Genomic DNA, 60,948 nt, shown 5'->3' with positions numbered 1-60,948 from the left:
AACAAAAGGCACCGAGGATATTCGCAATATCAGATGCAACAGTCAAACGTTGATTTATTCAGTTATTTCAATCATTCGCTTCTAGTCATTGCCAAAACTATTAATGGATCAATCAAACGAAAGAGAAATTTTGCTACCTGTGTAAAATGACTTATTGTTTCAAATAACAATAACGTTACTTAAATCGTTTATTGAAATGTAAACGTATTAAATTATTTTGTTTGTTTCTTGTGTTTGCCAGAAGCAAATGAACTAATTCAATTAATAAACATACTGTACCTTCTGCCTGTGACGTTTTAAAATGCAGTGTAGCAAAGTGTTTTCAGTTATTTGAATCTACGGGTCTTATGCCTCAAGTAATCACTTTCGATGAAGAGGTTTATTTATTTTATTGTCTTTGGGAACGGAAGTTTTCATTTAATTTCTTAAAGTCAGTTGTTTGTTTCATTAATTATTTAAACATGATTATTTTGATTGGCCTGAGAAAAGGAAATGCTTTGAATATTTTTGGAAAGAAATGATGTGAAATGTAATGTATTACATTATTTCAATAGTTTAATAGCTAACTAATTAGTGCAAGTAAATTGATTAAACCAAGGAGATTTTAATCTATAGGCAGTGAAATTTGACATGATTTGAAAATACTAGAAAAATGCAATTGAAAAATAATCAGCATTACCTAATAGAAATAATACATATGAATTTCTAGAACATTCAATATTAATTATTAAAGTAGTTAATAAACAGAACTAACAAGCATCTGAATTTTCTTTAGGAAGCAGTTTCATTTTGCAACTTTTATTACTAAGTAGGCATTTTTAAAATTGAATTTATTAAAATACTTACATAGATTTTTTTCTAGTGATTTTCATAATAAATAAAAATTCATTTTAAAAAGTGAGAATTTTCACTGATTCCAGAAAGTGTCTTTTAAAATTTAATTTATGAAATGATTTCAATAATTTGTTGCTAATACTCTCAAAAGAAATCATTCAATTAACAAAGAAATAATAATTGGCCCATATAGTAATCGGTTGCCCAGTGTATTAATTAAATTTCTACTGTATTAATTAACTTATGCTAATTAACTTGCTACTATATTAACTTCCATTCTAATAAACTCACTAGTGTATTCCATATTATATGAATTAATCATATACTATTCTGATTAAGATAATCAATTGATTAATAATACATATTGGCTAGTGTATTAATTAGCTAACATATTAAACAAGACTGGTTAACTTCTGTCTGTTAATTGGCTGGTGTATTTATTAAACAATTAATTAAACAAAATATTAATCAATGACTCTATTAATCACCTACTGGATTAATTAACCAGCTGGCACATTAAAATAAAATAAATAATAAAATAAACATATTAAAATATAACTACTTTATTAATTGCTAATATATTCATCACCGTGATAGCTAGCTATTTATTAGCTAACCTACTGACTATATTTGTTTCCCAGCTAATATTTCAATTAAGCCAGTAATACATTAGCAACCTCTCCATGAATTGACCAGTATATAACACAGTTAATTTAAATAGTAATTACTAACTGATCTATTAATTGACTAGACTAGTAATTAACCTGCAGCTGAGTTAACAGATTCCTAGAACTAAATGGAAGTTTTTCTGGCTTTCAGGAGCGCTGGTTCCCCTGCGATTGCTTAGCTCAGCCCGACTGCGCTTTGCGGGGATCTCCCAGGGACCAGGCCGTGGCGGGTAGAAAAGCCCAAATGCGGCTTTCCGCCGGCGCCAATGAGGCGGGACGGCTGGTGGGCGGTTTGCCGTTCCATTGCTTTGGCTTTAGTGCCCCCAGGGGCAGTTTTCGGTGGGATCTCAGCGGCACCCCCGTTGGCAGGGCAGGCGGGAGAGAGAGCGGCTTGTACGCCGGCCCTCGCCTCTGGCGATTTTTCCCCACAGGGCAACAGGCAAATGGTTTGGAGGGTCCCAGGCATCCCATCCCCCCCAGCACTGGCTGTCTAACCCCCCCATAGCTGCTGGGCATCTCCCACTACCCCAGAAGGGGCTGTTAGCTCCTGTTTATACCAGCACAGAGTTGCAAAGGGCTTTCAGCACCGAACGCCCCCTGAGTTCAATCTACACAGCCAGGCCGGAGGGACCTGAACCAGGGTCTTTCAGCCACTAGGCTACCCCTGAGCCTCTGCGCCACCCTCTAGGCGCCACCATAAAATTAGGGGATCGGGGCCCTGTCGTGCCAGGCGCTGCCCGGACGCAGCCAGAGCCAGGCCCTGCCCCAGCTGGGATCGGGGCCCCGTCGTGCCAGGCGCTGCCCGGACACACAGAGCCAGGCCCTGCCCCAGCTGGGATCGGGGCCCCGTCGTGCCAGGCGCTGCCCGGACACACAGAGCCAGGCCCTGCCCCAGCTGGGATCGGGGCCCCGTCGTGCCAGGTGCTGCCCAGACACACAGAGCCAGGCCCTGCCCCAGCTGGGATCGGGGCCCCGTCGTGCCAGGCGCTGCCCGGACACACAGAGCCAGGCCCTGCCCCAGCTGGGATCGGGGCCCCGTCGTGCCAGGCGCTGCCCGGACACACAGAGCCAGGCCCTGCCCCAGCTGGGATCGGGGCCCCGTGGTGCCAGGCGCTGCCCGGACACACAGAGCCAGGCCCTGCCCCAGCTGGGATCGGGGCCCCGTCGTGCCAGGCGCTGCCCGGACACACAGAGCCAGGCCCTGCCCCAGCTGGGATCGGGGCCCCGTCGTGCCAGGCGCTGCCCGGACACACAGAGCCAGGCCCTGCCCCAGCTGGGATCGGGGCCCCGTCGTGCCAGGCGCTGCCCAGACACACAGAGCCAGGCCCTGCCTCAGCTGGGATCGGGGCCCCGTCGTGCCAGGCCCTGCCGGACGCACACAGAGCCAGGCCCTGCCCCAGCTGGGATCGGGGCCCCGTCGTGCCAGGCGCTGCCCGGACGCAGTGAAGCGCCGTTCCGCTGCTCTGGCACCACGGGGCCACGGCTGGCCCAAGAGGGCTGTTTGCTCAGAGCACTATCGCACAGTCTGTTTGCTGTCCCTCCACGAGGTCAGATCCTTGCCGCTGGCTGCCCGGACATGGCCCAGCCCTCGCCAAGCTCGGCTCCGCTCCGGCGCCGCGCAGCAGACCCGAAGGCGCCAGCCGACACACCTTCCCTTCCACGCGCCCTGCCCAGGGCCAGCGGCCTTGGCAGCCCCACGGCGCAAGGAAGGGGGGAGCGACAACAGAGCAACGGCACAATGCACAACAGATGGGTGCAGGAAATGAGACATGGGGCCTGTCCCCTCTGGGGGGCTCTGATCCGGCCCCAGGGCAGGGGACAGGCCGGCTCAGGGGGGGCAGGACAGGGACACGGGGCCTGTCCCCTCGGGGGGGCTCTGCTCCAGCCCCAGGGCAGGGGACAGGCCGGCTCGGGGGGGGGCGGGACACGGGGCCTGTCCCCTCGGGGGGGCTCTGCTCCGGCCCCAGGGCAGGGGACAGGCCGGCTCGGGGGGGCGGGACACGGGGCCTGTCCCCTCGGGGGGGCTCTGCTCCGGCTCCAGGGCAGGGGACAGGCCGGCTCAGGGGGGTAGGACACGGGGCCTGTCCCCTGGGGGGGGCTCTGCTCGGCCCCAGGGCAGGGACAGGCCGGCTCCGGGGGCAGGACAGGGACACAGGGCCTGTCCTCTGGGGCTCTGCTCCGGCCCCAGGGCAGGGACAGGCCGGCTCAGGGGACCACGGGGCCTGTCCCCTCTGAGGGGCTCTGCTCTGGGCCCAAGGCAGGGGACAGGCTGGCTCGGGGCGGGACATGGGGCCTGTCCTCGGGGGCTCTGCTCCGGCCCCAGGGCAGGGACAGGCCGGCTCGGGGCGGGACACGGGCCTGTCCCCTCGGGGGCTCTGCTCCGGCCCCAGGGCAGGGGACAGGCTGGCTCGGGGGCAGGACACGGGGCCTGTCCCCTGTGGGGGCTCTGCTCGGCCCCAGGGCAGGGACAGGCCGGCTCGGGGGCCAGGACAGGGACACAGGGCCTGGCCCCTCTGGGGGGCTCTGCTCCGGCCCCAGGGCAGGGGACAGGCCGGCTAGGGGGGGGCGGGCCACAGGGCCTGTCCCCGCGGGGCTCTGCTCGGCCCCAGGGCAGGGACAGGCCGGCTAGGGGCAGGACACGGGGCCTGTCCCCTCTGGGGGCTCTGCTCCGGCCCAGGGCAGGGGACAGGCCGGCTCAGGGGCAGGACAGGGACACGGGGCCTGTCCTCGGGGGCTCTGCTCCAGCCCCAGGGCAGGGGACAGGCCGGCTCGGGGCGGGACACGGGGCCTGTCCCCTCGGGGCTCTGCTCCGGCCCCAGGGCAGGGACAGGCCGGCTCGGGGGCGGGACACAGGGCCTGTCCTCTGGGGCTCTGCTCCGGCCCCAGGGCAGGGACAGGCCGGCTCAGGGGTGGGACACGGGGCCTGTCCCCTCGGGGGGGGCTCTGCTCCGGCCCCAGGGCAGGGGACAGGCCGGCTCGGGGGGGTGGGACACGGGGCCTGTCCCCTCGGGGGGGGCTCTGCTCCGGCCCCAGGGCAGGGGACAGGCCGGCTCAGGGGGGCAGGACACGGGGCCTGTCCCCTGGGGGGGGCTCTGCTCCGGCCCCAGGGCAGGGGACCGGCCGGCTCGGGGCGGGACACGGGACCTGTCCCCTCTGGGGGCTCTGCTCCGGCCCCAGGGCAGGGACAGGCCGGCTATGGGGCGGGACACGGGGCCTGTCCTCGGGGCTCTGCTCCGGCCCGGGGCAGGGACAGGCCGGCTCAGAGGGGCGGGACACGGGGCCTGTCCCCTCTGGCGGGGCTCTGCTCCGGCCCAGGGCAGGGACAGGCCGGCTCAGGGGCAGGACGGGACACAGGGCCGGTCCCCTCTGGGGGGCTCTGCTCCGGCCCCAGGGCAGGGGACAGGCCGGCTCGGGGGGACGGGACACGGGGCCTGTCCTCGGGGGCTCTGCTCGGCCCCGGGGCAGGGGACAGGCCGGCTCGGGGGGGCAGGACAGGGACACGGGGTCTGTCCCCTCGGGGGGGCTCTGCTCCGGCCCCAGGGCAGGGGACAGGCCGGCTCGGGGGGGCAGGACAGGGACACGGGGCCTGTCCCCTCGGGGGGGCTCTGCTCCAGCCCCGGGGCAGGGGACAGGCCGGCTCGGGGGGGCAGGACAGGGACACGGGGCCTGTCCCCTCGGGGGGGCTCTGCTCCGGCCCCAGGGCAGGGGACAGGCCGGCTCGGGTCGTGTGGGGTTTAGCTGTCCCCGAAGGCCAGGCGCAAACAGCGGCTGGGGCTTGCGACACCAGCTCCGGGGACAGCCCAGGGCCCATCCCGAGTGGCGCCGGCTCCGGGCGACAGCCAGGCTGGCCAAGCCGCCTGCCAGAGCTGCTGCCCCCCCCCCGCAGTTCCCTCCCCCGGGGGGTCTCTGCTCCGGTGCTGTCAAAACACCTCAAGGACACGTCACTACCCGACAGCAAGGGAGAAGTTGAGGGCGGGAGGGGGGCGGGGGTGTTTATGTGTCCAAGTAGCGATTAGGGCTGGGGGTGGAATGGAGCTGTGATGCACCCGACTCTGGCTGGGACTCCTGGGTTCTCTCCCTAGGTCTGCAAGGGGAGTGGGGTCTAGTGGTGAGAATGGGGGTGGGAGCTATGACTCCTGGGTTCTCTCCCTGGCTCTGGGAGGGGAGTGGGGTCTGGTGGTGAGAGCAGGGGGGGCTGGGAGCCAGGACTCCTGGGTTCTCTCCCTGGCTCTGGGAGGGGAGTGGGGTCTAGTGGTGAGAACGGGGCGGGGCGGCGGGGTGGAAGCCAGGAATCCTGGGTTCTCTCCCTGGCTCTGGGAGGGGAGTGGGGTCTGGTGGTGAGAGCGGGGGGGCTGGGAGCCAGGACTCCTGGGTTCTCACCCTGGCTCTGGGAGGGGAGTGGGGTCGAGTGGTTAGAGCAGGAGCCTGGGCATGGGGATTCCTGGGTGATGGGAGTGGCTCTGTGCCTAACTGCAAGGCCAACTCGTTGGCTCTGTGCCATTATTACCATAATCTGTAGCCGTACAGCTCACTGTTGCAACCACTGTTCTATGTTTGCAGCAAATATTGTACCACGGTGGTTGTGTGAGGCGTCTGTGGGAAGGTTCGGGTTTGCTGGTTATGATGCTGCTGCCTGCACATGTGTGTCGTTTTTGTAGTCGAAGGTATGAACATGGCTGTATACAAGTGCTCCCCAACCTGTCTGGGCGGCGGGCGCGGGACGACTAGCCGCCGAGGAGCGTGGCCGCCGGACAAGCCGCCACCGAAATGCCGCCGAGAAGTGGCATCATCAAGAGGCGTCCTCGCCAAAAATCAGCAGCATTTCGGCCGCGACGCGTCTTGATGTTGCTGCTTCTCGGCGGCATTTCGGCGGCTGCTTGTCCGGTGGCCAGTAGGCGGGTGCCCATCGATGCCCCGGCGGGCGCCATGGCGCTGCATCGGGGAATCCCCTGCTCTAGACTGGCTGTATTTCAACCTTGTGCCATGCTTCTGGGTGACACCCCAGACAGTTTGGCGTCAGCACGGCCTGGCTGCTGGATGGCCCATTCAGGCCCATCAGCTACACAACTGACCCACGGCGAGACGGCAGAGACAGCTGGTGACCCAGCAAGGCCGGCAAGGGCCTGCGTAGGGACAGAGCTCTGCAGGGTTTTCATGCCATGTGCTGGACACCTTGTCTTTGGGACACAGAGAGAGAGGCCACCTGACAAAAGACCATAAAAAGCTGCTGCAGCTCCTCTGTCTTGTTTTCAATCCTGCTCTGACCTCTGCAGGGACTTTGCCACAAACTGAAGCTCTGAACAAAGGACTGAATGACCCAGCCCAGCCGTGGATGTACCCCAGAGACTTGATTTGAACCTGCAGTTTATTCCATCACTGCTACAAGCCTGAACCAAGAACTTTGCCATCACTGTGTGTAACTGATCCCATTTAACCAATTCTAGCTCTCATCTTGATCTTTCTCCTTTTATGAATAAACCTTTAGGTTTTAGATTCTAGAGGGTTGGCGACAGCGTGATTTGTGGGTAAGATCTGATGTGTAAATTGACCTGGGTCTGGGGCTTGGTCCTTTGGGATCGGGAGAACCTTTTTCTTTTACTGGGGTGTTGGTTTTCATAACCATTCATCCCCATGACGAGTGGCGCTGGTGGTGATACTGGGAAACTGGAGTGTCTAAGGGAATTGCTTGGGTGACTTATGGTTACCCAGTGGGGTGAGACCAATGTCCTCTCTGGCTGGCTGGTTTGGTGCCTTGGTGTGCACAGAACCCCCTGCCCTGGGCTGTAACTGCTCTGAGCAATTTGTCCCGAATTGACGCTCTCAGCTGGGTCCCACCGAAGCCAGAGATGTTACAGGCTCACTTCTCCCAGCACGCTCAGAAGCCAGAGGGTGAGAACCTGTCAAACGCCCTGAAGGCACCACGGGCTCGGGGACCTTTGGGAGAGCAGGAGCGAGGTGGATGGATGGTAGGTAAGAGCAAGGGGGGCAATAGAGAGGGGGAAGATTGTTCATAAATACTTATCTGAAGGCAGCTCCCCAGCTGAGATCAGGGCCCCGTCGTGCCAGGCACTGCCTAGACACAGCGAGAGCCAGGCCCTGCCCCAGCTGAGATCAGGGCCCCGTCGTGCCAGGCACTGCCTAGACACAGCGAGAGCCAGGCCCTGCCCCAGCTGAGATCAGGGCCCCCTCGTGCCGGGCGCTGCCCAGACACAACCAGAGCCAGGCCCTGCCCCAGCTGAGATCAGGGCCCCGTCGTGCCAGGCGCTGCCCAGACACAGACAGAGCCCGGCCCTGCCCCAGCTGAGATCAGGGCCCCGTCGTGCCAGGCGCTGCCCAGACACAGCCAGAGCCAGGCCCTGCCCCAGCTGAGATCAGGGCCCCGTCGTGCCGGGCGCTGCCCAGACACAGCCAGAGCCAGGCCCTGCCCCAGCTGAGATCAGGGCCCCGTCGTGCCAGGCGCTGCCCAGACACAGCCAGAGCCAGGCCCTGCCCCAGCTGAGATCAGGGCCCCGTCGTGCCGGGCGCTGCCCAGACACCGATGGGACCAGTGCCCTGTTGTGCCAGAACTGCCAGCTGCCGGTGGCACCCATCCATCCCAGCCGTCTTGTCTCGACTAGGAGAAAACCTCTATTTCCGACCCCTGCTGGAAAGCTGATGCAGCCGTTAGCCTGTGCTTCCCCGGCTGAGTTAAAGCCGTGCTCCTGCCCTGGGGTTTGATTAGCAGGAGCAACGTGGGTTAAAAGCAGCTGGGCCTTTTCTGCACCAGGCTTTTCCAGTGTGGACGTTCGCACATAGCCAGGGATCAGAGTGGGAGGGACAAGGAAAGGGATCCTCCAAGCTCCCCCCACAAAAGAAGCTCCACCCCACAAGACTCCACCCACTGTAATTTGTGCATAAAATACTATTGTGTAGCTCCCGGTGCCGGGATGTGTGTGTGTGAATGGTGGTGCCCCCGAACGCCATCCATCCGTGGCTCCCAAAGGAGCAGTCGCTCACGTCACGTCCGAAGAGGTCAAACACTCAACGTCACCAATTCACTCATCACCCTGGGCGCCTGCTGGCCCCCGACTGAGATGAAAGGGGCAGTTCCCACCTCTCCCAACAACTGTCTCAGGCTCTCGGCAGACTCAGGCCGACAGCTCTGCCGGGGCCACGGCTGAGGGCTGCTCACCACTCTCCGAGCACCTGCTTCACCCCTCTGCAGACACATCTCTGCATTGCTCACCCTGCTGCTGAGCTCTTCGTCACCAACAAGCACTAAAGCAGGGGTCGGCAACCTACGGCACGCGTGCCAAAGGCCTGGCACGTGGCTGCCAGCCGGGGTCCCGGCCGCCGGCCCTGCTCAGCCTGCTGCCGGCTGAGTGAACGGAAGCCCAGTCCGGCAGCCGGGACCCCAGATGGGCGGCAGGCGCGCCCTCCGGCTTCCCCCTCACCGCGCTCGGGTTCTGCGGCTCCCAGGCGCGGAGCCCTGAGCCTGCTGTGGGAGGGGCGGCAGTGGCGCCTCACACTCCCGGGAACCGCAGAGCCCAAGCGCGGCGAGGGGGGAGCTGGGGGGCGCACGGGGACCACCGCTTACAGGCATCTGCTGCAGGAACCCCCCAGGGGGGGCCAGCGGGCCACAGCCCAGGCAGGAGTGCCCCCCCCGGCTCCCCCTTCACCGCACTCAGGTTCTGTGGCTCCCAGAAGGGTGAGCCGCCGCTGCCCCTCCCGCAGCTCCCCCCCTCCCGCTGCCTCAGCACTGACCGGCCTGGGCCTGGTAAGGGGAGCCCCGGGGGGCAGTCAGGGAGCAGGGGGAGGGTTGGATGGGTCGGGAGTTCTGGGGGTCCTGTCAGGGGGTGGGGACTGGTTGGATGGGGCGTGGGAGTCCCAGGGGTCTGTCTGGTGGTGTGGATAAGGGTTGGGGCAGTCAGGGGACAAGGCGCAGGGAGGCTTAGGTGGGGGGGGGGTTCTGGGGGGCAGTTAGGGGCAGGGGTCCCAGGAGGGGGCAGTCAGGGGACAAGGAGTGGGCGGGGGGGGGGGCTGACCACGGCAGTCGGGGTGGGAAGTGGGAGGGCGTGGATGGGGGCAGGGCTAGGCAGGGCTCTCCTCTGTTTTGATTGTTGAAATATGGTAACCACTGCGATGGGGTGGAGGCGGGAGGGCTTGCGGGGGGGGGCTGTGCACCCTCCAGGGGAGTTCAGGGGGCGGGGAGGGGGGAACCTGGTCTGGGGAGCAGCCCCTGGGCACGGCTGGCCCCTGGGGTCTATAAAGGCTGCTTGGGATTCGCCCCTTAATGAACCGATGTGCAAGGAGGGGGGCAAGGTGGAAGTTTCACCTAGGGCACAAAATATCCTTGCACCGGCCCTGCCACCGGGTGGGGGGGGGTGCGCCCCCCAGGTTAAGAACCACTGCACTAAACTGGTAAGAGCTGCAATTTAATTTAAATTGTAAATGAAGCTTCTTAAACATTTTAAAAAACTTGTTTACTTTACATACAACAATAGTTTATAGACTTAGAGAGAGAGACCTTCTAAAAACGTTACTGGCCCACGAAACCGTAACTCAGAGTGAATAAATGAAGACTCGGCCCAGCACGTCGGGAGGTTGCCGACCCCTGGACTCGGGCTTCCTCGCTATTATTTTAAGTGAGAGCAAATTCCAGAGACCTCAACTTTAGCGTCTGCAAAAGGGGGAGGGGGTTAGGGGAGCTTGATAAGAGCTGCAAACGCAGCCCAGCATCACCCCCTTTAAACCCTCAACCGTCGCGTCATGCGAGCGGCCTGGTGGTCGAATGTGAAATCCGTCGCTCAGCGGGCGCGCGGGGCTGACCCGATGCCCAGCGGATAACCAGCGGCTCACGGGGGTTTGCTCCCAAGCAGACTGCGCCCAGTGCTGGGGACCTGCGTTCTGGGAAGAGGGGTTCGTCGCAGAACAGGTGCAAAGAAGAGTTCCGAGGATGATCGGGGAAAGGTGAGCGGATCCTGCAAGAGGAGCTGGGTTTGATTTGCCTGGCAAAATGCAGGCTGAGACGGCACCTGTGCTGTAGAAATACAGCAGCGGGTGGACACCGGGGGAGAAGGGCTGTGGCAGCTTAAGGATGGTGTTGGCACAAGAACAATCTGGCCTGGACTCAGTTGAGCCTAGAAATGAGACGGGAGGGTTTGTGGACCAATTGCCCCTGCCAAGGTGTGGGGAAAACAACCTAACTAGCTTGCAGAGGAAGCTTGAGCTGTTTATGAACAGGCTGGCTCAAGGGCTGGGAATGGGCGACAGGGGATGGATCACTTGATGATCCCCTGCTCTGTTCATTCCCTCTGGGATCCGCAACCAGCATAGCAGAAGTGAATCTTGAGGAGATAGTCCAGAGAATCAGAGTCCACCACCTCAGCTCCCAGTGGGGAAAAAAAAATAATCAAGATGCTCGGCCGCGTGGTGGGAAAGACAACTTCATAAAGGTGAGTCGAGAGTAACCGATACCGTGACTGAGTTTGCAGAGAGCCTGAAACACACCTCAAAGAGGTGTGAACTAGGAGTCACAGGGAATTTGGAAGCATGAGGGAGGGGAACAAAGGCTACTTCACGGAGACGCAGCACGTTAGTACCGGTGCAGGATTTGGTGCCATGCTGCTGCAAAACATGGGGGCTCTGCCGATAAAGCTGTTGGACGAATGGAGGATCGAGAACCCGGAGAGCTGGATGAGTGACAGACTGACTGCTTGGGACAGACAGCGGCTGGATCGATACAAAGGAAGAATCTTTCAGATGTTTCCATTTTTGTTTTATTGCCATTTTAAATACTCTCCCCTCCGCCCCGCCTCTTAGAAAAAAGGCAAATGAACAAACCCATGAAATAAATAACCCCGTTGACAGAAATCACCGCACGTGGGAACAACAAAACGACCGTGTTTTTAAAACCAAAAAAAGGCTTTTTTTAAAACGCAAAGGCATCCTTCCAACGTGACGAGAAATCAGCTTTACTTCCCCCACTCTCCCTGGTCAAAACCGATGCTACCTAAGTGCATTATTTCAGTGAACGACTCCTGATTTACACCCAGGTTAGCAAAAGCGGAATTGGTCCCATCGGCTCCCCCGCGTCACTCCTGATCTACTCCCAGATCAGCACCAATGGGGGCACCCATCTAACTAGAGGGAGTTGCCACACACTGGATTTCACTTCTTTAAACTGTACGCACAAAACGTGTTTCCCAACCATTTTTCACTTTCCAGTCATTCTCTTAAAGAGAAAAATTCACTCCCGCGGAGCTGCGGCCGCTTGACAGCCGCTGGGGATCAGGCCCTTCCTTTCTGAAAGTTTTTTTTGTTTTTAAATGAGAAGTGATTGAAGGTTTTTGGCCCAAACACTCCGTCACCAAATGCTGACACAATGGAACGGAAACAGGCCCCGGGCCTGTGTCGATTTTGATGAAATTTCATTTTTTGGAGGTGGGGGGGAGGAATAGAAAGCGATCAGCCCTCGTGCGAGACGAACACTTTGCCATCTGGTTTCTAACGGTCGTTTCATTTTACGCTGCATTATAAGAGTTGGAAAATCAGTGAGTCAATTTCAGGGGAAACTGCGAAACCCGACGTGTGGTTCCTGCTTGGGATGCAAACACACGTACTAGTTAGGGAATTTCCGGGGAAACCAAACTCTGGCCTGTGCCCAGCTCCAGGCGCTACAGTGGGAAACTGGAAGCAAAGCAAAGTTTATCTGCTGCTGTCCTGGCTCTGCTGAGTGAGTTAACGCAGCAGCTGACCCACCGAGGGAGGCGTCGCTCAACGCTGGAGGGGCCGCCCCACCGCGAAACCACCGGAACTTCCCCACCACAATCAGGGGAATCACTCCTCAGTTACCACAGCTTAAACCTAGCCTGGCTGCTGTGTAAATCCAGACGCTCGCCCACTACCGAGAGCGCAGTTAGCCCTCGGACCCCAGTGTAAACTCAGGGATTCCCTCTGCACAGCCGCCGTAACGCCAGGTGAGTTCCACCCTCGCGTAAATCCAGAGTCACCCTCCTTCTACGCCAGCAGTGTCATCCCTGGTGTAAATCCTGAGTCGCCCCCACCTCCGTCACCCCGGGCAGAAAGGTGGAGTAACCCCGAGTTGCTCTGCAGTCACCCCGCAGCATAAATCCAAAGTCGTCTCCCCCCCACTCACCTACACTGCAGTGTAAATCCAGAGCAACTCCCCGGAGGTTACTCCGGCTTTACAGCCAGCCAGCGGGACCCGGGGCTTGTTCCCAGGCCTCCGAGCCAAGCAGGGCAGCCCGGCTTGTGTTGTGGATCAGAGGCAGCCTTGAAATCGCCCCCAGCTCTGCAAACAACCCCATCGCCTTAGAGACCCCACATGCTCCCCGCTGCAAACCAACACCCCAGGCAGGACACCCCCTCCACAATTCCTGGGGCCCGCCAGCGGGACAGAGCACCCTGAACGGGATGGAGAATGAAATCTCCAAGATCCACGCAGGGGCAGGAGTGGAAGAGGTGCCTAAGTAACTGAGTGGCTCCTCCAAGCTGCCGTGCCACCTCCTGGACCGGGGGGGGGTCAATTGTTGTGTGTCAAGGCCCAGGCTCCAGAGAAAACAATAAAAAAATGAATCACAATAAGTAAATAAAAAGATTTTGGGGTCTGTTCAAAAGTGCCTGGCGATCCCGGTTTGGCCTGAAAGCCGCCGATCGGCTCCCCCGGCACTGGGTGGACAAAACCCGCAGTAGATCTGGGGATATTTTTTTTTTTTTTTTTGAACAAAACGGTTTCTTGGGTCAGAAAATGCCAGTTAGTTGAAACCAAGAACGTTTGCGGGAAAGAATCAGTTTAGATGAATTTCTCAGTTAAAAAAAGAGAAGTTGCCAAGTTGTCAGCACGTCGACGTTTTCTAAAACCAAAGATGTTCCATTTCTCGGGTCAAAATGACACTTCTGTTTCATGATTTCGAAGTAACTGACAGTAAAAATAAATTTTCGGTCAAACTAGAAACCAAACGCGTCCAAACGACCGAAGCAGGACGTCCCCATCGACCCGCTCGGAAGCGTCTTCCCATTTCCGCTGGGTGAAAATGTCAGATTTTGACATTTTTGGTCCCAATTCCAGATGGGACAAGTGTTCAAAATCTAACCCGCGGTCTCGGGATGCAAAGCACATTTCCAGGCGGGCTCGCTGGGGCCTCTCTCTGCCTCACCCTCGGGGCGGGACCGGCTGGTGCTGATCTCTGAGCTAAGGGAGCCAGCCCAGAAGCTGCAGCTCTGAAAGGGAACCCGCGAATCCCGCAATCTCTGCCATCAGCTGGTCAGCCCCCTGGCAAACAGTCCTGAGCCAGAGCGCTGGGGAGGGAGAAATGGGTGCTGACTGGGCACCTCCCGGTGTGTGTTGGGTGAACTCCGGATCAGAAGGGGATGGGGGTGAGATCTGGGGGAACCCCCTTTGCCTAGGTAGCACGGGGGGGGGGGAATGCACCAGGGGGATCTTAGAGGTTGTCTCTGCTCCTCTGCTCGTCCCAACACGTCTCCTAGAGAACTCGACAAGGTGGGGGACGCGCAGCAGGGCAGGGACAATCCAGCAGGGGTCCTGCATGCACCCGAGACCTGGCGGGTGGGGAGAGGAGAGGAGGGACAGACCCAGCGCAAGTCTCACACCCTCCAGCAGGGGGCAGCAGTCTCTCTCCCCCCCCCGCCCCCGCCCCACACACATCCTGAGCCTTTCCTCGCCGCACAGCCAGCGGCAACACACAAACCCCGACAACCCTCAACAGAGGCAGGTGCGATTCCTCCCAGGAGGGGACAGTTGTGGGCACACAGATCTGAGAGCCATTTTCTCCACCCCAACCCCTCCATCCTTCCGCCTGCCCCCCTCCATACACCTCCACCCCTCCAGCCAGACCTCCCCCCCTCCTTCTGCACATCTGCCCCCCACCCCTCTCAGATCTGGGTCCACCCAACTCAACCCCCATCCCGTCGCCTCCCCACACCGTTAAACCACAAGGAAATCGCCTGATACAATATTACGTCTGTGCAGTTTTTCTCCTCTTTTATATATAAACAGAATTAATTTGCTACTTTCCAGCATTCAAACTCTGCAATTCAACACAAGCCACTTTTTCCTTTTCTTTTCCTTAAATCTGATTCGCCTTTTTTTTTTTTCCTTTCCTTGATTCGCTCATTCCTACGTTCCGCGGGGACCAGGACGAAAAGGATACCCAATATTTCCAACTCCATCTGAAAGTCTCGCTTCTCTTTTTTTTTTTTTTTTTGCCGGTATATAAAAAAACCCCAAAGCTAAAAGCTCGCTATTATCAATTTTTTTTGTTGGTTTTTGCGTATTTGTTTTTTTTAGAGCCATGCTTATTTAAAAAAAAAAAAAATAACCAAAAAGCCAAAAAAAAAGTATCGTGCTTGGAGAAGAGAAATAAAGCCAAATTGAAGATGTCGAGAAAAGGGAACTGACGAGATCTCCGGATTCTGACCCAAATATTGCGAGATCGACCACTGAATTGTTGTTGTTTTTAAAAATGATATATAGGTGTGTATATATATATGCAAAAAACCCTCCACAGAAAACAAGCATTTAGTCGACCTTGGTAAATATTAAACTTTCCGGGCTCAAGTTATGATACAGACGACGTACCTCTATACAAATGCATTTGGAACTAAAAAATAAAATACAGATTAATTACAAAAAAAAAAAATTAAAATAAACGAGGGAAGCTGGTCGGGTTTTCACTCCGACTTCCCTCTGCTCAAAACATAATTACAAGAGAACGAGGGATGAAGAACAGATCGGACGAGTGGACACACGGGACAGCCACGGTTTTAGGAAGAGAACTGGCTAGCGATGTTGCGCGTCTCTGCTTTTTCCGGCTGCCCGACAGGAGATGCCGTGAGAGGGTTTTCCGAAAGGCCCCCCCCCTGGAAATCAGACCTCTTGGAAAAGGTAGCTGCGATTTGACAGGCAGGGGAAAAAATAAGAGCTATCAACCCGCTAGCCACCTTTGGAAGGTCCGGTGGCCACATGGGTTTTAACTGAATTGCTCAGCTGGTGAGACGCGAGGGGATTCGATCGAATCCGAGCCGCGTCTGCTGGCTAGAAGTTACTGAACTGGGCTAGTGATTTGGGATGGCCCCATTCCTGCCCCCTGAGTTGCTACATTTTCAAAGGGGTGGGATTTTTCAGAGGTTCGCTACCAGCGGAGGAAAAATAAACCCCACTGAGTGTCCAAAACGGGGGGGCCGCCACAGAACCCCCCCCAAACGCCGACTTCAGCCATGTAGCTACCTGCCTGAGAGAGACACGGGCAGCGGCTTGAACGGTAGGATCGGACGGGGAAGTGCCACGGTGATGCTACCACTTTTAAGCCGGAAGGGGGAGGATTCGAACCCATGGCTGGGTTGGGGGAGGGCTCCTATCCTGTGTTAAAAACCTACTATAAAAAAACGCAGTTTGTTTGCTTTAATCTTAATATTTCCTACGTGGGGGAGAGGGGGCAGATGGGGAGGGAGCCAGTGGGGCTCAGAGGAGGGGGCAGGCAAAGCGGGGGCCGGCCGTGTGGCTGCCACCCCAGCGCCCCCCCCAAGTCGAGTTTGGCCGCGCGGCGTTAACACGGGGAGGTCTCTTTGCACCAGACAGAGGGCAGAAGGGATGGAAGGAGGCAGGGGAAGGGCGGAGATCCGGTGAGGAGGAGGAGGACGTGGTGGTGATGAAGAAGCAGTTACTGCCCCGGGGTGTCGCCCACGGTTTCGATGCCGTGCTGCTGCAGCTGTGCTCGGAGGAGGGCGTTTTCGTTCTTCAGCTCCTCAATCTGGGCAGGAGAGAGGGAAACGAATGAGTGAGACACTCTCCCTGGGCAGTCAGGGCTGCCCCAATGCAATGCTAGGGGGGCTGGGCTGCAGGGGGTGGGGTGAGGGCTCTCCCCTGGCAGGCAGGGCTGGCCTCAAGGCATTAAATATCCCAGGACGACTCCTCAGCATCAGAGATGTTAATACTGGTTTCGTGGTCAAACTCCCATCATGCTGACTCTAAAACTTTCTGCTCCAGCTTCAACTGGGCTCGACGTTCTCCATGAACGTGGCACAACTTGTTATGTGGCGTTATGTGCAGCTGCCTCACCCCAGAGGTGGCTGCATCTCAGCGCGAGGCGATCCAGCCTGGGCGGCGTTATGTGCGGCTGTTCCCCTCTGCCCCACCCCAGAAGCAGCTGCAGCGATCCCTGTGTTAACAGTGCGTTGGGACGCTTTGGCATGGACAGGTACATGGGAGGGGACGGACGGGGAGGGGGAGATATAAGGGGAAAGACAGACAGATGTGGTGGGGGTATTGCCCCGGCTACCTGTTGCCGTAGCAGCTCGTTGTCCATCTGCAGCCGCTCGGCCTCCTTGAAGGTCTCCTGCATGCGCTGGTTGGTCTGGCGCAGCTCCCGGATGTAGTCGCAGGCCTTCGACAGGATGCCCCCTTTGCTCTGCACGGACGGACAGACGGAATCCTTCAGCACAAAATGCACTGGAGCCCCCCGCCCCAAATCACCGAACCCGCAACCCACCACCCCAGTCGTGCCCGCCAATCCCTCTGATCACCCCCAAAACCCACCACCTGCAGCTGCCCCAGGTCCCCTGGAAATCCCCCCCCCCAGGACCCCGGAGCACCCTCCAACACGCACCCCCTTCACACGCCCAATCGCCCCCGGAATTCCCCCCGTCATGTCCTTCTGAAGTCCCCCCCACAACCCCGGAAAGCTTCCCCACTGAATTCCCCCCTCCCACTCGCCTCCCCCACCCCCGACCCCTTCCACCAAATCTCCCACCACCTCCTGGAACCCCCAGTTGTGCCCCCATGGATCTTCCCCTCACCTCCAGTACCCCCATATCTTTGGAACACCACCCCCCTGACCCCACCCCCTCAAGATCCCCAAGACCCCCCCACATTCATGTTCCTCCCCACCCAACAGCCCCCTCACCAATCTCCCCCCCATACACATCAGCCCCACGCCAAAGGGGACCCGCCCTCCCCTGGCCAAGAGCAGCAGCAAAGGCAGAGAGCTCTGGGGGTCTCCAGGAACAACCCACAGGGAGGTTTTTATCTGCTGCCTCCCGCCTTCCAAACACAGCAGCAGGGTCTGGCCAGGGGACTCTGCGAACCCTGGGTTTGTTATTGTAGGGTCCTCTCGGGCCCCAGTGTCTCACTATAAGGTCTTGTGGGAGCGCTGGGAAACCATGTTATTGTAGGGTCTCCTGCTTCCACGTGCCGGTTTGTTATTGTAGGGTCTCTTGGAAGCAGTGGGGCGCCAAACGCACCGGTTTGTTAAACATTGTAAGGTCTCTCACATGCACCAGGGCCCTTTGGCGGGGAGATGGATTTGCTGAGCGGATTGCTGATACCAGAGTGGATAAAAATCAACCTTTTTTTTTTTTAAATTAAATATATCAGATTTTTTTTATTTATATCGGATTTTTTTTTGGTAAAATGCTTTTTGAGGGAAAAAAGCTATTGAAAGATAGTTTGAATTAAGATACATTATAGCTCAAAGATCTCTCATCATGGAATAGGGATTATAAATTCTAATTCTACAGTGTGACACAATATATTCATGTAATGTGTAAGGAAAGTTTGAGTTCCAATAGTTAATGGATTAGGGACCCAATCTTATGTGGTTCCAGGGGCTTCTTTATAGATTTAGATTAATCTTTCGATCTACCCAGCGGAACTCAGTGCTCAGTCTAGAAGATACTATCAGGGATGCTTAGTTTTGCAGTTCTCCAACTGTGGATGTGTGTCTCCAGAGGTAACATGCTTGCAAACATGGTTTTTAAATAAATAGAGGTGAGAAATAGTTCAATAAAACAATGTAAATGTCTGTCTGGTGATGATCTCCTCCTAATACAACCTGGCAAGAAAATCCTCCAAATATGAATGATTAACCTGTTGAATTGGAGATCGTTCACCTCCCAGTGACTTCATGCATATCTGCTTCAATTATCTTTGGTAAATGAAATAACCAAACACTCATTCATTGTCTGATATAGCTGTAAAACTCATCCGAAAAGTTTTCAAAATAAATCACGGTTTAAAAATGCATAGGGTGTGCCTTCTACAAATGAAACCTACATCTACCTCTGAGTTGTGAAGAATCTGTACTAAGGTTATAACAACCAACAAGAATCCACTTTTATGTAGAAATCCATGATTAAATCGAGTCTTCCTGACTAGTGATTTGAATCAAATCCACCCTGGCTGATACCGCCCGCAATGAGTTTTCCCATGATCTCCACCCGGGCACCAGTACAGCCCGGTGCAGATGGGAAGGGGCAGGCTGTAATCCTTCATCCCGCCCTCCACACTCCTGGGAGACCCTACAAAAACAAAATCAGCACACGGCCTTGGCAACAGCGAGTGTCGCATCTTCCAAGAGACCCTACACAACAACAAACCCGGTGTCTGTGGAGACCCAGCGCTTCCAGGAGACCCTACAATAAGAAACCATGCACAGAGACCTGACCCCAAGAGACCCTACAATAACCCGAGCACCAGCCAACCTACCCCACACCACCACCACCACGCCAGGGCGTGGACACCCCCCAAGGGTCCTGAGCCCCCCTACAATAAACAAACCAGTAAGCAGACTCAAAACATCATCCCCTCACTTCCTCGTGGCCCGGTTGTAGCTGCCCCATGGAGTCTGTTCCTGGTTGGTTGGTTGGTTGGTTGGTTGGTTGGTTGGTGTGTGTGTCAACACAGGGAGCTCCCTACTCCAGTCCCAGCTGCCCCCCTCGCCCCCCCAATATCACCCCCCTGCAGTACCCTCCCGGCCCAGCCCCTGCCCCTCACCGCGCCTGTCTTGCTGTTGTCAGTGTTGCAGTCTGGAATGATTTTTGATAGCTGGACAATCCAGTTGTTAATTTTGTCCCGCCTCCTCCTCTCCACTACGGGGGGTGAAAGAGAAACACGCATGGTTAACGCACAGCGCCCCCAACTCGTGCCTCAGCCCACCCACGGGGCAGGTTGCAGCAGGATCGGAGCTGATCGGAAAACGGGAGAGGGGGCCAGAAAATGTTGATGAAAATTAAAAAAATTAAAAATAAAAATTGAGTTTTTGGCCAAAATTCTGAGATGCTGCTGCAGGGCCTTCTGGGAGTTGTAGACTGGGTGCATTCCTCCAAACCACCCCACAGATCCACCTCCCTGGCTGGACTACATCTCCCATAATGCACCACGGTCTACCCTCTTGGTCAGAAGATGTATAATGGTAGTTGCATGCCCATGGTGCATCATGGGAGATGTAGTCTCACCAGGGAGACCAACTCTGTGAGAAAAATGCATGCGGCACCACAGTGCACCATGGGAAATGTAGTCTGAGCAAAGAGCTCAACTTAGAGGCCGGCAGGCATGAGGCCATGTGGTGGAATTTTAGTACAACTGGTAGAAAAAAAGACAACTTAAGCCAGGACACTTTCTTTCTGAACAAACCTAAAATGTTTGGTGAAATTGTACTGATTTGGACAACATTTTGTTTAAAAAAAAACAAAAATGTAGGAAAAAAATCTTTCCAATGGAAGAGTTTAAATGGTTCCTTTTGAAATTTTTTATATTAAAAAAATGTTTAAAACAGAAAATGGTCCATATTGACCCCCAAACAGCAGTTTAGAAATTTGTATGGCGCAAAACCCATGCATGTTTTGGCTTTTTGGCCAGACCAGGGATGAAAATTTTTAACATCTCAACATTTTTTGCTGGATGGAAAGTCAGTTTTCAGAATCTAGATATTCAACATTTCAGTTTTCAGCCAAACCCCTGCGGTTTTCAGACTCTCAACAATTTTTGGTGTAAAAACCAGAATTTTCCACAGGAAGAAAATTTTCACTGTAAGTTCCGTTGCGCTGAAAACTCAATTTTCCATCAACCCTCCCGTTCTAATAGAAAACACTCTGCCGACCCCGGTCGTGGTTGTTCAGGTTTGGATCCCCTTGGTAGATACATGTGGAGAGCGCCCCCGAGAGCCTTTCAGAACCCCGATATCCCGGCCCTGAGATGATCTGCGCAGAGAGAATTTTCCCCTTGTTTTCTTCTCCGTCCGCACACACTGGTCAGTTTCATGTTCCCTCTCACCATTTGCACTTCCAGGATGGATGGAGATTCCCAGACCCAGTGCGCTGCCCGGGGCAAGCTTCGCGGGGGTATGAAGAGCAGTTGGGCAGAGACATCAGACCTCACGGCCCTGTGGAGGGCCTGAAGATTATATTAAAACAGAAGAGACCTTTCTCACACTTAGCTGAGGGGGTGTGTAGCGTCAGGGGGCAACGGGGGCCTGGCCAGACACATTCAGCCTATCGGGGATCTCAAGGGCACAAAGGGCCGTGTTTGGGAGGGGGAAGCCCCAGGATCAGTGGGGTGAAATGGGGCCACAGGGCTGGAGACGGGACACGAGACCAGCGGGATCTCAGCCTGCCACCCACCTTCGTTGTGCTGGGCTCGCCGCCTCTCATCGCGGGGCGTCCGCGTCCCATCCATCTTCCTAGGGTGGCACCCAGAGAGAGGAGGGTGTTACAAGAGGGGCGAAAAAAAAAAAATCTCTGTCCTGACACCGAACTCCCATGCTGAGTCCAGGCCGTCCTGAGCTACTGACCTTTCGCTCTCCCTCCTCATGCTCACTGAGGACGTGCAGATCCAGCAGGGGGCAGGACGCATGTGCACACACAGTCCAGTTCCATCCAGCAGGGGGCAACACACACGCACACACAGAGTCCAGTTCCATCCAGCAGGGGGCAGCGGTCTCCCTCTGAGTGTCTAGACTCCTTTCCAAGCCCCCCCGTTCCCGAGAGCCCGCCCCAAGTCACACACTCAGCCCTGGGACCGACCCCCCCTGGTCGCAGGCTGGCTCCTCTGCGGGGGTTTCTAATCCCCTGCGAGGCGGACGCCCCGTAGGGGGACGCCAGGCCCAGGTGGGTTTGCCTGTGGCCGGCCGGCTCCTGGCGAGGTGCTGCTCGGGGTAGGTGGTGGAGAGGGGGAAGATCTGCTGGGCACACTTAGGCGGCGGGTGCTGGCACCCAGCAAGGAGCCGAGAAACCCCGGAGGCTGGGGGGAGGTGGTCAGAGCAGCAGCTGGGGGAGAGGGAAGCCGGGCAGGATCTCAGGGGTGGACAGGACAGGGAGGGGAGCTGGGGACCCTTCCAGCGAACCACTACTCCTCCCCCAGCAACCAGAGCCCAGCCCCATAGGGGACCCCTGCCCGCAGCTGAAGCTGGGCAAGTTGCAGGCGGACGGGAGATTTTGGGAGCCCCCCCCCCCCCCAACTTCACTGGCTACGTACGGGGAGTACGGGTGGGTGCGGGGAGCGATGGTGCGTTGCGTCCCCGTCTGCAACACGTCTTGGGGCGTCATCATCACGTAGAACTGGCCTGTTGGGGAGACAGAAGGAGCTGAGAGGCAGACCCAGAACTGGACTCCTGCGAGGCAGGACTCCTGGGTTCTATCCCCAGCTCTGGAAGGGGAGTGGGGTCTGGTGGTTAGTGGAGGGGGGCTAGGAGCCAGGACTCCTGGGTTCTATCCCCAGCACTGGGAGGGGAGTGGGGTCTAGTGGGTTGGAGGGCTGGGAGCCAGGACTCCTAGGTTCTATGCTAAGCACTGGGAGGGGAGTGGGGTCTCATGGTTAGTGGAGGGGGGGCTGGGAGGCAGGACTCCTGGGTTCCATCCCAGCGCTCTCCTGGGTTCTATCCTAGCGTGGTTAGTGGAGGGGGGGCTGGGAGCCAGGACTCCTGGGTTCCATCCCCAGCACTGGGAGGGGAGTGGGGTCTAGTGGTTAGAGCAGGGGGGGCTGGGAGCCAGGACTCCTGGGTTCTATCCTAAGCACTGGGAGGGGAGTGGGGTCTAGTGGTTAGTGGAGGGGGGGCTGGGAGCCAGGACTCCTGGGTTCCATCCCCAGCGCTGGGAGGGGAGTGGGGTCTAGTGGTTAGAGCAGGGGGGGCTGGGAGCCAGGACTCCTGGGTTCCATTCTGAACGACTCAGCCTACGTTCGATCTGAACACATGAACGGCTCGGCTTGAGCTGCCCTCTAGGTCACAGAAGGGGAAGGTGGGCTCCGCAGGTGAGTTAGATGCCTTGGGGTCTCATTATTGGACCCCGAAACCAGCCGTGATGAGGGATTAACGAGGAGGGAATTAACAGCCTGACGATGACGCTATTCTGCCGGGATGCTGCTAATTTAAACAAAGGGCGGGGGATCAATCAAAAAGAGCCACTGGTGCCCAAATTTCAGCCCTTCGCTGCCCCTCTTCCCCGGAGACCCACTAGATCAGGGTCACCCCGACCATCTCTGTGTCAGGCCGAGGAGGATTTAAAGGGGAAGAGGAAATTGTCGGGGCTCGGGCCTGTTTCGGGGTGGTTCTTTGCAGACCTGGGAATACAGCCCGGAAGTGGTTCTGCCCGATCCCCCACTACAAATACCTGGCGCAATTCGTATTAAGGATTTAGGACGAGACGCTCTAGCCACGTGCTCAGGATTGGGCTCCTGGACTCACACGACTGAGGCAGAACCTCACTGTTCATGAAAAGGAGTTTCTGATCCTCGGGGTGGGGGGAGCTGAAAAGTGTGAGTGAGGGAAACTGACACCTGCCTGAGTCTGCCGAGAGCCTGAGCCCGTCGCTGGGAGAGGGGGGAGCTGCCGGGTGTGACTGACGCACCGATGCTGCCTGGGTCTCCAGAGAGCCCCACACCCATCCCCCTCCGTCTCCCAAAATACTTTCCCACTTCTGCTAACCCTTTCTAGACCTTCCCTTTATATAAAGCAGGGCTGAGATATTCCAGGTCAGCCAAGCCATCTTCCCAGCATGCTTTGCGGATGACGCAGCGCCAGCCCTGAACCTCCACCGGAAAGGTGGGACTTTACCTCCCCGGAAATAGGAACGATCCAGCCGCGCGCCCAGCTGCAGGGTAGACAAGGCCTGAGTCTTAGGAGCAATCAGACCCAGCCTCCCTTCCCGCCCCCACTCAAGGCTCGCTAGCCCGGGGGAAACCAGGGGCTGGGGGGGGCCCTCTCACCTCCAGCCTGTGCCAGCGACTGATCCGTGGTCTGAACTGACACGGCCGTGGCATCCCCCACCGTGGAGGCGGGGAAATACGCGAACCGGGCCTCCCCGCTGACTGCGTCTGCGGCCGGGCTCCCGCCATTGCTGAACGGGTTCTGGATCACAGCCTGAGGGAGAGAAGAGCGCACTGGTTAGAGCGGGGGAGGGGAGCGAGTCCGGACTCCTGGGTTCTATCCCCGGCTCTCTAGCCTGGCGTCCTGTCTCCAGCACTGGCCAAAACCAGCTGCTTCGGACAAAGGCTCCCCCTAGTGGTCAAGGATGGAACGACCTGCCCTGGGATCGATTTCCTCCTGACCCCACCACTCGCTGGAGATCGCTGCCCTGAAGCCCAGACCCTCTTCTGCCCCAGTGTGGTCAATAAGATCCAGCCTGCGAGACGTGGGGAAGCCAGAAGGGGCGCCGTGCTCCAGGGGGCGGGGTGGGGGCTCTCCCCTGGCAGGCAGGGCTGGTGCCGATGCCCCAGGGTGGCACTAGGGGGCGCTGTGCTGCAGGGTGGGGGCTCTCCCTGGCAGGCAAGGCTGGCCCAGCGGACTGAAGCCGAGGGTCTTTTAGAAAGAGATCTAGATTTCAAGACATCCAGGTGATAAAGATTCCACCAGGTCCCTTGGGACAGTCATGCGAAGGGTTAATTCTTTCCCGGTTTAAAAAAAATCTGCCTGAATTAATCCGGCTTCACCCACCAGCTCCTGCTCTGCCTGTCCCGGCTGGGCTAACCAGCCCTCTGCTCCCCGAAATCTCCTCCCCAGGGAGACGCTGACCGACCGGGATCCAGTCCCCCCTGAGCCGTCTCTGGAGAAACTCCACAGATCGAGCTCCTTCCGCAGGTTTTCCAGCCCTCGGATCGTCCCCGTCGCTCTTCTCTGACCCCCTCTGATGTCCTGTTTGACGTGCATCCCCCCAGAGCTGGGCGCAGTCTCCAGCCATGGCGTCCCCCACGCTGTATCCAGAGGGGACCCCACCTCCTGGCTCCCACTCGCTCTTCCCCCGCGTCTCCAGCCGAGGGGCGCGCTCGCCCTCTGAACCACACCGTCACCTTCCCAGAGCGGCTGCTCTCCAGGGCCCAGCCCCGCAGCCTGGGAGCGGGACCCACGTTCTTTGTTACGCTCGCTAGAGGGTCACACACGTCGTTGCTTACGTAGGCCAAGACCCAACTTTCTAAGGCTTTTCAGAAAAAAGGACGACAAGGGGCCGCTTTACGTTAGACAACGAATAACCAGCATCATCCTACCCCCGAGCTCTTCTCTAGCGCTCGAGCTCTCCGGGGGGAGGACGCTTCCCGCAGGCGGCCAGCGCCGTTAGCCCCATGTCACAGATGGGGAAACTGAGGCACAGAGCGCTGCGATTTGGCCACCGTTACCCCGCCACACCAAGCTGGGAACAATCCAGCGCTCTGCCCAACAGGCCACACTGCCTTTTACAGGCTTGCGATGGGGGACGCCCCCATCCCACCCACGCCGATTAGGGGCAGCGCCAGAGCCCAGGCGCCCTGCGGAAGGAGAAGCTGGCTGCAGAGCCGGGGGGCGTTCGCCCAAGAGGAGGGGCTGCCGGAGACACTACGGAGCGAGGCAGTGACCAGCCCTCCCTTCTCACCCACAGCAGAGGGGCTCCGGCCGCCTCCGCAGCTGGACCCGAGGAGCAGGCAGTAGCTGGGGGCAAAGGCCGGGATTATCATGAGCCCCACTGCTGGGCGAGAACCCCCGGTGCCAGGCGCTGTACAAAGAACAGACGGCCCCTGTCCCAAGCGGCTGACAATCCAGACGGCATGAGAAAGGCGCCTTGTTTTGCTGCCTGGTGCAGCCACAGCCGCACGAGACAGCCCGGCCCTGACCACATCCGAGCGAGGGCCCGGGCCCGTTCCATTCCCAGGTCTCCTGCATCTTTCAGATGGGGACTGAACTCCTCACAGCAGGGCCTGTCTCTCGCTCTGTGTCTGGGCAGCGCCCGGCGCCCCGATCCCAGCTGGGCCCATGGACGCGACCGTAACACACCGAACACGGTGCGCTCTTGCAGTGTGATCTGTAATTCACTCCGCACCAGCGATCTGCTGAGCCCTGGTGAAGAACTCGTCTGAGCCTCCCCACAAGAGGCAGCGCGGGGGAGGCCACTGGACTGAGTCTCAGGACTCCAGAGCTCCATTTCTGGCCCTGCCACCGGCCTGCTGGGTGACCCCCACGGCAAGTCACCGCACCGATCCGTGCCTCAGTTTCCCCAATCGCTCCACCGGGGCCGGTGATACTGGGCTCCTTTGCAAAGCCCCTGGAGACCCACGGAGGAGGAACGCACTGGAAGGGCCAGCTACTGTTCATTCCCCAGTCCCGGCCCCCACCTGAGCGACAGCCTGCTGGCCCCCGGCGAAGGCTGCTGTCGAGACCACGCTGACAGCTCCCGTCGCGTCCGTCTGTCCATCCAGCTGACTGTCCGTCACCTGGACCACTCTGTATGTCACCTGCGAGGAGAGGGAGAGAGGAAAGATCCTTTGGGAGAGAGAAATGTGAACAGGACCCACAGAGAGCACAGCGCCCCCTAGAGACACGCTGGGGCATTGGGGCCAGCCCTGACCGCCAGGGGAGCCCCAACCCTGCCCCACCCCTGCAGCACAGCGCCCCCTAGAGCCAGCTGGGGCATTGCAGCCAGCCCTGACTGCCAGGGGAGCTCCCACCCCGCCCCACCCCTGCAGCACAGCGCCCCCTAGGGCCATGCTGCGGCATTGGGGCCAGTCCTGACCACCAGGGGAGCCCTAACCCTGCTCTCTGCACCACAGCGCCCCCTAGAGCCATGCTGGGGCATTGGGCCAGCCCTGATGACCAGGGGAGCCCCAACCCCGCTCCCAGCAGCACAGCGCCCCCTAGTGACATGCTGGGGCATTGGGGCCAGCCCTGACTGCCTGGGGGAGCTCCCACCCCACCCCCTGCAGCACAGCGCCCCCTAGAACCACGCTGGGGTATTTGGGCCAGCCCTGACTGCCAGGGGAGCCCCAACCCCACTCCCGGAGCACAGCGCCCCCTAGTGACATGCTGGGGCATTGCGGCCAGCCCTGACTGCCAGGGGAGCCCCAACCCCACTCCCGGAGCACAGCGCCCCCTAGTGACATGCTGGGGCATTGCAGCCAGCCCTGACTGCCAGGGGAGCCCCAACCCTGCCCCACCCCTGCAGCACAGTGCCCCCTAGAGCCATGCTGGGGCATTGGGCCAGCCCTGACTGCCAGGGGAAACCCCCACCCTGCCCCCTGCAGCACAGCGCCCCCTAGCGCCTCTCACCTGTCCTCCATTGTTCTCTGTGCGGAACTGGTACTGGATATTGTGGTCTGTGAAGGCTGCTTGCTGGACACTAGCAATAGCCACTGCCGTCTGCTCATCCGCGTTCGTGACGTCCCCTGGCAGCCAGGAGAGATCAGTCACTCACCGGATCCCATCGAGGGAGGGGGGAGGGTGCACACCCTGGCTCTGGGGAGGGAGCTTGACGCATGGAGTCAGAGTGGGGCGGGGGAGGCTGGGAGCCAGGACTCCTGGGTTCTACCCCCAGCTCTGGGAGGGGAGCAGGGTCTAGTAGATAGAGCACGGGGGTGCCAGGGCTCCTGGGTTCTATCCCCAGCTCTGGTAGGGGAACGGGGTCTAGTGGTTAGAGCAGGGGAGAATGTCAGGGTTGCACGAGTCCCACCCGGCTGGTTTAAACGGACCAAGCAGGAGCTCCAAGCTCCCACCGACGCAGCACCTGGCCGGCTCCAGGGCTCCTGCCTCGCCTCACCTTCCTGCAGCTCGACTCCTTCTTCAACTTCTTGTCCTTTCTCGTGGCTGGAAGACAGAAGGAGACAACACCCAGCATGAGCCGCTTCGGCCGGTGCGCTAGTGTCCAGAGCTGGGGACAGAACCCAGGAGTCCTGGCTCCCAGCCCACCTCGCTTAACCCACCAACCCCCACTCCTCCCCAGAGCCAGGGATAGAACCCAGGAGTCCTGGCTCCCAGCCCACCCCGCTTAACCCACCAACCCCCACTCCCCCCCAGAGCCAGGGATAGAACCCAGGAGTCCTGGCTCCCAGCCCCCCTCATCCCCCCCGCTCTAACCCAGCAGACTCCACGAGAACCCCCACATAGCCACTCCTGCTAGAAGAGGCTGTAATTTGCTTTGTGACCGTTTGCCATGCAATGTGGATCTCAGCCCCTCAGCATGTGAAGACCGGGCAGAATTCTGCCACGGGGTAACACACACCAGACAGCCAATGCCACCAACCTGCCAGGTATCATAGAAACCCAACGCCGCCCAGGACCCAGCTGACAATGTTTTAACCTCCTTCCCTGCACCCAGTTCACTGCAGGAGAAGACCCTCACTCTCCAAGAACACAAGGACTACAGGAAAGAGCTATTAATTCCCCCACATCCTCCCCCTTAAATTTTAATCTGCTACAGGATTCCCCTTGTCTTCCTGTCCCACACTCTGCAGCGTTGCTATGTGCTGTTGAAGCGCCTCACCCCAGAAGCAGCTGCATTTCTGGCCAGCTGTTTTGCCTGATCTCTTTTGCCAGCACTTGCTACCATCTCAAGAGAGGTAAAGAGCAGGAAGATGATGATCTGATGTCTGAGGAACTAGAGTGGGAGCTGGGTTTGAATCCTGGCTCTGTCAGACTCCCTGCCCCAGCTGAGATTGGGGGAGACAGAAGGGGAGGTGAGACGGACCCAGACCTGGACTCCTGGAAACCAGGACTCCTGGGTTCTGTCCCCAGCACTGGGAGGGGAGTGGGGTCTAGTGGTTAGAGTGGGGGGGGGGGGGCGGGGAGCCAGGACTCCTGGGTTCTATTCCCAGCGCTGGGAGGGGAGTGGGGTCTAGTGGTTAGAGCAGGGAGGGGGGCTGGGAGCCAGGATTCCTGGGTTCTATCCCCAGCGCTGGGAGGGGAGTGGGGTCTAGTGGTTAGAGCAGGGAGGGGGGCTGGGAGCCAGGATTCCTGGGTTCTATCCCCAGCGCTGGGAGGGGAGTGGGGTCTAGTGGTTAGCTGGGGCAGGGACTGTCTCTCACGGTGTGTCTGCGCAGTGACTGACAACAGTCCCTGTCGGTCCTACCATAAACACAAAGGGTCCTGAAATCCAACCCAGATATTTCCCAGAAGCGTCTCGTTACAATGCATGCGGCGACTCACTCTCGTCAGCTTTCCCGCAGATGAAGGCTCAGACAGCTGCTTTCCGAAACAGGGTTTCATGCCGGGAGGTACCAGATCGGGTTGAAATCTAATCCGCCCCGCTGGCAGGCAGAGATAAGGCCCATGCCCGATCTGGATGCCAGCGTGGTAGGCAACTGCCCAGAGACGCTCCCGCCTGGATGAGCAGGGCACAGGCTGCGGGGAGACTTACACGGCCGCTCACACCGTCGGTCAATTTCCTTTCCACCCCGTCAGTTTCTTGTGTGCCTGCTAGCTATGAAACACCACCGGGTCACCCCCCGCTTTCCAACACAGGGCCACAATGATCAGCTGAAGGCAACGGGAGGGAGCGTGGCCATGTGCCTGCCTAGTGCTACCATGGGCCCACAATTTGTACACACTGTATTTAAAGCTTTGTTTTTGTAGGGTCTTTCCTGACTTGGTGACCCGGGGTTCCCCCCACCCCAGTAAGTAACAACCACATTTCTTGCCCTGGTAAGCCTGGCAAATGAGCGACTGTCACGCCCTAGTGGCTAGATCAGGCACAGAGGTTTGAGTCAGTGAATTCCTCTGCGCCGCTGGATCTGGTTGTTCCGGTCACTCGGAAGGCGCTTACGCTTTCAGATCCCCCGGTTGCATCCCCACAGAGGATCGAAGAGGGGACGGGACGTTACCCACCGATTAACGCCCTTGTGAAACGCATCACGCTCTGAAATGCGCTGCACGCTGCAGGTCAGCCTGCAGAAGGGCCCCAGACGGGCCGCACGTCTGGGCACCGGCTCTGTTCCAGGAACAGGCTGGTGCCTCAGTGCTCATCCGGCCCCAGAACCGGGGGGCTGGCTGGCTCAGTGAGGCAGGGAATTGGACATGGCCCTTTCCCCTCTAGACAGTGCTGACTCCAATCCACTTGCAGCTGGTAAGGACTGGCTACGGGGCGGCGATAGAAACCAGGGAACGAGATGCACACAGAACCTACTGTAAATACTACTAATCATAAAAGAGCCAGGTTCTGATTTCCTGCACTTCAGGGGGAAGTGGGGTGAATATGAGGCTCAGTGCAGGGGGCCCTGGGCAATATTCCTTGGCCTGGGCTACCCAAGAGCTCAGACCTGATGGTCGAATGGCCCCGCCCGGCCTTGAAACTGACGAAAAGCCATGGGGAAATCAGCGGAGTTATTCTGGGATTGCGCCTGATGGGAGCTATTTCATAGACACACAGGACTAGGGGGCAGTATAAACACCCCTCTAATGCCCTCCCGCCAACAGATCCCTTCCCCGAGTAATGAGCCCTCACACAGGCCTCCCTGGGCAGCCCAGGAACTGCTAAGAAGCGCGGCTACCGCTGCCCCTGCAGGCTTTTCCCCTAAGGACAGTGCCCTGGGCAGACAGGCCTGCTCCTCCAGCCCAGCCGTCCTGGCAGAGCCAGGGAGACGCGTCCCCTCCCTCATCCACCGGCGACTTAGCGCAGACACCCGGGTGGAACCTTTCAGGGCAGCTTCGGAGCTAAGGTGCTGGGCTAAGACCCCATTCCCAGGCCTGCCATGTGCTGCCTTAGACCTCCGTGCCTCAGTTTCCCCCCCATCGGCAGAATGGGGAAAGCACCTTCCTGGCTTGGAAGGATAAATTTGAGAGTGGCTCAAATACTAGAGCCTAAAGGAGACTCAAGTCCCAGAAAGGAGGCGGCTCCCCGAAAAGTCAATTTGTTGGTGAACCCTGAAACAGAGTTGTTTGAAAATGCAATTGCAGTGCCTCATGGGAGTTGTAGTTCAGGCACCACAGTCTCCTGGATAGGCTGGACTACATCTCCCATCATGCACCAGGCTTCCCTCCTTAGATTAGAAGCTCTTTGGGCAGCAACTGTCTCTCCCTGCATGTCTGGGCAGCACCTGGCACAACGAGGCCCTGATCTCAGCTGGGGCAGGGCCTGGCTCTGGCTGTGTCTGGGCAGCGCCCGGCACAACGAGGCCCTGATCCCAGCTGGGGCAGGGCCTGGCTCTGGCTGTGTCTGGGCAGCACCCGGCACAACAGGGCCCTGATCTCAGCTGGGGCAGGGCCTGGCTCTGGCTGTGTCTGGGCAGCACCTGGCACAACGGGGCCCAGATCTCAGCTGGGGCAGGGCCTGGCTGCTTCAGTAACCATGGAACTTGACCACTAGCCGGGTTAATTCAAGCTGCCATGGTGGGGAGAGCCCCCCAGATCTCCACAGCTGGGCCCTGGAGCGGCACCGTTACCGGGCTCTGGGATTTATTCACTTCTGGGCGCCGTTAGTTCCAGCCACAGTGACCCCTCTACTCTGACAACAGCCAGATGTGTCAGCATCTCGCCCCCTGCAGCACAGCGCCCCCTGGTGCCACCCTGGGGCATTGGGATCAGCCCTGCCTGCCAGGGGAGAGCCCCCACCCCGCCCCCTAGCACTCCCCTGTGGCACTGGGGGTCAGCACCATTCAACGCTATGTCATGTCGCCTCCCAACGGGAAACCTTTTCCCCGAGGGTCTCCAAGACGACCAGACTCGGCAGCACCGAAACCTTTGCCAGCCACTCGGGCAGAGCAGGTGCCACTCAACGGCTTGAACAGCGCCCAGGCCCCCGCCCCGAGTTCTCGCCTTGCCAGCCATCGCGAGGGCAGAGTCGCCCGCCGCAGCCTCGCCTCATTTCCACCAAAGGCGGATCCAGCCCCCGGGAGTCTCCGTTCACCTCCCTGGGCCTTCGTTGTGCCACCCGTGAAACGGGGAGGACACTGACCGGCTGGGCAAAGTGCTCTGAGATCCCGGGTGGGAAGCGCTAGGGATTATCCCCAGCCACAGGTGCCAACTCCGTGAGTGCGCAGGGGCTCAAGCATCCCCGGAGAAAAAACAGGGGGTCTCAGCACCCACAGGGCGGCTGCTCTGCTGGCCCTGGAGCCGGCTGCCAATCAGCTGTTGAGCTGCTGGCCCTGTCCCGCCCACCCCCCAGCGGTTGAGCAGGGCCGCCCTGCCACTGACTCCTCTCTGCCCCCTAAGGCAGGAGGGGGCAGAAAAGAGCGAGGGTGGGAGGCTCTCAGGGGAGCAGCGGGGGCGGGGCCTCAGGAGAGGGAGCGGAGCGGAGCCAGTGTGGGGCACCCACTCCCACAGGACCCCTAACGTCCCTGGCTCTGGAGAACATTAACCCAAGTTTCCTCCCAGCTGCCCCCTGGCTTGTCCTCCCAGCTACCGACACCCTCCTCCTCCTCCTGGAGAACTGTATCAGCTGCCATATACGGCGGGGAAGCGGCTGGGGGGTGTGTCCAGAGAAGGGTTAAAACTGGAGAAGTTGCGCCCTGGAGCTCTGACACCCAGGATGGGCCCCACGTTCCCTGGCAGCTCTGCCCTTCGTCCCGAGGGGGGGGGTCTCAGACATCACAGGCAACACCATGCAGACCCCTCAAGGTGTGAATGACCCTTTCACAATCTGCCAGATACAGGGCCAGACCCCTAGCTGGTCAGCCACAGCCCCCCGGAGTCAGTGGGGCCAGACCCCAGCTGGGGTCAATGGGCCGCAGCCCCCCCCCCCCCCCGGAGTCAGTGGGGCCAGACCCCAGCTGGGGTCAATGGTCCGTCACTCCATTGGAGTCCATTGAGCTGGCCCAGAGTGTACCCCCCACCCGTCACTGCCCCCCCGCACACTTATAGCAACACTGTCCGGTCCCTGGGCTGCCCCTAACTGCAGGACCCAACTCCCTCCCCTCCACGAGGACCCCGGTCTGCCCCCCCCCGCACTGCAGGGGGCTCCCTGCTGCCCTCCCCTCCCCCGACCTCCCATATCCCCCAACTCAGGTGGATCCTAGAATCCTTCCTGCCCCCTCACACACCCCCTTCTCCTCCCCTCCTTTTTTTAATCTCTGCTCCTCCCCCTCCTAACGCCTCCCACCCCACTGGCCTTGGCACAGAGGATCAGCAGAAGATGCCCCCTAACCGCACCCTCCCCCACTTCCAGCACATCAGCCTCCTCCCCCCTCACCTGTCTCCCCTGCACGCACCCCACTTCTGCCTCCTGGGCATCAAGGACCCCTGAGCTTCCGCAGTCGCTTTCGGCCACGGCACCGTCTAGGGCCCCACCTCATCTACATCCGTGCCCCACTGCTGCCCCGACCCCAGTCATCTAGAGCCCGGGGTGGGGAATCCTGGGAGCTAATTCCTTGGTGGGGCGAACTCCCCCTGCTCAGCTCCCCTGCAATCCCACCCCCACCGCACTTCTACCCCCCAGCGCTAACAAGAGCCCTCTCCCTCCCTGACCCACTTCCCCAGGCCTCCCCTCTGCCCCCTCCCACCCCCATGACACCAATCGCTTAGCTCACAGACCCCACGTGCTCCCCTCTTCTTGTCTCACCCCCCCCATCACTTGTGAGATCCCAGGCCCTGTCTGTGCTCCACTCAGTCCTGTCACCAGCTCACCCCAGCCCAGCCCCCACTCCTGAGTCTACCCCCCCACAACACAAATCCACTCAGATCACACCCCCAGCTCCCTCCCCTATGGCTCCCGAACCCAGCCACCCCCCTCCTGACACCAGCTCGCTCTGACCCCCTTTGTCTGTCTCCCCACACCCCAACTCCAGGCACAAGCCACACAGATCGCAGGACCCTTTCCCGCCTTTGCCCCCGGCACACACTCCCTGCCCCCGTCACAGTCCCCTCACCTTTCCAAACTCGACCTGCCCCCGGACCCCAACTCCCTGCCCAATCTCTTCCCCTCCCCAGATGACAGCCCTCCAACTCTGCCCCCTATCCCTCCCCACCAGCCACTCAAGGCCCCTCCTCCTTTCCTTCTCTCCCCCCCCCGACTCCAGCCTCTTGGGCTCCCAGCCCCCCGCCTTCTGCCCCCCACCCCCTTTCCCCTCCTTCTCTCTCTGCCTCGTCCTCCATTTTGTGCTCCCCCTCTCCGCGCCGCTGCTGCTGCAGGAGGATCATGGCTGGCTCCCTCCCTCCCCTCCCCCACCCTGCCCCTCCGCAGGCCCAGCGAGGGGGTGGGAAGGAATCAGGCCCCCCAGGAAAGGTGTGGGCAATTCCATCCCGTCTTCCCCTTACCTGGGAGCAGCGGAGGCGGTGGCTGTGTCCAGGCCGGGATCCAGCATGTCCATGGGGGGAGAGGGGAGGGGAGGGGAAGGGGGAAGGAGAGGGGTGGGGAGGCCCCTCAGCACCAGGCCGGGGCGGGGGGGAGGGAAGGAGAAGAGGGAGAGGAAGGGGGGCGGGTGAGTTTAAATCTCACGCCGGATGGAGGCAGAGGGGACGCGGAGGAGACACGGGAGCCGAGGCGCTGATCACGGGGACAAACACTCGGGTCATGTGAGGAGGAGAGCGAGAGCGATCCTCTCCCCCCCTCCCCTTCCCCCTCTTCCCCTCCCTTCTTCCCCAGCTGGGAGCCCGGGACACGTGAGGGGGGAGCCGGCGGAGCCGCCGATCGAGCGCGGCCTGGACCCCGGGGAAGCGTCGCGGGCGGCGGCGGCAGCAGCGGATGGAACGTTGCAACAATCCGGGGAGGAGGGTGGGGGAGGGGATAGAACGTTGCGACGATCGGGGGGAGGGAAGGAGAGCGAGGGGGGAGGGGTGGAACGTTGCGAGCGGATGGAACCTCGGGGAGCCCCGGGCCGAACGTGGCGAGCGGCTGGCAGGGAGGGGGCGGAAGGAAGGTTGGGGACCCCCCCCCCTCTCCCCCCACCAGATGGAACGTTGCAACTCTCTCGAGGGAGGGGACAGAACGTTGCGACGGCCGAGGGCTCGGGGCGGGCTGGAACGTGGCCAGCGCAGCTCGAGCTCGGGAGCGGCTGGAACGCTGCTGGGGAGCCCCGGGTCGAACGTTGCCGCCGGCCGGGGTGGATTGGGGGGGGTCGGTGGATGAAAGGTTGGGAGCCCCCGATGGAACGTGGCGACGGTGAACGCGGTGGGGGGAGGGGAACAGAACGTTGGCCGAGGGGCGGGAGGGAGGCTGGAGACATTGGGAACCCGCTGGAGCTGAGGGGATGGAACGTCGGGAGCCCCGATGGAACGTGGAGACAATCCGGGGGAGGGGCGGGAATAGAACGTTGCGACGATCGGGGTGGGGGTGGATGGCGGAAGGAACGTTGGGGGGTGGAATATTCCCCCGATCGAACGTTACAGCAAGGGCGGAAGGACGGGACAGAAGGTTGCGACGATCCGTGGCAGGCGGGGGGGGGGGCGTGGAACGTTGGGAGCCCCCAGTGGAACCCTGCGACAGTCTAGTGGTGTCGGGAGGGCGGGGGTGGAACCTTGCAACATGGTGGCGGCGGGAGAGACCCACGCGGGATCGAGGGCTCACAACCTGCCCCCCCTCCCCGCGCACCTACGCGATCGCTCAAGCGGGCTGGCGTCGGCTGCTGCTGGAAGCGTGACTCGCCCCCCCAACAGGAGGGGGAAGGGGTCAGTGCGTGTTTCACCGGGCTTTGCCCCCACCCAGGCCCTGGGCCTGTCCCGCTGCACCTGGTGGTCAGGTTTGACCCCCAATGCCCCAGTGCGGTGCTAGGGGGCGGGGTGGAGCTCTCCCTTGTCAATCAGGGCTGGCCCCAATGTTCCAGCGGCACTGGGGGGTGCTGTGCTGCAGGGGGTGGGGGCTCTCCCTGGGCAGTCCTGGCTGAGCTCAATGCCCCAGCGTGGTGTGGGGGGGTTGTGGAGCCACGCTCTGGGATACCTTTTTTTCTCTTCGCTCTACGTCTCCAGCTAAACTTCAGCATGAATTACTCCGTCCTACTTCTCCAAAGCCTCCTGGATCAAGCTGTCTTCACTTCCTGTCCTAAATGGCTGGGTCTCCTTCACTTTGCTGTGTTAAAATCATCTGTACAAGCTCCCTATTACAGATTTACCCTGGAGAGCTCCCAGCCCTCGCTACCTTTCCAAGCAAACCACCCAGCTCAAATCTTCCAGGCCAGATTTCCAAACCAGCTCCCAACAGATTCTCCTGCTTTTCAGATCCCTTTGGAAACAATGAAGATGATCTAACAACTTATGTGGCTGCAACCCCCCCAGCATAACAAGAACCAGTGGCTGGACGTTAAAAGCCAGACAAATTCCAGCTGGAAATAAGGCACTGAGGGTGATTAACCTTTGAGACAAACTGCCTGGGGAAGTGTTGGTTGCTCCTCTCCATGGCTTCCAATCAAGCCTGGATGCCTTTTGAGATGTTATTGGAGTCGGTGCAGGGGGACCAGGGTGAACTCACTGGTCTGGGTTACAAGGAGGTCAGACTAAATGATGGAATGGTCCCTTCTGCGGTTGGACGGTCTGAAGCTGAATTTTGAACATGCAGATGAGTGACAATTTTGGTGGCTGCATCATCAAAACATTTACTGAATTTATCCTGCCTCCTGTGAGGTGGGGAAATACTAGCCCACTTTTATAGGTGGGGAAACTGAGGCCAAAAGAGATGCTGTGTTTTGCCCGGCTCACACAGGGAGTCATAGAGCCAGGAATTGATCCCCACTTCTGCCATCAGGCCAGCCTTCCCCAGTGACCCCTTGTGGTCGCTCTCAGCTGAGAGGCCAATGAGACTGATGGTCTGTCTCAGCCCAGGTCAGGCATGAGGCAATTACAGGGGAAGATTGCCTTGTGACTGGGTTTGAGTCCCAGCTCTGCTAGAAACGTTGGCAAGTCACCTCATTTGTGCCTTAGTTTCCCCCTCTCTAAAATGAGAATAATTTTGCCTTTGTCTAGACAGATTGTAAGCTCTTTGGAGAGGGTCTCTCACTGTGTGTCTGGGCAGCGCCTGGCACAACAGGGCTTTGATCTCAGCTGGGGCAGGGCCTGTCTCTCACTGTGTGTCTGGGCAGCGCCTGGCACAACAGGGCTCTGATCTCAGCTGGGGCAGGGCCTGTCTCTCACTGTGTGTCTGGGCAGCACCTGGCACAACAGGGCTCTGATCTCAGCTGGGGCAGGGCCTGTCTCTGGTTGTGTCTGGGCAGCGCCTGGCACAACAGGGTCCTGACTTCAGCTGGGGTTTCCAGCAATATATAAACAGTAGCAGTTTTGCCCTATGCTGGCCCTGTGTTAAAGATTCTGCCCTGGGCTCTTAAGCCCGGTACTTCTGATCAACTAGTATGTTCCCCTGTTTGCAATATGCGATATTAATACTTGCCAACAGCCACTACGTTTGCTCATTTAAAAGAAAACAGAAGGAATCAGATATCTCTGTGGAGCGATTGTTTCCTGTTCGCCCAGGGTGATGAACGTGGCTATTTATACCTGACGAGCTGCAGGTCGGTGGTCACTGTGCTAAATGTGTGCCAGGTCTGGGGCAGGCGGTTAAGGCGCTGGAGATCTGGGGATGGTGAAAGTATCGCGGCCCTTTGAAGTGAGGGATCAGGGGCCCAGCTCCCCCTGCAGAGGGTGTTCTGGGGGTCAGCATGCATTGGGGTGTCTCCCCATCCACCTACCCAGGCAGAAGAGTGGGCCATGCATCCGCTCAGAGCCATGGGCCCATCCGCCCTGGTATCCTCCCTGCCAGCCTGGATCGCACCAACAGCTCAGCTTATGCGCCATGCTCCTGTGCTGGGGAGCACTGGGGGCACCCACTGACTCAAAAAGCCCAAACGGTGCCATTCCGTCCTAGCCTTGCCATTGTAACCACTAGCGCTCCCTCTGCTGCGGAACAGAACCCAGGCGTCCTGATTCCCAGCCCCCAAGGCTGTCCACTTTAGCCTCGTGTGGGGCTAGAACCCAGGAATCCTGACGCCGAGGCCCCCACTGCTTGAACCACTAGAGCCTCCTACCCACACGAGCCCTATTGCATAGATGCTGCATAACCACCCGAAAGGCAGCCCCTGCCCTCGAAAGCTTCCAGGCCAGGACCACTGCTGGGAGCACATGGGCGTGGTGAGCAGGGTCTCAGCTGCCCACGCATTGGCAAGGTTTCTGAAGGCATCGTAGCAAAGGACAGTTGTTTGACGGTGGGGGTGGGTGCTGGTGTGGAGCCTCCCTTCCTCGTGGAGCTGTCAAGCCATCTGCTCTCCTCCAGCCTCGGCAGTAGAGGTTGTTTGTTAATCTGTCTAAATCCCTTTGGATTATTTGCTGGTTTGTGGCATTAGCGAGGGGTGGAATTGCCTCCTGCCTGGGCTTGCCTGACTGGCCCCTGAGCATCAGCCTTGGAGGGAAGGCAGAAGCCAAAGGACACGCTGAGGCGCCGAGAACCCAGGAATCTTGGGGCTCAGTAACATCGAGTTGCTGCGCTAACCCCCTCGACTCTGCTCCCCAACCACAGCTGGGAAGAGAACCCAGGCGTCCTGACTCCCAACCCTCAGCCACTGGATCCTACTCCCCTCCCACCGCTGGGAAGAGAACCCAGGCATCCTGACTCCCAACCCTCAGCCACTGGATCCTACTCTCCTCTCAGAGTTGGGAAGAGAACCCAGGCATCCTGACTTCCAGCCCTCAGCCACTGGATCCTACTCCCCTCCCACCGCTGGGAAGAGAACTCAGGCGTCCTGACTCCCAACCCTCAGCCACTGGATCCTACTCCCCTCCCACCGCTGGGAAGAGAACCCAGGCGTCCTGACTCCCAACCCTCAGCCACTGGATCCTACTCCCCTCCCACCGCTGGGAAGAGAACCCAGGCGTCCTGACTCCCAACCCTCAGCCACTGGATCCTACTCCCCTCTCAGAGCTGGGAAGAGAACCCAGGCGTCCTGACTCCCAACCCTCAGCCACTGGATCCTACTCCCCTCTCAGAGCTGGGAAGAGAACCCAGGCGTCCTGACTCCCAGCCCTCAGCCACTGGATCCCACTCCCCGGCCCCTCCCACAGCTGGGAAGAGAACCCAGGCGTCCTGACTCCCAACCCTCAGCCACTGGATCCTACTCCCCTCCCACCGCTGGGAAGAGAACCCAGGCATCCTGACTCCCAACCCTCAGCCACTGGATCCTACTCCCCTCCCACCGCTGGGAAGAGAACCCAGGCATCCTGACTTCCAGCCCTCAGCCACTGGATCCTACTCCCCTCCCACCGCTGGGAAGAGAACCCAGGCGTCCTGACTCCCAACCCTCAGCCACTGGATCTTACTCTCCTCCCACCGCTGGGAAGAGAACCCAGGCGTCCTGACTCCCAACCCTCAGCCACTGGATCCTACTCCCCTCCCACCGCTGGGAAGAGAACCCAGGCATCCTGACCTGCAGCCTCTCGTGCTCTAATCCCTGGTCCCCAGTCTCCTCCCATAGTGGGGCCTGGCTTCCAAGCCTCGGCTCGCTATTGCAGTTGAAAGAAAGAAGAGACTCCATTTGTTTTAGAAACAATCTCGCCTTTTCTATCTTTTGCCAGTAGGTGGCGAGGCAGCTGAGTGTAAAAAATAAAAGCGGCCCAGTGAGGGTTGGCCTGGGGCCAGCACAGAGAGGGGGGGCTTCCAGAGAGCTGCTCTGGGGAGACTGGGGCAGGGCCCGGAGGAGATCCATGTTCCAGGCAGTCACCTAGCGAGCAAGGCTGGGCCCCTGGTTAAACTGGGACTCGGAAGAGCTGAGTTCAAGTCATGCCTGGGCCACAGAATCCCTGTGTTGCCTTCAGCAAGCCCCTGCATCACTCTGTGCCTCAGTTTCCCATCTTTAACACGGGACCCAGACTGACCCTGGTTGTGCAGCACCCAGCACAGTGGGGCCCCCCCGGTGCAGGGATTGTCTCTTGCTGTGTCCGGGCAGCCCCTGTCCCGCCCCCGACTCTGTTGCTATTTTAATACAAAAATAATCCTTGGAATTATTCTCTTTGCTTAAAGAGAAGGAACAAAATGATTCAAAATAGGAAAAATGCAACAGAAATTGTCGAAGAGAGAATTAAAAAACCCCAACAGATCGAAAGGGTTAATGGAGACTTCTTGGCTGAGTACCACGTGGGGCCTTAAAAAGCCACCCAGTTCTCTGTTCTGTTTTCACATGGAAAATCTCAGGGCATTTTGGTAAGCACCGGGGTAAACTTTGCTCTGCAGCTGTGACATGGTATCCGTGTCCCACCCCAGAGACAGCTGCATTCCGCCCCAGTACTGGTGACCGAGCCCTGCGTGCCAGTGATGTGCAGCTGTTAAACACCAGGTGTCCCCCCCCACACCCCCCGAGCAGTGGCTGTATTTCTGCATTGGCTGGATCAGCCCTGTGCAGCTGCTAAGCGGCTGTTGCTGACCAGAGGTGGCTGCATGCGTCTGGCGCAAGGCAATAGCTGTGAAGAAACCAAATTGGCAGCTGAGCTTTCTGTCCATGCGCACGGATCACTGGACTCTGAATGCTGAGTGTGCGAGTGAACACGCTTACTCACAAAGCCGATCTGACGTGTTCCACCCAGCAGAAGGCATCGGCGGACACCCACGGGTCCCAAACATTAACAACCTGTGAACCCCTTTCACTAAAACGTCGTGTCTCACAAACCCCCTCCTAAACATTTGTTTTTATGACATGCTTATTACACACTATTTATTATTATTATTTATCATAAAAAACAAATGTCATATTTCCAAGATCACGGCTTTTATAATTTCTACTCGGGGAAAGGAGAAAATCCCTGGAAATATTCATTTTTAGGGGGAGGGATGGGGTCGGGGGGTGCGCGACTCAGAGGGGCTGGGCTCAGCGCGGGGGGTCAAGGCAGTGGGGGATGAGGTCATGGGGTGCCCGGCGCTGAGAAGCTGGGGTGGGGGAAGGTGATGGCGGGGAGCCTCTGACATTCTCGTGGGGCCTGCAGGACCAGGGCAAATTGCCCCACTTGCCCCCCCTCCCCCCCGGCGGCCGTGGTTGCTTTCACTTAATAGGATAAAGATTGCTTTCAAACCAACACAATTCTGTTATTAAAAGACAACAGCTGGAGGAGAGAGTAAAAAGAAAGAAATCATCAGCAGGGAGGGGGACGGGGGGAAGGGAAGGTCTCAAGAGTGGGAGGGGTCCCGGGACGGCTACAGATTTGTGTATGTCCCGGGATCACACCCAGCCTTCTCCTTTGGAGAACGATGCAGCGGGTGCAAACTGCAGCTGGCTGGGTGTTGAGTGCACTGGGTAGTGGGAGTCACAGGCGCCGACTCCGTGGGTGCTCCCGGGCTGGAGCACCATGGGGAAAAATTAGTGGGTGCTCTGCACCCACCGGCAGCCAAGCTCCCCGCCCTGCCTCACCTCCGCCTCTGCCTCCTCCCCTGAGCGTGCTGTGTCCCCGCTCCCCCGCCTACCTCCCAGCGCTTGCTGTCCCCAAACAGCTGTAGCGAGCTCCGGGAGGGAGGGGGGAGGAGGTGGGGTTGGGGCAGGGATTTGGGGAGACGTCCAATAGGGGCAGGGAGGGGGCGGAGTTGGGGCAGGGATTTGGGGAAGGGGTTGGAATGGGGGTGGAGTCGGGGCGGGGCCGGGGGGTTCGAGCACCCACCGGCGCTGGAAGAAGTTGGCGCCTGGGCTGGGAGTCCCCAGTGCTGGACCGTGAGGGGGGAGGAGTGGGATGCCGCGGGTAGAGAGTGGAGCCAGGAGGTCGATAACAGTGTGTTGGCCGGGGGGTGTGAGGGGCGCGTGGGAAAGAGATTTGCGACAGCGGCTGCAGGGGAGGGTGGGCACGGAGCTGCTCGGTTGGAAGAGCGAGGATCCCCTGCAGCGTGTCCGCTTGGCGCCCCATCACCGTTACGAGCTGCTCCCTGGTGTGCTGCGTTCTCCTCTCAGCCCCTCTTCTCCAGTGGGTCTCAAACGTTCACACTGGTGACCCCGTTCACACAGCAAGCCCCTGAGTGCGACCCCCCCCAGCAATGAAAACACCTTTAAATATATTGAACACCCTTAGAAATGGTGGAGGCAAAGTGAGGTTTGAGGTGGAGGCTGACAGCTCACGACCCCCCCACATAATAACCTCGTGACCCGCTGAGGGGTTCCCAACCCCAGTTTGAGATCTGCTGTCCCACTACTCCTGTGTCCTGGCGGTGGAGGGCATCATAACCTCACAGCGAAAATCCTCCTCAGATCTTGGCTGCTTTAGAATCATAGATTAGTAGGGTTGGCAGGGACCTCAGGAGATCATTTTGTCCCACCCCCTGCTCAAAGCAGGACCAAACCCCAGATGGCCCCCCCCAAAGGATTGAACTCACAACCCTGAATTTAGCAGGCCACTGCTCAAACCACTGAACTATCTCTCCCCACTTTCTAATTCTGTGCAGCCGCTCTGCTGCCAGTAAGGAATCTGGCCCCCCAAGGTCATCTCTGTGAGGCTTAAACACAACATTTCACAGAAGCAGCGTTGTTTGCAATGCAGACAACACTGATTCAGTGCTTTAAAACACAGCCAGGACGCACACGCCTGTCACTGACCGCCCGACCCCCGGCACATGAGCCACAAGACCCCAAAATGGTGAATAGCCGCAGGGGCAAGGGGGGGGGGGACATCACTCTTCCCGGACCCTGCTGTACACTGGGCACGGGGCTCTTGGGAGAGCCAGCACCGTAGGGGGGCTGATAGTCATTCCTGTCCCCACACTTTCCACAGGCTGTTCGTTATGGAAGAGATCTCGCTGCTGAGGGTGAGCAGGGAATCAAGGGAGGGTTTTCTCTCAGCCTGCGGCTCCCCAGCCCCTATGCGGCTCACCTGTGTGCAGCAGTGGTCCCCCAAGGGTGATGGCAGTGACAGGTTGACAATGGCACCAGTGGCGCCATGGAGCCAGGCCCATGCTCAGAGGGGCCCCAGCCTGCTCCACTTGCCCTGCACCCCGAGACCCCGCTGGCTCCCCCCACCCACCACTTCCTCCTCTGTCCGAGGGCTCCTCTCCATCCCCAGCTCCTCTCTGCCCCTGGCTGGACCCCAGAGCCCCTCCGGCTCTGGGTATGGCCTGTGTCCCCAGAGCTGAGCTGCCTGGGACTGGCGCAGAAGCCTGGCCAGTCTGAGCCAGGTGTGTGTAGGGGGGGTGACAGTGGGGGGGCTTGGCTGGGCCCCTCCAGGCAAGAGGGGCCTGAGGGAGCCCGGGCGGAGCAGGCCCTGGCCTGGCTGATCGCGGCACTCCCGAGGGGCCGGAGCGATTCCCCGCCCCGGGACTAGCCCTGGCTGCGCTGCCGGCTCAGCCCGTCGGACACAGTCACCTCCCAGCAGGGCCGGTGAGTGCGGCCAGGAGGCCGGGGTGGGGAATGGGTCTCTGGGGGGTGATGGGCTGAGGTGACGGGGAAGATTTATGTGTGTTGGGCACTAGGGAATGGAGCTCCTGTGCGGGGTGCTGGGCAGTTGCGGTGGGCAGGGCCGTCCTTAGGGCAACGGAAAATTTGGGCCACCACCGGGACAGCAGGTCAGGGCGGGTCGGCGCCCACACACCCAGCGCGCGCTGCAGTCTCCTTAGGCAGGGGCCGTATTCCCAGCGCCGAATGCACCGGCGGGCGCATTGTGCGTCAGGGAGAGGGTACAGTCCATTAGTCACGCGACTGCCCCCAATGCCCCGAGTGCCAGCCCTGGGCTGAGTGATGTCACCGAGGGCTGAGGGGCGGGTCTATCTCCATGGGGACTCCAGGACATCGTGGAACTTTATTGTGGGTTGGGACGTCTCAGCTCAACCCACTGACACCAGCGCAGAGCCCGGGCAGGGATTTCCCAATGGCGGGTGGGTGGAAACAATCCACGAGCCGCTTTGGAAAGTCCCAGCGGTGCCACGTTCCCAGGCTCAGCGGCGTGGGGTTTATTCGGGCTCTGGGTAAGCTCTGCCCCACAGCCCCGCCCGGACGCGGAATGGCTCCTTTCCATACCCCAGCCTCCATTCTCTGCCTCAGTCCCGCCTCTCTGAACCAGGGGCTGTGAGAGTTCCCCGGCCTCACCGTGGGGGGGTTGTGGGGATAGAGGCAATAACCGCTTGTGAAGGGGGCAGACACCAGGCGAGGGGCCCCACATCGGTTATAATGAACCAATCACCTTCCGCTGCGTTTTGCAATAAAGGTCCCGGTTTGCTGAAAGGCCCAGAGCCGCCCTGGTGTCAGTCAGGAGTAACTCGCGGACACTGAAAGCAGTTGCAGCGACTTTACACTAGCGCAGGGTTTGACCCCATGAGGAATTTGCTCCATCCATTGGGTGTGAGGCAAACCCCAATGAGGGCAGGGGATGAACCCTATTGACTCTGACGGGCACTGGATCAGTCCCGCAATGCGCTTGTCTCCTGTACACTGGCAGGGGCTGTCCTGTGAGTCTGACACCGCGACGGGCCCTGGGAGAGCCAACGTGCCAGGTCTCGGAGGGGAGAGTGACGCAAAACCAGACCCACTCCGGATTGGGGTTCCCCCATAAAGGGAGGGACCTGCGCACCACAGGCTCAGGGGGGCTCTGGGAAGGAAAGGGAGACACTGACGGCAGAAAGAACGAGGACCCCTTGTGGCACCTTAGAGACTAACAAATTTAATTGGGCATAAGCTTTCGTGGGCTAAAACCCACTTGATCAGATGCACGCAGTGGAAAATACAGTAGCGAGAGAGATATGCAGAGAACAAGAAAAGATGGAGGTTGCCTTACCAACTCTAATGAGAGAAATCAATTAAGGTGAGCTATTATCAGTAGGAGAAAAAAAAAACTTTTGTAGTGATCATCAGGATGGCCCATTTCAAACAGTTGACAAGAAGATGTGCGTAACCGTAGGGTGAATGTAACACAAACGGTAGGTTTGTGTTACATTCACCCAGTTGCCAGGTCTCCTGTCTAAGCCCGAAGCGGGGTGACTGTCACTGCTGCCCCCACGTGGCTGCTGGGAGAAGGGGGTGTCACTGTGCCTTTCTCACAGTAATAGACGGCAGAGTCCTCGAGTTTCAGGTAGGACATTTGCAGATACAGCTCATTCTTGTAATTATCCCTGGAGATGGTGAATCGGCCTTTCACTGAATTATGGTACCGTGTCTCGCTCCCATCGGGGTTTATAGAACTGACCCATTCTAGTTCCTTTCCTGGAGCCTGTCGGAGCCAGCTCATGTAGGAATCCCTGAAGGTGAACCCGGAGATTTTGCAGGTGAGGAAGAGAGACTCTCCAGGGCTTTTCACCCCCCCTCCGGACTCCACCAGCTTGACCTGGGACCGGACACCTGAGAATAAAGACAGGCCATTACTATCACTATAGAAATAGCGATAACACAATATTCCTCTAACTCTGCAGTTATTCAGAGGGAGGAACGTACCTTCTAAAGCTGCTGCCACGAAACTTAAAAGGAGCAAAAATCTCATTTTTCCTGGTGCTGGAGCGGAAAGTTCTCAGGCGACTGGCTGGTAACTGCTCAGACCCAGGAGGCTGCGAATCGGGTCTCCGGGTGCAGCCTGGGCAGAGAGAGGCACAGATTTAAAGAGGAAACCGTCTCCCTCATTTGCATGCCCCGCCTTGTACAAGACACACTGTCCTCCTGCCAGTGATCTGATTGACTCGCCCCAGAGGGAGGGGACTGTTGTCCCCTTACTGACATTCAGTGGGGTGTTTTGCTTGGCCAGCTCCCAGCACTAAAAGAATGGGGAGAGGCCAGTGCTCCAGGTCAGCCTCAGTCAGCCTCTGAGCAGGATGGACAGGGCGGGCAGGCTGATCAGGGAGTCAGGAGGCCGGGGGGTCCCGTCCTCCCTGTGAGCTGGAGTTGCCTGGCTCAGACAGAGTGGGGTCGAGCTAAGGAGGGAGCAGGGGCCCGAGCTGAGCTGGGGAGCAGGGCCGGGCCGGCCAGAGGGACCAGAAAAGCAGAAGCAGCAGAGCTGGGAGCAGAGTCACAGAGACCCAGCCACCATGTCAGGGTTCACTCTGAACTCTGGGGTACAGATGTGGGGACCTCCATGAAAGACCCCCTAAGCTTATTTCTACCAGCTTAGGTTAAAAACTTCCCCAAGGCACAAATCCTTCCTTGTCCTTGGGTGGGTACTGCTGCCACCACCAAGTGAGTTAGACAAAGATTCAAGGAAAAGGACCACTTGGAGTGTGCACATGTGTGGGGCCCAGCTGCTCCCTGCCCCCCTCATTGAAGCAGGTGTGCAGGGTTACTGCCCTGGGAACTGCAGGGCACCAGGGGCCATGGGGCTGGCTGGAGGCAGGGCAGGGGCTGGCTGGAGGTAGGGTCTGGCTGCAGGCAGGGCAGGGGGTGCGGGGCTGGCTGGAGACAGGGGTGTGTGGGGTGGGCTGGCTGGCTTCAGGCAGGGCCGCAGGGGGGTGCGGCAGGGGTTGGCAGGGCTGGAGACAGAAGAGTGGAGGACTGGTGCGGGCGGGGTTGTGGGGCTGGCTGGAGACGAGCTGGTGGGGGCAGGGCAGGGGGTGCAGCCGGGGCTGGCTGCGGGCAGGGGGTGTGGGGCTGGCTGGAGACGAGCTGGCTGCGGGCAGGGCAGGGGGTGCAGGGCTGGTGTGCGCAGAGGTGTGTTGGGGCTGGCTGGCTTCGGGCAGGGCTGTGGGGTGTGTGGCAGGGGTTGTCTGGAGACAGGGCAGGGGGTGCGGCAGGGGCTGGCTGTGGGCAGGGGGTGCAGGGCTGGCTGCAGGGAGGGCAGGGTGGGCAGGGCTGCTGTGGGCAGGACAGGGGGTGCAAGGCCGGTGCGGGCAGGGGGTGCGGGGCTGGAAGCAGGGCACGGGGTGCAGCAGGGGCTGGCTGCAGGCAGGGGTGCAGGGCTTGCTGGAGACAGGGGCTGGCTGTGGGCAGGGCACGGGGTGCAGGGCTGGTGCAGGCAGGCGGTGCGGGGCTGGAAGCAGGGCACGGGGTGCAGCAGGGGCTGGCTGCGGGCAGGGGGTGCAGGGCTGTCTGGAGACAGGGGCTGGCTGTGGGCAGGGCAGGGGGTGCAGGGCTGGTGCGGGCAGGCGGTGCGGGGCTGGAAGCAGGGCACGGGGTGCAGCAGGGGCTGGCTGCGGGCAGGGGGTGCAGGGCTGTCTGGAGACAGGGGCTGGCTGTGGGCAGGGCAGGGGGTGCAGGGCTGGTGCGGGCAATGGGTGCAGCAAAGGCAGCTGGAGCTCCGGCCCTTTAAATAGACCCTGCTTTTGGACAGGTGCCAACCAGGTTATTTGAGTTTCTTAGCCCTTTACAGGTAAAGGAGGGATTTCATGCTCCCCTGAGCTGTATGTTTATGACACTTCCCCAGTCCCCACGCCCACAGTTTCTGCTAACTAATCAAATATCCCAGCCCTCGCCCTGCAGCCGCTCAATTTCTCCCGGGCCCTACGAGCTGTTCCCTTGAAGGGGCAGTGAGTCTGATCTTACCCTGCTCTCTCAAGCCCAGCATCTTGCGCCACTGGCTCTGTCCAGTAGAACCAACAAGTCTGTCTTCACCCTCCCATTATTGCCCAGACTTTGTAGCCGACAACTCCTGCCACTTTATTGTCTCGTTGAAGTAATGAACATTTCTTCTTTCCCTCTGTGAAAGGCCTGCCCCCCAGCCCCCCCCACTGGAGATGTGTCTACCATAGGTGAAGATATGGGCCCCCCATAGCTGAAATATCTGAAGCATGGGGCAGGGGTCGCTTGCTAAGGAGTGGGTGGATCGGCTTATGTGGCCTGCATCTTGCAGGAGGTCAGACTAGATGATCATAATGGTCCCTTCTGATCTTGAATTCTATGATTCTATGATTCTATATCCTTAACCTCCAAAACCCCTGCAAGGAAGGGCAGGGCTCTTATCCTTCTCTTACCGATGGGAAACTGTGGCACAACGCTTTCATGCAGGAGCTCTTCTGAAAACACACCCACACCTGTTCTCCCTGTCTGTCCTTGTTCATCTCTGGCAGGCACCGATCTCACGCTGATAAGAGCCATGGGTTCTGCTTCCTCCTCTTAATGACTGACTGTTCCCAGTCTTAAAAACCAAGTGAACTGTGCAATCGATAAACAATAGGAGCCTCTTTAGAGTCTGACCGGGCACTACCTCCGAACAAGAACTTTAGCTGTTTGTCATTCAGAGATGGTGATATAACAAGTATCATCCACGTCAGCCAGAAAGGGCATTTCTTCGCATAGGTCACTCACCCTAAAATACCTTGGTGTAGGAGGTTCTCAGGGTCACTCCTGCTGAGTCCCCACTGTTCAGGGAAACGTCTCTCCAGATTCTAGCAGGCTGTGCAGCTCCTGGTACTCTAAGGCTTGAGGTACACGACTGAACCCCAAGTACCAGCCTTTTCAGTACTTACCTGGTTATTCCCTGTGGATCTGTGTGGCACAGAGCTGGGTGGTGTCACCAAGTAGCCCAGGGAATTCCCATACCGGATCAGATTATGGTTATTATTTAACATCTGTACGATGGTAGCGACTAGGAGGCAGATGAGATCAGGACCCTGTTGTGTCAGGTGATACACACACAAATGGTGAGAGACAGTCCCAGCCCCAGGTGAGATCACGGCCCTGTGGTGCCGCGTGCTGGTGGGGATGTTAGCGGAGGTACAACCACAAGTGGTTTGTAGCATGAGGACATGGTCTGGTTACATTAACATGGGCACAGAGAGAGATTCCTTGGGAGGCGGAAGGATGAAGTAGGGGCCCTGGTACGGGAGGGGATAGATGTAGAGGGGCTAACGAGGGAGCTGAGAGGAAGACACCAAAGTTGTATTTCCAGGTCTGGGAGGGAAGTTGTGTCTCCTCGTTTAGAGTCGGAGGGGGCGGGGGGCTGAGAGTCGGGACTCCTGGGTCCCATCCGCAGCTGGAGGAGGGGATTTGGGTCTGCAGGGTTCGAGCAGGGGAAGTGGGTAGAAAGGATTTGGTTCCCAGCGCTGCCATTGCCTGGCGTTCGGACAAGTCAGCTTCCTTTCCCACCGCACACAGGCATGAAGACTGAGCTAACGGCTGCCTACAATGTGCTCCAAGTGCCACCGAAGACAGGGGAAGAGAAGAGCAAACCACCCTCACTATTCAACTGCATTATGTGTGGCCCACTGTACGAGAAAGCAAAACCGCCAGCCGTACCCACCACTGCAGGATAAAGCAAAACCGCCAGCCGTACCCACCACTGCAGGATAAAGCAACCTCGCTCTGAGCACTGGCACAGGGGAACACGGACCCAGTGTCACCGCGGCTTCCTGCTGGAGAGACAGTCTGGGCTCCCACGGTCCTTGTGGCTGCTGCTCAGTAGTTTCATCGGGTGCTCCTGACTCCCACCAGCCCCCCACCACCACTAGACCCCTTTCCCCTCAGAGTTGTGGGGTAGAACCCAGGAGTCCTGACTCCCCGGCCCTCAGCTCATCTGGTCCAGCTCTTGTCCTTGAACTGCTCTGTGGGCTGGGCTTTGAGCCTCACGTCCCCTCACATGGGCGGGGGAAGCTGCAGGATCAGACTCTGGGACACTGGAATTTGTTCCCTTCTAGCCACCAGGTGGCCACCCCATCCGAAGCACAAGGGCTGCTGCTCAGACCGACCATCCCCAACACAGAGCCACTGCCAATTATTTAAAATGAGAGCGTCACGGGGAGAAAATCCCTTTATTGGCAAAAGAAAATCCCCCCAGCTGTTCTGTGAGGCTGTTAGATGTCGACACTGAGCCTAGAATATCAGCAGGGACACGAACACCAGAGAATGCTACAGACCAGCCTTTTAGTGGCACGATAGCAAAGCATCCTGAGCAAGGTCTGATCCAGTCCCCACTGATAGCGGTGGGAAGCCGCCCGTCGGCTCAGGCCTGTGGTGAAGTGCCCCAAGCTCTGCAGGCCCAGCCATTCCTTGTGAAAAATATTGGTCATGAATTTCGATCCCTTTTTGTGTAGTGATCCCCCTCCCCCAGCACGTGCCATCAGCAGGGATTGAACCTAGAACGTTCAGCACCACACTTTAAGCACAGAGGTTAAGGAGCAGCTAAGTGCATTAGCAGTAGTAGGCTGTCATCTTCTTGTACAGTTCAGTTACTATAGGGGGACACAACACACTTAGGAAGCTCGTTATCTGGAGCTAGCGTATACTTCGTGAATGGATCCCATCTCCCCGTGAACATTTCTCCCCTATTCAGCCGGCTCTCCTGCCAAGTGCACAGCATTTTGGTAGTTACATGCATTTTCCCTGGAGCCCATGAACTCCTGGCCCATGGAAAGGAAGACGATGGGAGTGAGGCAGCTGTGCAAATAGAGCAGGCCATTGGCAAAGAGGATGCCTATGTCCAGGGATTTTTCCATCACTGAATGTAGTGCATCACCTGAGACCCGCAGGAAGTAAAAGACGTGATATGGGAGCCAGCAGAGGTAGAAGATCAGGATCAAGGCAAGGTGGACATTGAGGGGCTTCCTGGACTGAGTGAGATGGCTTGTTCTCAGTTTGGGAGCTAGAAGAATGTAGAAGGTGATGATCAAGGCTAATGGGACCAGGAACCCAACCAGGAAGTGGATAGCAACACGGGCCATCATCCTTCGTTTTCTCAGCAAAAGGTTCTCTTGGACACTTGTCAGATTGCCAGAGATGATGTTCCACTCTGAAGATGAGCTCATGGAATCCCAGAGATCACAGGACTGCAAGCTCAATGCAAGGGATAGGATCCATATGGCCAGAATAACCAAAGAAGCCAGGCGGGGCGACCTGTGGTTCCGGGACCACACAGGGTAGGCCATGGAGATGCAGTGGTCGGCGTTGATGACAGTGAGGAGGAAAACCCTAGTGAACATGTTGAGCGAGGTGACAATAATGGTCAACTTATACATCACGCTGCCCAAGGACCAATGAAAACCCAGGGTTGTATAGATAACTCTGAAGGGTAGGAAGGAGGTGAAGATGAAGTCAGCAATGGCCATGTTAAGGAACCACATAGGAGTGACTGTCTTCTTCACCTGGAAGTCAGTGATGAGGATGATCCAGCCATTTCCCACCATGCCCAAAAGGAAGGCCAGGCTATAGGCCACCATGAAGATTATGTGAGTCACGTCCAGAACGGGATTATGAATAAGTGCTGCCATCTAGGTGTGGGTTCAGGCGGTGCAGATCTTGTACTGACCAAACAAAGAACAAATGTCATGTCTCTGGAAGCTTATCTTGATGAGGATAAAAGGTCAGGCCCACTGGAACAATTTGTATAGTGGGGGTGCTGACAGCCATTGCCCCAAACTATAACCCTGTTTATGATGGAAACCACTTCAAGCCCCAGAGAGTGCAGCAGCATCCCTAGGACCTATGTAAAAGCTAGAGTCTGCAAATACATTTCTTAGAATGCGCATTGATTAGCTAATCAAACGTGGAAATTTTTCATTAAAATGATTTTTCAAGGACAAATAGTGTTTTAGTTGAAATCGAAATATCTAGAAAAAAACCTGCTGATTTTGATAAAATTTCCTTTTGAAAAACAAAACAAAGTGAAGCATTTCAACATTTTCAGAATGGAGTATTTTAATTTTTTATTTAAAAATGAAATTCATTATTTTGCATATAAAATGTTGACATTTTAAAAAGTTGAAACAAAAGATTTCAAATGACCTAGATCAAAAAAAGAATTTAGAATTTTCTTTCATGGGAAATATTGAATGTTTTTGTGTTTCAATTGAGACTGGAATTCTTTTTAATAATCCTGAGAAATGAAATATTTGGTTCCTGTCCAGTTCAACTAGCTAATATGTTCTAAAATCATTCCACAATATATCTTCATCCATACCATCCTAATGAAGGCAAGTGGCTACAGGATTTCTAAGCATCTCACAAGCTACTGAGGAAATATATAAACTCCCCTCTGCATCCCAGGACCAGGCAGAGCTCTGAGAGGTTCAAATTTTCAGAGCAATTGGCACCAACATTTTAAACTCAAGTTTGCTAAAATAAACCCCAGTCCTGTGGATTTCATCAGGGCTTCTCAATCTTTTTCACAGAATGAGCCACAGTTTAAGAGAGACTGTCTCATAGACACCTCCCTGCCCATTGGCCATTTCCAGGTGAAAACGCCTCCCCTTCCATCTCCACTTTCATTCCCATTCACTTGATACCTGACATCTCATTCCCCATTGCCCAGCCACCACCGTCCCCACCCTCCAAGCCTCCATCTACCCTCCCGTTTCCCTTTACCCAGTCCCACCTCCCCTCACATTCCCCCTCAGCACACCTTGCCTCCCCTCCCATTCCCTCTTGCCTGACCCCACTTGCCCTCTGGCTGCCGCTTGACTGCCTCCCATCTCCCCACCTGGTCTCCAACACCCAACCCTGTCTCCCTTCCCATTTCCAATCCCCAAGCCCTGCGTGCCCTCCTGTTCCCCACTGCCTTGCCGTCCCCACTCTCCCATTCATGGCCTCATAATATCACTGTGGCAACTACAGAAATTGCTCACCGACCAAATACTGTTCAGAAAACATTTCATGTGTCTCTGGCTCCTGTTACCATAAGACGGGTCAGCAACACGTAATCAGCCAGCTCCCTATAGACCACCAGGGGACGGGGCCTATTCCCAGTACTGATCCAGCCTCTGATGTCCTGAGGCAGGGTTGAGGGGTTTGGTACTTTCTTACCTGCGTGTTGGCGGGATGTGACTTCTAAGGGTTAATCTCTGTCCAGGGCCAGGTCCCTGACACAGACGCTGCAGTCTGCACAGACTGACTCTGCCCGGGGCAGGAAGCTCTTCTTTTGTGGGTTTCTTAAAGGGAAGGAAGGGGCGTTCGTGACTGAAAGGTGCGAAGGGATTGGTTTTGATGGTCTCTCCTGAGTGTGACGGACAGGCAGATGTCCTGCGATTGTGGGCTTCTAAAGATTCCTTAACGCTCACATTTCCTCTGTTGTGTGGAATGCTGAGCCCCTGCTGTAACCACTAAACACTGTATCCCTCCCAGGGTCAGGGAAAAAACCCAGGAGTCCTGTCTCCCAGGCCCCCTGCTCCAACCCACTAGACCTCACTTCCCTCCCAGCAGGGGACTGCGCAGAAATTTACCTTTGACCCCTTTTTTTGCAATCACACCTGCCCAGGCCCCGGCAGGAGCTCACTCTTCCCTCCCTCCCTCCAAGCACAGCCCCAGGGCTGGATGAGTTCTGTGCCCCTGACGATTATTGGGGGGTGGGGGGGGAGTGCCCCTGCTTACCCCTCCTTGTGCGCACTCCTGCCTCCCCCAGTTGGGAGTAGAACCCAGGACTTCCTGTTTTAACCTACTAGATTCTACACCCTGCGAGGCACTGAGAATAGGACCCAGGCATCCTGACTCCCAGCCCCACATCTCTCCCCCGACTGAAGACTGTAAAGCTTTTTAAAAGATCATTTCTGATTGGTCTATAACTTATGGGCTTGATGCAGAAATGATGGGTGAGGCTCTTTGGCCCGTGTTACGCACGAGGCCAGACTAGATGATCCTAATGGTCCTTTCTGTCCTTAAAAAGCTGTGAATCTATTAACCACTAGGCCCCACTTTCCCCCACCACTGGGAATAGAACGCAGGTGTCCTGGTTTACAATCTCACCGCTCTAACTCACTAGATTACATCCATTAGTCCAAGAATCGCTTGAGGATTGACACAGAAGATACAGAACTGGATTGGGATATTCAAGACTAGTTCGAATTAGGCTGTTGCACAAATCGTGCTCAGGATCCATAGGGTCAACAGAGAAACATTCCCTGTGAAGAGCTCTTGCTTCCAGGGAGATCTATGGAGAAAGAGCGCTGGGATGAAAAGGGGCAACCGGTGAGAGGAATTCTGAGATGGACTGGAAAGAGAAACCTCTGCAGCCATTTGTGGGACGAGGACAGCCAGCAAAGCAACCATGTAGATGCACAGAGTACAAACTGGGTCTCAGGAGGACATTCCTGGAGAAGACTCAGCATATCACAAGTTTCAAACACCGAGACCATACCTTGGAAGGACAAATGCCCAAGATTCTATTCCCATTGACTGGAAAGTTTTGCAGTGACAAGATAGGCATATGGGACACGTGATTCACTTCCTGGAGTCTGAATCATAGAATCTCAGGGTTGGAAGGGACCTCAGGAGGTCATCAAGGGTTGGAAGGACCTCAGGGAGGTCATGGTCAACCCCCAATGCCCTAGGCCCAGTCAGGGTGAGGAACTGAAGGAGAAATATAAGACCTGTCTAGATGTACGAGAAAGGCCAAAGTTTTTTGTGTCCAATGGAGTTTTGTACAGAAAGATTCAGAAAAGGGAAGATTTGGAATAGCTAGTGATTCCCTACACTCATTGAGACAGCATTAGAAGGAATCCATGAGAAGATATGCACCACGTGGGAATAGAAGGAACACTAGAGTTCGTTAGAGGTCAGTTTTATTGGCCTCAAATGACCCGAGCTGTAGAAAGGAAACGTCTGCAATCAGAACTCAATCCTCAGTCAGAGGAATTTGACCCAAACAAGAGGAGTCAACTTCATGAAGATCAACTGGAAGGGACACAAACCAGGGAAACTTCCCACCACAACAACATCTGTAGAGAGTTCTGCAGAGGTACCTATTGGATCTCACAGAACATGGAAAGTTAGAAGCCAACCAGTCCAATTTGGGGACCATCTCCCTCCTTGTTATTAATCCAAGGGCTGGAATGTAAGGAACCCTAGACTTTGGTTTCCTGACAAGGAAGCGTTTGGGAAAGAATCAAGATGCTGCCGTTCTTTTCAAGCGGTGATGGTGACACATGCTACGTGTTATGGAGACTGAGACCTCATCTCAGAAAGAAGATCGGCGAGCAGCAGGTTTGCTCTGCGTGCGCTAACGTGTAAAGGCTGTGTGAAAGCTTGTATTTAAATATAGAAGCAGCAAAGAGTCCGAAGAAGTGGGTATTCACCCACGAAGCTCATGCTGCTGCAAAATCTTCTAGTCTATAGGGCAGGACTCTTCTACAGAACTGCTTCTACAGAACTAGACTAACACGGCTACCCCTCTGATATTTAAATATATGCAACAGCACCAAAGTGGAGCGGCTGTAAAAGGGCTAGATTTAGTACCAAATAGCTTGTGTTTAAAAATTATTCAGAAGTATTCCAGATACTATTTGCAGGGTGTAGTGTTAGTTTATAAGAGATTGCACTGGACTCTCTCTCTCTCTGAAGCTTAACAGTTGTTAACACCTATGTTCAGGGTTTTACAGAAAACAGCCCTGAGGTTTCACTCTGTGAAAAGCCCGTGCTTCCGCAAAGAGCTCAGCTGAGGAGGTGCAAGAAAGAAGGGTATGTAACCAAGTTCTACATTCTAGTGGTGCAGCAACCCTTATCCTGTAACGTGTCATCTTCAGCTATCACCTCCCCTCTCCTTTCTCCTGTCTGATGTCACCCCAGAGCCCCTGTCATTTCCCAGGCGATTGTAATAAACAAGTCCCTGGAGGTTCTGCTATGCCATGTGAGTAATGGCTTCCTCAGCCCCAGGCCAGTTCAGTTACTCACCTCAGAGCCAAGGTACTGAATGGTAAAAACGGGGGATGGGGTGTGGGAAGGAGCCAGTCGTTTCTGGAGCTGACTCAGAAGAGGGCATGGTAGAATAACACGCAGGCCAGATGGCTCTCCCACTCTCAATGGAGGTGGACCATGCCCATGTTCAAGTCAGTCAAGACCTTCTCTGCCTCCCGACCCACCATCCCATCCTCCATCCCTTCTGCTGTCGCTCTGCCTCTCACCCCCATCACTGCTCCTCCACTCCCTTTGCTGCTCCCATGTTGGTCTCCCCTCCACACAACACTGCCTGTTCCCTCGTTCCCCTCCCTGGGACTCTCACCTTGTTGTTTTGGTTCACGTACGCAGGCAATGGAGGGAACCCAGCAGCTCCTGCCTCAGCCATCACCTCCAAGCCCAAAGGAGGAAGAGGAGGGAGCGGCCAGCAAGAATTCCTGCTCCCTCCACCACCCATCTTCAAGCAGACGGCTCTGCCAAGCCACAACCCAGGGCTCATCTACAGCACAGTGTCCTCACCCTCGGGGCTGGTCCAGACCCTGCCGGGGTCCTTCCCAGACATCGATGATGGAGACACCAAGAAGTGGGAGGAGCATTTCCGCAGTATCCAGAGGGCCTACAAGGAATTTGGCAAGGATGATGACTTCGCCATCCAGGTGCTGACCGAGGACTTCACCCTGCCGTTCCCATTCACCTGGCCAGCTGAAGGTGAGGCATCCCTGCAGCCATCCTATGACCCCACCGACTGCTCCGGCTTCGACTTCTTCCTGCACCCAGGCAAACCCGTCCCTCGGATCCTGCAGCCGCTGCACGCCACCACCCAGGCCTTCTTCAGGAAGAGACGGATCCGACGAAGTGGGTATTCAAAATGTCTGTTAGTCTATAAGGTGCCACAGGACTCTTTGCTGCTTTTACAGATCCAGACTAACACGGCTACCCCTCTGATACTTACCAACAGTCTGTTCCACCGCTCAGAACAGGCATGAGGTGGGAGACAAAGCCTGCTTTCTGCAACCCTCCTGCCCCCAACAACTCGCTTCAGCAATTCCCAAAATCAGACCCACTTACCAGAAGCCTCCTCTCCTCTTTGTGCTTCGCCAAAATCTGACTGTTGTGACCGGCTAGGCTCCTCTGGGGTAGAAAAGAGCTCCTGGCTGCATCTCTGGCCTCCGAGTCATCCTCGGCCTCTGGGTCCCCCTCTTCACCCAAGATTTCCTCCTCCTGGCTCAGTCCACTCTCGACTGGCACACAAGCCAATGAAGTATCCACAGGGCCCTTCCCAGTGGAGATGGGGTCACCGCCGAGTATCGCGTCCAGCTCCTCGTAGAACCTGCAGCTCGTGGGTGCAGCACCGGAGCGGCAGTCTGCCTCCCGCGTCTTGTGGTAGGTGTTCTGCAGCTCCTTCACTTTGACCCTGCACTGCAGTGTGTCCCGGCCATGGCCCCTTTCTCTCATGTATCGTGAAATCTGTCCGTAGGGATCATAATTCCTACGGCTGGAGCGCAGCTGGGACTGCACTTCCTCCTCTCCCCAAATGCCGACGAGGTCCAGCAGCTCGGCTTTGCTCCAAGCTGGGGATCGGCTGGTGCATGGAGCAGGCAGGGCCACCTGGAAAGATGCGCTGAGACCTCTGCACGCGTCACCGAGCGAACGGGGACTTTCAAATTTGCAAAGGAATGTACAGGGCTGGTCACCCGAGGGCAGGGCAGTAGAGTTCAAACCGGTGACCAGAGAGGCGAGAACAGACATTGTGGGATACCTCCCAGAGGCCAGTCGCAGCGCTGGAATCCCCACCGTGTCTACACTGGCACCGCGGCGCTGTAGCCCCAGCGCAGGAAGCTCTACGCCTCTCGTCAGAGCGCTGCTGCAATGGCGCAGTTCTGCGCACTAAGGGGCTTAGCAGCGTCTGCACCTCAGGAGTTACAGCGCTCAGAGCTGCGTTACTGCGCAGAGTCCAGGGCCGGCTTTAGGTCAATTCAACCAATTCCCCTGAATCGGCCCCGCCCCTAAGAGGGCCCCGCGCCCAAGCCCCAGTGCGGCGTATGGGCAAGAGCCGGTGCGCTGTACCGGGTGGCCCGGCTTCTCCTGGAGCTCCAGGCCCTTTAAATTGCCACCAGCGTCCCACTGCTGGAGCCCTGGGGTAGGGCTGCGGGGCTCGGGGGCTATTTAAAAAGTCTGAGGCTCCCCTTGCTTCTACCGCCCCGGGCCTTTAAATAGCTGCAGGAGCCCTGGGGTAGCAGGGGGGCTCCAGCTGCCTCTGCTGCCCCGGTCCTTTAAATAGCCGCCGGAGCCCCGCTGCTTCCCCAGGGCTCCCGCGGCGATTTACAGGGCCAGGGCGGTGGAAGCAGGAGCCCAGGCCCTTTAAATAGCCCCAGGCCCCGGGCTGCTGCTGCTACCCCGGTGGAGGAGGGGGCACTCACCATACAGGGTGGGCTGTACTCCCTGTACCCGCACCCCCTGACCGCAGCCAGCCCCTGCTGCACCCCCTACCCTGCCTGCACCAGCCCCTATCTGCAGCCAGCCCCTGCCGCACCCCCTGCCCGCAACCAGCCGGTCACCCGCCAGCCCCGGCCGCACCCCCTGCCCTGGCCATATCGAGCCCCGCACCCCCCGCCCTGTCTCTAGCCAACCCCTGCCGCACCCCCCTGCCTGAAGCCAGCCAGTCCCGCACTCCTCTGCCTCCAGCTCTGCCAACCCCTGCCGCACCCCCACCGCGGCCCTGCCTGAAGCCAGCCAGCCCACCCCACATCCCCCTGTCTCCAGCCAGCCCCGCACCCCTTGCCCTGCCTGCAGCCAGACCCTGCCTCCAGCCAGCCCCTGCCCTGCCTCCAGCCAGCCCCAGGTCCACTGGTGCCCTGCAGTTCCCAGGGCAGTAACCCTGCACACCTGCTTCAATGAGGGGGGCAGGGAGCAGCTGGGACCCACACATGTGCACACCACTAAGGTGACCAGACAGGGGGTCGGGGGATCCTTTATAAGAAAAAGACCCCAAAATCGGGACTGTCCCTATAAAATCAGGACATCTGGTCACCCTAGCAAACCCCTGGAGGTGGGGGGGATGGGGACCCACACGTGTGAAGCTCATTTCTAGTTCAGGTCCATCTTTTTAAAAAAGAACTTTAGGTAGGGGTAACATACAGCTGTATTTTCCCGGACATGTCAGGCTTTTTGGTTCTTAAATCGCCGTCTGATAGGAATTTTTAAAATTTTAAATAGACATACGGTAACCCTATTGGTACAAAACATACACACTGTGGCACATCCCCTAAATCAGAACTTTTTATAGGGAACCGGTTGCTAAGAAATGAAAGGCTTTTTTTTTGCATTTTTTTTTTTAGTCATCCCTGCTGGGGCCCCGCCGAAAATGTCTGAATTGGGCCCCACACTTCCTAAAGCCGGCCCTTGACGGGGCCACAGTGAGGGGAATCCAGATACTGCTAACAGAAAAACTCAAGCTGCAGAATTGTGCTTCTCTTGTGCGCCGGTTGGGGGCAGCACTCCCCCAAACAATCCAGCACGAGGCACAGGAACGGGATCTAGAGACAGTGAAAAAATACCTGTCAGCAGGTATCAGAGCTGTAGCTCCAGCTATGATCACGTGTCCATAAAAACTGGAGTGTCTTGAATAGTCACATGTCTGAATGTGGAACTTATCTGACAGCAGAGTGAAAATGCGCAGCGCAGAAGAGGGAGCTTTGGGGAATCGATCGGTCAAGGTGTCATAACGAGGACTTGGATTTCAAAGGGGCCGAAAAGTGCCGGGTGTCAAAATCCTATCGCAGTTTGTTGGGAAATAGGTACAAATGCTCTCAGTTTCCTTTGAAAACTAACCAAACACAACAATAGTTCTAACGTTCTCTTGAAAGGAGGCATCGGGTCCCAAACACCTCTGCCCTCAGTACAAACACAGGTTTCCACATGCTGCTGCCTGTTCACCAGCCGGATACTGTTCTCTCTACGGGCCTGACCCACAGTCTGCTAAAGCCAATAGTGGGTCTTTACATTCCCTTCAACAGACGGTAGCTCAGCCCTTGCGCCTGGAGGGATGTGACTCCAGCCCCTTCCCGGGATCCTGTCGGATCCAGTTCAGAGATTCATACATTCTAGGACTGGAAGCGACCTCGAGAGGTCATCGAGTCCAGTCCCCTGCCCTCATGGCAGGACCAACTACTGTCTAGACCATCCCAGATAGACATTTATCTAACCTGCTCGTAAATATCTCCAGCATCGTAGCAGCACCTGGCTGGGCTGGATCAGACAGGAGCTGGGAAAGGGGAGTGGCTGGTGCTGTATCACGATGAGGGGAACAGGCAACAGCAAGTACTAGGCCTCCTCCGTCCACGGCTAGTGGAGAGCAGAGCGGATAGCAGGGCGGCTGGCGGAGAGGAACGGAGAACAGAGCAGAGAGCAGGGCGGCTGGTGGACAGCAGAGCGGATAGCAGGGCAGCTGGCAGAGAGGGGAGCAGAATGGATAGCAAGGCAGATGGCGGAGAGGGGAGCGGAGCGGATAGCAGGGTGGCTGGCGGACAGCGGAGCGGATAGCAGGGCAGCTGGCAGAGAGGTGCAGCTGGTGGTGAAGGTTGCAGCAGAACCCCATGGAGAGACGTGGCATTCGGCCATCAACCCAAGCAGCGGAGCACGTAAGAAGCCCCCCAGACCTCCCTCACTTCCACCCAGACTGGGAGGTAAACTCCGCAGAGGAACTTCTGAACTCTGGGGCTGCACTGACCAAGGTCAGAAACTGTGGGAGGGGTGATGGTTGGGTTGCTGGACTTAAGACCCTGAGGGGAAAAGGACACTGCCAAACTCACCTGGGGGTGGGTCTTTGCTCATGGTTTGTGTTATGAATCCTGGTTGTGGTGTTTCCCCAACGTGATGCCACATTGTTTCCCTCCTTTCTTAAAAGGCTTTTGCTACACTCAGACTCTGTGCTTGCGAGAGGGGAAGTATTGCCTCCTAGAGGCGCCTGTGGGGTGGTATGTAATTGTCCCAGCTCACTGGGTGGGGGCTGGAGCCGGGTTTTCATTGCGTTATTGAAACAGAACCCCTGGATACTGCACCCGGCCCTTGGTGCTGCCGGCTCTGACGGGCAGAAGGGTTACATACGTACTACACTGATGCTGTCAAAGGGCGGTTCATCATCTCCAGGGCCAATCCCAACAACAACGTTTATTTGCAAATGAGCGACTTGACGACCGAGGACACCACCTGGAATTACTGTGCAAGGCACACAATGAACCGAAACCTATAAATGGTAATACAGAAACACCAGTGCAGATTCCCGCTTCCTTATCCCATGGGCTGCAGCGGGCTGCAGATCTATAAACAATACCGCACTGGGCGCAGGAATAGGAAGGGTCACCAAGCCAGGAGTAAAGTCCCTCATTCCCAGGCAATATTGCCTCTTGTTGCCCATCACTCCATAGTGTCCGTGCCGGGATTTCGAAAGGAAAGTAATGGATTGCGGCAGCTCTTTCTGATTCGAAAAATAACCCAGCGGAGACTGTCAGTTGGCCCCAGGGTCTCTTAGTAAGGAAACGTGTGAAGGGGTGTGGGAATATTCCAGGCAAAAGGAGTGACTCCGAATTGTGACGGGAAAGGCAACATGAGAGTCGGTGTGAAAGGTCATAGATATAGGGATGTTGCCCCTCAGTGTGCCATGATGGGGATGGGATTTTGAAGCCTTAAGGACACAACAGAAGTTCCAGCAGAAAAAGGAGAACGTTACTGTCTACCATTTATTACTTCTTCTTCTTCTTCCTTATTATTACAATGACGGATTATTATTGTTACTTATTAGTGGTGGTGGAGTAGTTGGAGGTTGTGGTCCTAGCGCTTAGGGTCTCCAGTCATGGTCTAGGAGCCCATTGTCCGAGGCACGGTACAAACACAGACCATAAGGCCTCTCGCTATCCCACTTACTTTACAGTTCTAGCATAAATGGGAAGTGGAGCATGAATGGGAATGGGAGTGTGAATATCAATCGTCAATAATTATCTCCCTTCAGCGCTCCCTGAATCCTCCCTCGACTCTCCCCTAAAGAAGGAGTCCCAGGCACGCCGCTCTCGGCACGCTAATCTCAGGGAGGCTCCACTGCAAAACCTTTAC

General features: G+C 57.3%; 2 protein-coding genes and 1 gene segment (V, D, J or C); all 3 read right to left on the bottom strand.

The window, feature by feature from the left end:
• Positions 1–14,572: 14,572 nt before the first annotated feature.
• USF2 (upstream transcription factor 2, c-fos interacting) lies at positions 14,573–33,875 on the bottom strand. 4 transcript variants are annotated; one of them, XM_039512936.1, is made up of 10 exons: positions 32,652–32,764; positions 27,291–27,337; positions 26,804–26,919; positions 25,873–25,992; positions 23,500–23,653; positions 21,772–21,859; positions 20,919–20,977; positions 19,294–19,388; positions 16,802–16,930; positions 14,573–16,273 (listed from the first exon to the last, which is right to left on the bottom strand). In XM_039512936.1, exons 1-10 carry the CDS (start codon positions 32,690–32,692, stop codon positions 16,184–16,186), a joined length of 939 nt encoding a protein of 312 aa, XP_039368870.1. In that variant the 5' UTR covers positions 32,693–32,764; the 3' UTR covers positions 14,573–16,183. The 4 variants fall into 4 exon arrangements, with proteins under 4 accessions (XP_039368870.1, XP_039368871.1, XP_039368872.1 ...); XM_039512937.1 differs by having other exon boundaries at positions 32,661–32,749; XM_039512938.1 differs by lacking the exon at positions 32,652–32,764 and adding an exon at positions 28,014–28,045.
• Positions 33,876–43,726: 9,851 nt separating this feature from the next.
• LOC120390324 lies at positions 43,727–44,899 on the bottom strand. The segment is given in 2 exon segments: positions 43,727–44,664; positions 44,758–44,899. Coding segments are annotated over 2 exon segments (423 nt in total).
• A 4,606-nt stretch (positions 44,900–49,505) lies between these two features.
• LOC120390559 (chemokine-like receptor 1) lies at positions 49,506–50,447 on the bottom strand. The gene has a single exon (XM_039513291.1). It carries the CDS (start codon positions 50,445–50,447, stop codon positions 49,506–49,508), a length of 942 nt encoding a protein of 313 aa, XP_039369225.1.
• Positions 50,448–60,948: the final 10,501 nt, after the last annotated feature.

The sequence above is a fragment of the Mauremys reevesii genome, linkage group 24 (assembly GCF_016161935.1).
Source record: "Mauremys reevesii isolate NIE-2019 linkage group 24, ASM1616193v1, whole genome shotgun sequence".
Lineage (NCBI taxonomy): Eukaryota > Metazoa > Chordata > Testudines > Geoemydidae > Mauremys > Mauremys reevesii.
Note: the sequence above shows the minus strand (reverse complement) of the source record. Positions and strands in the feature narration are given on the sequence as shown.

Bases quoted from the DNA above. Each gene is read 5' to 3' on its own strand.
- LOC120390559 (XM_039513291.1), bottom strand. From the start codon at position 50,447: ATGGCAGCACTTATTCATAATCCCGTTCTGGACGTGACTCACATAATC.
- USF2 (XM_039512935.1), bottom strand. From the start codon at position 33,768: ATGGACATGCTGGATCCCGGCCTGGACACAGCCACCGCCTCCGCTGCT. The intron at 19,389-20,918 runs GTGGGTGGCAGG...CACCCCCCGTAG, and splicing joins GCGAGCCCAGCACAACGAAG to TGGAGAGGAGGAGGCGGGAC. The intron at 16,931-19,293 runs GTGAGGGGCAGG...CCGTCCGTGCAG, and splicing joins ACAACAGCAAGACAGGCGCG to AGCAAAGGGGGCATCCTGTC.